The 69,045-nt window shown below is 41.0% G+C and overlaps 3 protein-coding genes across 3 annotated transcripts; 2 read left to right on the top strand and 1 right to left on the bottom strand.

Moving 5' to 3' along the window:
* The first annotated feature begins 26,830 nt into the window (after positions 1-26,830).
* Positions 26,831-29,316, top strand: LOC308115936 (uncharacterized protein). Its single transcript, XM_080473818.1, has 3 exons — positions 26,831-27,658; positions 28,090-28,197; positions 28,354-29,316. The coding sequence occupies exons 1-3, from the start codon at positions 26,902-26,904 to the stop codon at positions 28,440-28,442; spliced, it is 954 nt and encodes a 317-aa protein (XP_080329944.1). The 5' UTR covers positions 26,831-26,901; the 3' UTR covers positions 28,443-29,316.
* Positions 29,317-31,221: 1,905 nt separating this feature from the next.
* Positions 31,222-64,722, top strand: psmd1 (proteasome 26S subunit, non-ATPase 1). The gene is made up of 25 exons (XM_080473492.1): positions 31,222-31,400; positions 32,691-32,734; positions 32,921-32,994; positions 33,747-33,916; positions 34,117-34,325; positions 34,588-34,731; positions 35,467-35,687; positions 36,134-36,191; positions 36,312-36,446; positions 36,587-36,675; positions 36,789-36,867; positions 36,968-37,141; positions 37,302-37,413; positions 37,711-37,907; positions 38,318-38,413; positions 38,976-39,040; positions 51,467-51,581; positions 54,827-54,943; positions 55,746-55,848; positions 59,190-59,359; positions 60,702-60,794; positions 61,083-61,169; positions 62,071-62,250; positions 63,153-63,301; positions 64,523-64,722. The coding sequence occupies exons 1-24, from the start codon at positions 31,385-31,387 to the stop codon at positions 63,297-63,299; spliced, it is 2,895 nt and encodes a 964-aa protein (XP_080329618.1). The 5' UTR covers positions 31,222-31,384; the 3' UTR covers positions 63,300-63,301; positions 64,523-64,722.
* Positions 41,172-48,226, bottom strand: htr2b (5-hydroxytryptamine (serotonin) receptor 2B, G protein-coupled). The gene is made up of 4 exons (XM_080473808.1): positions 47,746-48,226; positions 46,693-47,387; positions 43,085-43,285; positions 41,172-42,914 (listed from the first exon to the last, which is right to left on the bottom strand). The coding sequence occupies exons 2-4, from the start codon at positions 46,952-46,954 to the stop codon at positions 41,962-41,964; spliced, it is 1,416 nt and encodes a 471-aa protein (XP_080329934.1). The 5' UTR covers positions 46,955-47,387; positions 47,746-48,226; the 3' UTR covers positions 41,172-41,961.
* Positions 64,723-69,045: the final 4,323 nt, after the last annotated feature.

The following is a 69,045-nucleotide window of genomic DNA, read 5'->3' as shown; positions in this document are numbered from 1 at the left end:
CGCACTTAGATTTCCTCACGTTTTAGGGGAAATTGGCTTCATAATCATCTGTGTTTGTATGCAGCTGAGATGCACTGATGGTTTTAATGAAACACAGACATCCTTTGTTGAACTCTACTTGCACCCAGCGATGGGATGACAAGTTTCCACACACAAATACACGTGCACAAACACCCTGGCAGTGGTAGTCGTCTGGCAAGTCTGGCTTGGCTCGGCTGAACATCAGAGTCACACTCCAAGGTGAAGCTTGATCCTGCTTTAAAGATGCCTCAACATGCAAGGCTCGTCATTACACCACCACCTATTTTATGTACCTGATGGTCTGTTTTGGAAAAAGTTCATAAAGGAACAAACAAACTCACACTTAAGTGCACAGAATACACTTTGACATGATTTCAACTGTGTGTGTGTGTGTGTGTGTGTGTGTGTGTGTGTGTGTGTGTGTGTGTGTGTGTGTGTGTGTGTGTGTGTGTGTGTGTGTGTGTGTGTGTGTGTGTGTGTGTGTGTGTGTGTGTGTGTGTACGCGCACGGTGAACTAACTCCCATCTTTGTCTGCTCCTCCTACTCCCATCTTTCACAGAGCCAGGCCTTTGAAGATGCCTAATCCGGGTTATTTGCTTTCCCATGCTTGTGTCAGGTCCCGCTCTGAATTAACTGTGGAGAATACACTCTAGTCTGCCGGCCGCTCCTTCTGTCCCTGATTTATCCGAATAGGATGTGGGCGATGGGTGTATATAAAGCAGACTGAATAGTGGGTAAATATGATCTCACCGCCACTCTTTTTATCCACAAGGCAACACTTTCACTGTTGCTTAAAAACTTTTATGTAGCCTGACATCCATTGAGAGCTGGTTGAATTCAACCTCGCTCAATGAGAGGTCCATGAAGAGCGCCGTGCTCACAATGGGGCCCGCTTCATTACAGTAAATAACATTGGCAGCCGTCACATTGTTTCCGCAAAGCAAGTTAATTTAGCCCACTTAAATTGGTAATTGTTTTAAGCCCAGTGGAGCTTCCTCTCTGGTCAGGGAACTGAACATAAACCCGAGTGAGATTGATGGAGGCACCCCCAACACTACCACCACCACCACCACCACCACCACCACCACCACTCCAACCATCCACCCATTCTCCAAAAAAAAGTGGCAATCAAAGCAGTACCAGGTAAGGATGATGAGTGATAAGGAGTGTAGCAATAAAAGATTGCAGGTAAACATGCATGTGACGTAACCAACATATAACGTATTTGTCTATATGTTTTAGTGACAACGTCCTCTATTTACTGCACAAGTCATCCCTTTTGACTGTGCTTATGTGGATGTTTCTCAGACAGCCAATCTCTCACACTGTAGTTTCCTGGTGTTACACACCAGTCATCCCTCTCCCACAGTCACGCGATGGTCGCGCTTGCCAAGGCCTCTGTGGCCTCCTCAAAGCTGTGCGTTTTCCATTCCCAGGGGCCCTCTGAGCCCCAGCCTGTCTTGCTCCAGCCTGGCCGCGGCGCACCGCGTTTATGTCCTGTGTAATTGCAGACCTCAGTCTGAGCAGGAGGCCAGCGTCTGTCAAAATAGCTGTGCGTTCCCCCTCAAGCAGAGCCTAAATCACATCAGCTCCTGCAACTGGACCGCGTTTCCCACAACCCCCTGCCTGACAAGGCTGGGGGCCCTCATGTCTGCTGATTGGATAAAGGGGAAATGACATGAAAATTCCACTGTGATGCACACAACCAGAACCCATGCACTCCAAAACTATAGCTACAATACTCTAATAAGTCAAAGTGCTTTCACACGCATGCAGGCTCTCTCTCTCTCTCTCTCTCTCTCTCTCTCTCTCTCTCTCTCTCTCTCTCTCTCTCGCACCGAAATTCAAACACATTATTCCTCTTTCATACCCTCCATCCAGGCGTGGGGCCCACACTTGGTCCCACACCTTGAGCAGGCAGCCGTGAAATGGGGCCCTGTCTGTTAACTGTTGGCAGGCCTGGTGGAAATAGCAGAAGCGTGGTCCTTGTTAGGTCTGATGACGCTATCTGGATTTCTGTCTCCGGGGAACATACTTGGCTGCCGCTGCTACTGCTGGGAGGCCAGGAAAGTAGCAGTGAAACATACCCAGGTCTGAAGCCAAAGGCTAAAGTCTACATGGCCTACTCAACCTATTACATTACATCACCATAACACTATCATTTGATAACAAGTTCATAGGTCGATCTGATTTTTTGTTACAGTATCAGCAGCTATAACAACACCAGCTGATCATGAGGTCATCCAACCCACTGACCTGCACTGACCAGCAAGGCTTGACCACATAATTTACTTGACCTGCAGCGCGTCTATCCCCTCCCACCCTCTTTCTCTTCCACTGTTCTGAAGCGGAGGCAGATCAAGGGGTGGGTGGGTGATGGGTGTGATGGTGACAGGGGAGCATAGGCAGAGAAAAAAATTCCTGAGTGCTTAAATCCCTTCACATCCACCCTGGAATCACAGAATCCAGCTCGCTTTCTGCCCACACAAACCCAGCCCCTGTGACACCCCTGGAATGCTGAAGCTTTTTTTCTCTCCCCAATTTAAGTAATTACCACAGCGGTCACGGTGCTCAGAACAGAGACCGTGACCCTGGGCATTGTAAAGTGACAGCCTGTGTAGCTGAGGCGGCATTCAGCTTTATGCTGCCGAAGCCAGACCTGCCGACAAATTCATCACTGATTTCTCCGCAGCAGCCCTTATTTGGTGGCTATAATGCCTGCCGACTGGTGCATTGTGTCATTTCGGGATACCCCACATTCCCATGGAGTGTGTTGGAATGTTAGAATTATTTATTTCAGTGAGAAAAGTTTTTTTTTACTTACTGTGTGTTTTTAAGTAACAGAAACTTTGAAATAATTTATTTTGGCTCACTCTTCTTGCATGGTTTGTGAATTTCTCATCGTATTTTGCAGAATATTTGACACTCCATTCTTTTCTGAATCATAGCAGAACGAGCTACAACCATCTGATCAATCCTCAAGAGGAGAGTTTTACTCTGGCCCTCGTACAGCAAGAAGTCTTCGCGTATGATCATGTGGCGCTTTACATCAAGAAGCAGACGATCCATCTCGTGCACCATTTTTCAATCATGTATAAGTTGTGTCATTGTTACAGTGAAACGCGAGTGAGGATATACTGTATATATATATATATACAGGTTGTCTTCAAATTGCAATGTCCACCGAGGGCAAGACACTGAACTCTAAATTTCTCCCAATGGAGGACAAGCACCTGTCAGGGCACCCTCCATCGTTAGCGTGTGTGCGTGGCTGCGTGTCAGTGAATGGGTGAATCTAAAGAATTCGGTATCGAACTTTCAGACAGCGAAAGCACGTTATACGTTTAGTCAGATAATATGAATAAATCAGATACCGTATGTGTTTCTTTACAGATTCCATGGAATATTTCCCTTTGTCCGAATGATGCAAAATGATTAAATAAATCTTTTTATTTAGTTTTCTTCTGTAGATTTGTTACTATCACGAGCAAACAGCATGTGGTTGAGCTGTTTCTGAATCTCCAGGTACGAACTACTGTACCTTTTGTGGCAATCTGTCACATCTTTGTAGACTCATCAACTTCTAAAAGGGCAAGCTTGCATTATCTTTATTTTTAAAGACAGCTGATGTCTTCATTTTCCCCCCAGTGAAACCAGAGTGTAACAAGTCTTAATAAAAACGGTAGAAGTATATGGGCACAAATAAGATTTTTTATTAAATTGTTCAACATGAAACTTGAATGATTTTAGGAACAATTTACATCTTCGATTTTTTTTTTAAAAATGTAAAAACTGGTCATTTTTAAGAATGCAAGTTGTCTGTAAGGTACTGTACAGTATATGACATACAAATTCCATATCTGTTATATTTTTGTATGTGTGGGCTCTTTCTTCCTTTATGTAAAGTCATTTTGAACATGTTTTGATAGTTCACAGACTTTCAGTCCAGACCAGCCACATACAAAACAATCTGTTTAATTTGAAGCCAGACACGGTTGTTGTTCACGTGCCACGGTAGAAAGAGAATGCACTGTGTAAGAGCTTTCAGTGACTCTTATAGCACCTTTACATGCAGTGGCAGTGACGTAAAGCTTATTTTACTCTCGACACCGGCCACCTGTAATAATCTTCAAAGCCATCGCTGGCGGTATGTCTGCAGTCCGACACAGAGTCACGACCTCAACCCTGCGGTGGTTCCTCAGCCCTCAATCTGGGTGAGGTTCAGGTTGCCGTCCGTCCAGTAAAGATCCTGTTTCACTGCAGGTGTTCAATCAAAGTGCTGCCTGGTGCACGTCTGGACTCCAGTGCCGTTAAACGCCTGACTGGCTGTAAAGAGCCAGCCAGTGATTAGACTGCACGCGTGTGCCAGGGCGTGATGGTAAGGCCTTCTCAGCAGCACATCTGAGCCTTGTGGCCAGAGGTGTCATCCAGGGGATTCACTCAGACTCCTCCAGGGCCCTCCTCCTTTCTCTCCTCCTCCTCTTCCTTTTTGTTCCCCTGTGCTTGTAATTGAAAATGTATTTATTGCAGAGCCAGAGGCTGGACTGAAGAGAGGGAGGTGCTGCAGCTTATGAAGATGTGGCTGAGGTGAGGGCCGCAGGGTTTGGCTTCTCCTCAGAACCACCAACTCACTCACACAGACAATTTTTTTCCCCTCTTTTTTAGATCCTTTCTTTGTTTACGGCTCCCTCACATACTTCTCTCTTCTAACTCCTTTCAGTTTGCTAGCCTTTCCATTTTTGCCCTCCTGTTTCTTTTATCCTTTGTTTCTTTATATCATTCTTCATTGGGCGTGTATAAGGCTCATTTCAAATGCAAATGTAGCCACTTGGTTACAAGTTCAACGCTGCCAATAGCAACTAGTTCAAAAGACAAGTTTTGTCCATTTAAAACCCTGTTTTTATAGTCTCATTGAATGATTGATGCTGACTATTGTCTATGAATAAATATGCACAATCCTTCAAACAAGTTTGTCTGTCAGGAGATTTGGTTGGAAGAAATATTATTTAACTACATATCCTGTTGTTTTTTTCAAATAAATTGCTGTGGAAAGATTAATAAACCACTTGTTTTCTGCTGAATCTGTTTACTGTGATAATCTCAGACTTCAGATTGGTTTGATATCAAACTTTTCTTTTTCTTCCTTTTGGCACCTTTTAATTTGTTGACCCAATATTTATCAAAAGTTGTGTGAGCTTAAACATTTGTTTTTTAGTGAACAATTTTATAGTTGAAAAATATTATTTAATAAAACATACCTCTTCAGCTGTAAAATTTGGACATCAAAAATCAGTTGATGTTGAACTGAACTTAACATGACCCACAGAATAGAAATACAGTTTATTTCATTGAAGAAGTGCACGAACATAAGCCGGTAGAGCTGTTACTAAATCAAAACAACCTTGTGCATGACAAACATATGTAGACATTTTCGTATTTAGAAAGACACCACTCTTGAAAAGTGACATGTTTTCTTCACTTTTCAAAACTTTATTTCATTTAGATTACTCGAGAAAATAAAATATCAGCACCGTCAAGTGTCCTGAGTCCTTTCGTTAAAACTTGGACCAGAACTCCCTGCAGTGACGGCTGGGTAATAGCGGGCTGTTGGTGTGCCTCTTGCTTTGCCTATTTACAACTAATGCGTCATTTCATGTGCTCACCTGTGACGTTTCTGCCACAGGGGGGCGCTGCTGTGATGGTCAACAGCTTTGTGTGTAAAAATGTGTTAACCTAATATTATTTCTTTCCAACTAGTTCCTAAATTTGTGTTTATTGCAATATGCTATTTATGTTTTGAAAATGGATACCTCGTGTTATTAAAATTGGCATTAAATGATTACTTGTCCACACAGCCCTGGCATCCAGCCGTTTATGTTCAGTTTTGGGATGGTTATTGAAACTGGCTTAATGAGCGACATGCACAGCTCCAGTACTTCCTCAACTCAATACAGCTCCTTTATTTCCTGTCTTATATTATTGGACAGACTTATTAATACAGGTGTGTCTGACCATTACTAGTGAGGTGAGATATTATCATACATAATAAACAGTTTGTCCTATAATGTCAAAATGGATGGATGGATGGATGGATGGATGGATGGATGGATGGATGGATGGATGATGGATGATGGAAATAGTGGAGCTGTGCATAAAGCTCATAAAGCACAGCAACACCTAGAATACTTTTCACCAGCCACCACTGGCTCCCTGTCATATGTGGATTTGGATGAAATCAAGGTGCATGAGCTTTTGTGAGTAAAAAAAAAAAAAAAACTTCCAAACTGAAAAGAAGACAGAAATATTTGTGGTGTCTATTAGGAATCCCACGTCCTTAGTGTCTTCCACGTAATGGCAATCCCTGGTAGCCTGAGCAGTCGAGTCTCATGCTTCCCATTAGACTTTAGACTGGAGCAAAACTGCAAGACAGAAATGGCCTTTCCCTGAACAGACCACTTGAGGGGCCCCTCATAAAGTGTGATTATGTTTTACGAGTTCCCCTCTCATTCCCAGGTCTGAGAATGGTATAGCCAGTGGCTCCATGCTTTATCAGACCTGTGTTTGGGGAAGAAGGAGGAGAATGAGAGGTAAATGAAGTGCTGGGAACTTTCGCTCCCAAATCCTCTCAGTGTTTGTGCAGGCACTAGGTAGAAAGACATAATCTCAAACATATGTCATATGGGTTTCGGGTCTTGTTTATATGTTTTGTAGATTATGGCCACGGCTGGAGTTTTATTCCTAAATTTGATATTTTCCAAACTGGTGGAAGAATTTTGCACTGGACACTACCAACGTCTATTAAATTAAAGAGACTGCCACCTTCTGTTCGGTAGCAAATTGTGCTATGGCCCAGGTATTAAGTCCTTGGCTTTTAGATTTCAGGTAAACCATCAAAATGAAAATAAGTTTCTCACTTGCAAGGTGTGAATTGTGCAATATGTTTTAAGTAAGCTTGGTTTAAAACAGATGCAATACGGTGTGAAAGGTGTCCCCCAAACTCTGCCTGATTTACTTCTTCTGGTTCTTGCAATAGGTTCCAACATATATTTGAAAATGTACCTCCTTCCAACACAATTAGAAAATGTATCCTCTTTTGTATTTGTGTGGTCGGCACCAGGAAGGGCCATAGGGCATCCGTAGTATGGCCTATTAAGTCCGTCCCAACATCTGTCTCTGCTTTGACCCAGTCCATCACTAAACCACTGCAAATCATCAGTAGATTTGCTTGAGGCAGCACAAAATGGGATTCCTTATTCTTCAGGTTTTTTTTGTCAACAAAAGTGCAGTAACATCTGAAGAGCATTGCAAAATGTATCTCATTTGTGAAGAGGTCTTCGGAGGGCAGAGGGTGTGGCGACGGACTACAAATTGCCCACAAAAGAATTGAAGGCACAGCGGTAGTTCATGGCTGGGAACACCATCCCTTGCATTCTCTATCATTGCTTTCAAGACCTGCTGGCTAAAAGAAGAATCTGTCCTGGAATCTGTCAAAATGTCGATGAAGATGGAGTGGTTAAAAAGAAAAGAGCAAACCTTGAAAGCATAATGCTTAACTGTAAAATGAAAAAGAAAGAAAGTCACCCCTTAAGACGCCTGATTGGCTAAGGATACACACAGCATGACAACGGTGTTTCTAAAATAAGATAGAGTCTGCACTGCGATGAAATGATGGCCGCTAGCATTGTCTGCATAGCAATTCTTTGACTTCTCTATGACGAATCCCAGTAACACCGACATTTGGCAGCCCAAAGTGGGACGCTTTGCACTATAGAGGACTCCTGCACACGAGAAGCCAAAGGGAACCTTTAAAAACGAAGAAAGATGTAATGCAGCTTTTTTATGCTCATTCTGGGTCTGTGATAGCTGCAGTGGCATGGATTTGTATCCCAGCTACACTGAAAGGACTGCTGAACTGGATGGAGCTTTAAAGTGAAGCAAGAAAGCTCTGGAAAATCGGCCCTCAAAGGCACATTTCAACTGGAAAGCATTTCTTTTAAGCTGTCACTCCTTGGTAGTTGACAATCCTATTATGGCACGAACTTATTGTAATTAAGTAGGAGACGAGATATATGAGCAAAAACACAGTCACCCAGCCATCTAAGATACAAAAAACCTTGTTGTTGTTCTATGTTCTGGGTTAAACAAAGTGCTGAGTGTCCAACTCACCTTATTTGCATTGACATGTGAGTGATGTAAACGGTATCCAGAAGCCAATTTTCCTTTCTCCCGTCGTCTCTTCACTTGCCGGCGTCACTTTAAAGAGACGTAATGGAAAAAGGGTTTATGGCTTTTCTTCTCTCCTATTTTTAGAGGTCGGAGAAATAGAGGCTTCAAAAGAAAAAAAGCTTGAGGAGGTAACGATCCCTCACCTCATCAACCCCTCTGCTTAAAGTCTAAATACGGTTTGCACTGCTACAAATTGTGCCCAAAGGCCGATATAAGGCAGCTCGGGGAAGGATTGTGAGCAGCAGGCCCATATGCTGCCATTTATTTGTTCGATAATAAGAGGATTGCATTTCCTTATTCTTCACTCTTTACACAAAAGAGAGCTTTTGAAGCAGGAACAATTGATATCTGGGATCGCTGATAGTGCCATCGGCTGCTATTGTTGTAAATGAGAGATGCCGTGAAATTCAGAACTGATGACAGTAATACAAAGCTCTGTGTGCACTTGGGGGTAAGAAGTGTGCTCGTGTGGCTTCGCATTGAAACTTGACCTTTAAACTCTGTTTTCCTGACATGTTCTCTCACAGTAAAGATCGTGACTAACCATGTTTAACAGCTTTACTTAAATATTAAAAAAAATAAAAATAAATCACCAAAAGTAATCAAATGGTATGATTTTAGTTTTTAGTTTTTTAGTCTAATATATTGAGGTATAGGACTGCCGAGACCAAAGGTCACAGCTTAACGTCATCTGATACTCTCCTTACCGTCTTTGATCTTCATTATCAGTTCGATCTCTGAATTGACTCGTCCAGTTTTACAAATGAAGGTGCTGAGAGGGTGAAAATATCAGCGGGCAGACTGCTGACATGCTAATGCATAGAAAGGCTCCTTTAATGTTTCTCCATTCTTGGGGCAACAGCTTTGTTTGGAGGTGGCCACTCAACCTCTGAAGAACAAGTCTACAGAGACTCCTCAGTTTGATAATCATCATAATTGGTCAGGGGAGAATAGTCTGCTTTATCTTCATTTCAGGGCACTTGTCACTGCCGTCCTGTTTTCAGGCCATGGCAACTGTACTGTGGGTTTACTACTCTTTTATTACTTTGAAAACAACCCCACCTCATAATCCAATTTATGAAGCATTTTTTTTGTTTGCTCTGGTTTCTACTCATGGAAGTCACATTCAAAACGTATTATTGTCTTTTGACAAGTATTTTGTAAGAGGAAATATAATTTTTCCATGAACAATGTTCTTTGACACTGCAGTGGAAGAAAAAAAAGACCAATGATTGAGAACAGCTAATATCCAAATATGTAGTATACACGGTGTAATCTAAGAAGAAAAAGAAGCCTGAAGTAGTTAGTGTCAGCAGATAAATTAAGCTGTAAGACTTTAAGAAAGTGAATGGTCAGAAGAGATTATTAGCTACTAGATACCCCTATATCTGGAGAATATTTTTTGTCCTTTTTTTTTTTTTTAGCCAGGATTCACACGTTGTATCAAGGACAGTTAATTTAAAATGAGAAATGGATCATTGTGTTAGTTTATAGTGTCTTTGATAAAAAAAAAAAATCAATAAGTTAAAACAGAAAATATGATCCTGAAAGTGCAGTCTCAGTCATAGATCTTTGTCGACGTCAAGTCCTGGCTTTTGAGATCCACGATCCTGTGTGTTTTTAATGTCTCCCTGCTGCAACACCCCTAATTTTAATAGATTTACGTTATCAGGATTTCTAAGGCGTTTCATGCAAGACGATGGACCTACAGGATCACAATGCCACACGTCAGGATACATTTGTTTACAAACTTGTCAGAGGAAAAAACATAACACAACAATTCAAAAAAACTAAAGATTGTATAATAACAGAATGCTATCACAAATGCACCTCCTTCCTCTTTCGTGATCAGTTAAAATATTTACAAAATAATCAATGAAAACGACATAAATGCCTTTGCACAAGTTAAACAGTAGTCATATAGAGGGTTTTTTTTATGTTTAATCCCCTCAGACTGACCACTTTTGTCAGCTCACTTTTGTCAGGTCTGCCAGGTTGTTTGTTCAGCCATACCGTATTGTAAGAAATTCACTTCATGCCAAACGCCAACATTTTTTTTTTGTTTGTTTTTTTAAATAATTGATTACCAGTTAAACAATTAAATATCATACATGAGCAGCCTGGTTCTCAGTGTGCTTCCGTTTAAATAGTGCGTCTGCATGTGCACGTGAACCCACACTTAAAAAAAGAAACACAAACACTAAGGTAATATTTCTCACCAGGGGACTTCATAGCAGTCCCGGATCCCCCTCTGTGCTGGTGAGTGAGGCCTCAGTGATTTACATTCTGTGTGAAAGAGGGCTGCTGGCTGCGTCTCACTGCAAAGCACCACGAGGGAAGCAGAAGTGGCCCGTAATGAATTGGTGTTAATGAGCTGTTAACTCTGCTGCAGCCCAAACCGCCACAGTAACCCCGGCTGCCTGCCTTCCAGGACAACACAAATACATACTTCTTCACACTTTCACACAGAGGGGAACGCACACACTTGCTAAGAATGAAAGCAGTTCAAATAAGTGCTCATGCAGACTTCACATCAACTACAGACACACAGATTCTCCGACACATCCCCTCATACGCATGTTCACTGTCACAGACGCACACACGTACTTGCACAAACACACACACACATATATACACACTCTCAGTGCCAACACATACTCAGTCAATCAGCGTCTCACTCCCAGGCTAAACGGGCCCCTGGCTCAGAGGCAGTAAATCTTCCGCATACTGACATGTACTTGTGGATGGCGTACACCCAGCTGAGTTGCTGAGCAGATCAGAGTCGAATAACATTTGCAAATAATTCTCACTGTTTGTTTTTCCCCAATGGAGCACCAGGTGCAAGGGTTTAACATGTTTCACATGAGGTCAAGTGTCAGACAACAGGGGAAAAATATTACGACTTTATTTTTGAAGTTATTTCCTGTGTTCCCTTATGATTTCTACTCACTGTGTAGCATAACTTCAACATGTCTACCGTGTGAATGTATACTTTGAAAACTTTGGAAACGTTTTCCTGAAATGATGCTGATGGAGTGGAATGTTTTAAATTGGGTTAAGTTACTGAGCTTTAACTTGTATTTTCTCACTCTTATTCCCTCCACTCATTTTAGACAGTCAAAGTTAGGAATCAAAAGGAAAATTCTAATGCACTCACAATGATTATTGCCATAAGCATCTTATTGTTTGTATTTTTCCAGAGTGACCAGTACAGACGTGTTCATAACTGTAACTGGTGCCATTGTTGAGACAATTTTCCTCCCGTTTTTTCCAGGAAGAGAAAACTAATAAAAGCACAATAAAAACAGTCAGTTATTTACACTGGCCTTTGTTGAGCCTTTCCATGACAATGGTGCGTCAACTTTGTGTTCATAGGATTTTAGGAATGATGTCATCAGTCACGAAACGAAGTGAATTGCAGTGCTCAATTCCTTGTATGTTTATATCCACACAAACACAATCAACATAAATTCCCTGAGGTTTTACTTGGCAATTAAATGACTTTGACTCTGGGAGTCTGTAGCTGTTGAGACAAGATCCTGGCCTGCCCTCTGCGAGGAGGACAAAGGCACTCTCTCTGCACCCGCACAACGCTGACTGGGAGCAAATCATCCCAGTGCTGATGCTGAGCCAGATAAGCCTGCTCTACACTTCCTCACACACAGTCGCTGCCACATACACACTCACACACGCAGCCCTGCCTCCCGCTGCCTGCCTCTGCTGAGAAACTTAGTACAGAAAAAAAAAGGGTCTGTGTTTGCAGTGTTTGACTCACCTGAGGGTGTGTGTGTGTGTGTGTGTGTGTGAGAGAGAGAGAGAGAGAGAGAGAGAGAGAGAGAGAGAGAGAGAGAGAGAGAGAGAGGAGAGAGAGAGAGAGAGAGAGAGAGAGAGAGAGAGAGAGAGAGAGAGAGAGAGAGAGAGAGAGAGAGAGAGAGAGAGAGAGAGAGAGAGAGAGAGAGAGAGAGAGAGAGAGAGAGAGAGAGAGAGAGAGAGAGAGAGAGAGAGAGAGAGAGAGAGAGAGAGAGAGAGAGAGAAAGAGCATTCTGTCGCTCTGGATGTGCACATGTAACGCAGAAATGTGTGCCCCCACTCTAAGACTGTTGGGGGGGCTATTAATGGAGGATGCTGTTAAGTGATTTTGGAGGCTTTGCTGGAGATGGAGGGGAAGGAAGAAAGATGGCTGCCTGCAAGGTGCTATAATAGTCCCTGACAGCTATAGTGCTTTATAGCCAGCAGCTGGTCCAGGTGTTAGCCGCTGCCTGAGCACACATACACATATGTGTGCATGCACACCTCCTGCCTCATTAAGGCCGTTCCTAACAGTTGGGCTCTTTGTGGTTTAGAAGTGAGTCTGTGTATTTTCAGGCTGTGTGAACACACTTTAAACTGCTCGCTGCCTGCCTGGAAGGGTCGAAAGAAAGGAAAGACGGCAGTGATTGGACTGGTTGTCATGCTCAAGCATTCAAATTGCCATTTGTTGCGGCATATAAAATACCCTCAAAAACAACTGCCGTGTTTATAGTTTCTCTTCCCAGCGCTAGACAAAGTTTTACTGTTCAATGTTTACAGTCATCACGAGCACCAAATTTGTGTTGTTGTGTGAGTGACCTTTTACTGTCTTTTGTTCCTCCCTTTTTCCCAACCAGAATCTACCTCATTAGCATAAGCACCAGCCATGTTTTTACAGTGCATCATTCAAGGTAAACGTCCATGCCCTGAATTCTTTGGATCATCAAAGTGAATGGGTGATTGTTGCTGCGTCATGTAAAACAAGAATTTTTTTTTCTCTTTTAGTAATCACTTTTCTCTCTGAACTCAACAATAATAGAATCCCAAAGCATAGCTTTAAAGAAATGCTGTTGTTTGAATTTAAAGAGCACTGGATGTGTATTAGAGGACAACTTTTTCCAGCGGCAGCTGATGACGGTAGGAGTTCTGGGGTGAGGCCTCCTCGTGCAATAATTGTTATTTAGTCATAAGTAGCTCAAACAAGGGGAAGGAACAAGGGCGGCATGCAGGAATTAAAGAGCTCTATGGGGGGAAGGAATACAAGAGATTATCAGTTTGGAGGGCACAGACTCTCCTTCACCCCCCACTATGGTGCTCTGTTTCTCTCACCAAAAGCAATATTCACCTCAGGTCAGCCATAGTTAATGTTACCGGACCTCTCCTGGTACAGGGTCACAGAACAAAAGTCCACCTTCGATTCATGGCCTCACTCTCACCGCAGGTGTGCTAATGAACATTACTGACTGGTTCACTGAGAAGCTAAAGATGCTCGCCGCCGGCATCCACCTTCCCACCTTCTGCATTTTCCTACATGTTTGCACACCTCAAAGAAAGTGTTTTCATTCAAAGGCTACTTCTTCAAGTGTCTGTCTTCCTATTTCCCAGCTAACAGGAAATTAAAGTCTGTGAGTGCTTGTGTGTGTGTGTGTGTGTGTGTGTGTGTGTGTGTGTGTGTGTGTGTGTGTGTGTGTGTGTGTGTGTGTGTGTGTGTGTGTGTGTGTGTGTGTGTGTGTGTGTGTGTGTGTGTGTGTGTGTGTGTGTGTGTGTGTGTGTGTGTGTGTGTGTGTGTGTAATGAGATATTGCTTTGGTATATCTGCAACAATCACAGAACTAACAAAAATACATTGTGGCTGTGTTGGAAAAGTTCCCAAAGCCAACAGTTCAAGTGTCTTTGGGCAAGTTTCTCCCAATAATGTGTCACACCTCACATGTTAGCCGTTTGTGCCTGATCATTTAAAGAGGGCTTTAATTGCGAGAGCAGTAAAATTAACTATATTAAGTTAAAAAAAAATAAAAAAAATGGCTGACCAGTCACTGTAAATCGAAAGTAACACACCACTTGTGAAGATGAATTTCTTTGAATTCTCACATTTTATTAAGTCTGTCATAATATTATCTACAACAACAGTTTCACAAGGTTTCAATGACACATTGGCTGAGCTGTAAGCAACAAAGCTGCTCCTCAGTGAAGACTACATTTTCAGGTTAATTCTCATGATCGTGAGTACACTGAGCAGGAAAAAGAGAAATAAGCAATATACAACAGGCCAGTTGAAACTTCACTTGTTGTAACTCAGTTACATAAGCATTACTACTAAAGGTACTCGCAATATAGTAAGACACATCTTTTTGCTGTGCAATTCGCAATATGTTTTCAGTGATGCCGAACGTGTGCCTTCAGTTATTAATAAACTCTGCTGTGAAGTAGCGCCTGGAGTGTACAAGCAAAAGAAAAGCCCCTTCTGTCCATTCAAACATCTCCACAACTTGAGCTTTGATGTCATAATGAATGTGTCTTTTTATGTTCTGACAAGAAGTCGAACCATCGTTATACATTTGTTGAGGGAGTGCGCTTCCAGGATGTGGCTTTTCTGGAGGATTCAGATCTCAGATGATACATTCAATCACAGCCTGTCTTTGTTTATCACAAGCTCATTTTCTTTGATGGTTTTCCAATGCTGCGCTTTTGTCAATTTGGAATTGGAACTTTATGCTTCTCCCAGTGAAGTTTTAAAACACTCGATGAGATCACAATATTGTTATAAACTGACCAGAAACACGTCATGCAGAGAATAAGTCCAATAGTAGTGGTGGTACAACACAAATACTCCAAGGGAATTCAAGATTAGGTCCTACTGTGTATTTTAACTTAACAAGCAAGAGTTTGCAGAAACTTCCCCAGAGGCATGTCTACCAATATGTAACTGCATGTGTGGGCGTGTGTGTCTAGATGCAGCGTATGGAGGAGAGCCCATGACTTGAGAAGCCTCTGCAGACATGCAGGAACATGACACATAGTTCCTCCCCACATATCCTCACAGACCACAAAGAGGCAGCATTAATGATAAGCACCTGGATTCCCACAAGCTCCCAGTTAGGCCCAATTGGCACTAACTGATAAATTGGGATGAGTGGGAGTTAGACTGCAGGGCCTCAGTGAATGAGCCCTTTTCACATCAGGATGCAAAAGAGAGCCCAAAAACCGAGATGAAGAGATCCTTTATACTTGCAGAGTGTTCACATGAGAGGAGACCACACGCTTGAGAGGGAATGGGATAGAAAAAGAGAGACAGGGACAGTGTCTTTCCCAGACAGCCCATGAGAATCCAATACACTCCCACGCGTCTGGGCTTGTGTGTGGCCTCTGCACGCACACACATACATACACACACACACACACACACACACACACACACACACACACACACACACACACACACACACACACAGACACACGCTACACGCTACATGTGTCTGTGTTCATCCCCTCCTTGTAACGTCAACCCCTTGCTTTCTCAATCCGGGACACACTCCCCGCCGACTTTGATGCATTTTTTTGCTTGATGTGTACGACAATAATCTTTTTCACCCCTCCAAAGGAGCGGGCCATGGGAAGAAAGGCCCTGCTCTCGAAGCTTTGCTTCATCTTTTGCCGCGGCTCTCCAGCGAGACAAAATCGCTTCTCCGGCACCACAGTGCGGTTCAACTGCAGCTGAAAAGAGACGGGGACCAAATCCCTCTCATACACAACAAAACAACACTGTAGCCTTTTCAGTGTGACTGGCCACAAGGAAAAGGTCCTTTCTGTTTGTGGCAGACACAGTGTCTATCTCGCCATCCACTCCCCACAGATGTTGACACTGTTTGTTGCGGGTTAAGATGCCCTCTAAAGACCATTGTTTCCCTTGGATCTTCTCTGTTATTGAGTTTTTCCTCTTTTTTACACGACGGCCGGAGGTAGAGAAGGGCAAAAGCAGTGAAAGACCTCCGGATGGCAGTCAACGCTCCAGGGGGCCTTTCTACCCAGAGAGACCCTGCCAAAGGGCTTCATTGTGGGTAGCAGCAGGCAGTCACTGAGGGCTGTATGCTGGAAGTATTGTGTTGCTTGATGGACCCGAGTCCCTCTCCAGAACAGGGTCAAAGGTTAGCCCCCCTGTGGACTGCTCCATACCTGCCCTGCCCTGTGTCCCCCTTCCACTTGCGGCCGGGAGAGCCAGGGTCGCATACAATAGAAACCAGTCAACACACTACTAAGGAGACTCTTAAGATGGAGAAGGAGCAGAGAGGAGAGACTAATTCAGTGCACTCTCCACTTTTCAATGAATAGGTAATTCGATTAATGGGCCCATGAGAGGGAATAACAAGTTAGGCAGGTCAGAGGCTCCTCTCTGCAATTTACAAAGCCACATCTCAGCACTTCAGCACGATAAAAATCTTATCTCACACACTCAAAACAAAACCTTCTGATGACATCTCAGCTATCAGCATTGTTGATGTGGGTGTGAGTCATAAATGCGTGCATGCGTGTGTGCGTGCGTGCGTGCGTGCGTGCGTGCGTGCGTGCGTGCATGTGTGTGTGTTTAAGTATGCTATAAGAAGCAAACTTGGATCTCTGCTGAGGCCAGAAATGGCCCCTATTGCCTTATTTTGACATCCCTGTGCATCTCGGGAATTCTTGTTCTAATGCCTCTATCTCTTTCAGCACCTAAAACTCAAACATCCAGCTGTGCCTAATATCTGATTCTGGAGTAGAAAACATAGGTTCCAGAAACACTAATGTTGTTGTTCACATCAATGGTTATGGGTAACTGTGTTTCACTGCATTTCCTGCTTTACCTGAGGGGAAAGCCACTAATTTATTTAAGTTTGTAGACGATATAGCCAGTTTGCTCTTTGTAGTATTGATTCAGTAATGGTGAATTGGAAGTGAGGTCCCGCATCAGTTGAATGAGTGAAATTATTGTTTTTACTGGAATTTATCATCACCTGTATGTTTTCAGGAAGATATGACGTCAACGCTGCTCTTTTCTGGACATAAATGGTATTTGACTCATGAAGCACTCGCGTGCTATATTTATGACAGAAAGAAATGGTGTTGAAATCTATCACTGATTGGTTTTGTCAGTAGTGATACATGAGTGTGAAGGTGCATCTCTGACCCCAGATTAACCATTTCCCACGGGGAGGCCAGTGTGTCTCTTAAAACGTGACCCCTGTTCCCCACACCACTACAGGGGGCCTGCAGTTACCACTTTCCCCTCTAAACCCTGTAAGTTGCCAAATTGTATTGCTCTTACGCTCTTTTCTGCAATGCAGAATAATGCAGAGCCTATTTCTCTTTGTTCTACTGCTTAAATCTAGGCTAAGTCCAGAGCTGCCCAGTAGCTGCGTCACCTACTTTGAGGTTGTCCCAGAGGGCAAGCTGCAGGTACCATTCATGGTTCCTTCTTTCAGTGTCCTGCTGCTAGAAATTTGTCATCCCCCTCTGAGTGTTTCTTTGAAAGTGTCAAACGTGGGGCCCCTGATGGGAGATTTGTTGATATGATAACTCGATTAGGCACCAGGATGGATGACATTTTGGCAATGAGCCAGTCGGCAGCACCCAGGAAGGCATTGGCTTGTCTCCTTAACCTCCCTTCAGGAGGCAGCAATTATTGGTAGTAATTGGTGAATTAACAAAAATGCTATTTCACACATGCTTTTTTTAGGGTGTTGTTTTTGGACAAGAAGCCAAACGGACTACAGGCTTCTGCATTTCACATCTTGTTATCGATATTCCATCTCTGTATATACGTTTTACTGCATAACATAAAATCAATTTTGCCATTGTGATACTGGAAAATGAAGATGGTCATGGTCACGTCCTTTTCTTATTTCTCACTCATGCCTTTCTTTATATAGCTTCATGGCTTCAACTCAGAATGAATAATTCAATTAACATGGCCAAGGCCTGCATCTCAAATCCGGGCGTTGTCACGGGAGAGATTTGCATTATAAAAGTCCACTGCACAGCTGAAGGTCCTCAGATGCTTTATATTTATAAAATGTTAATAGTCCAAAATGTGACGTTACCCTGTCAGTACCTTGAGAAGAAGATGTCTCCATTGTTTTCTCTGTGTGTGTGTGTGTGTGTGTGTGTGTGTGTGTGTGTGTGTGTGTGTGTGTGTGTGTGTGTGTGTGTGTGTGTGTGTGTGTGTGTGTGTGTGTGTGTGTGTGTGTGTGTGTGTGTGTGTGTGTGTGTGTGTGTGTGTGTGTGTGTGTGTGTGTGAAAAAGGTTTCTCTTTTGTGGCCGATGAGTGCCACTAAATTGAATATTGTGTCATTTCCAAGGTAGAGTCAGAGGCAAAGAACACAGATTCAGATTCAGACAGCAGATTTGACTGGCAAGTGAATCGAGATAAAAAAAAAAAAAAGCGTTAACCAAAATGCAAATATTCATTATTTAGACAGAGCTTGATGAACAAATCAGTTTTACTGTCTCTTAGATTTTTGTTGAAAATTAAAATTAGGTTAAACTGATTGGCTGCATGGTGGTGCAGTGGCTTGCGTTCTCGCCTCAGAGCGAGAAGGTCGTGGATATTCTGAGCCTGTGGAGTTTCCATGCTTGTTGTGTGTGGATGAGCTGACTATAAAGTGCCATTGTATACTGACATTATTGATGACAAATAGAAAAAGAAAAAAAAAAGCTCTTATAACATTACGGTTTCTTGAAGCGTCTTGAATATTTCTCAACCATTCAATAGATCCAGGTCTTACGAAACCTTTCTGAAGTATGTTATTATCAAGCTTCATCTTCTGTGCAGCGTGTTGACATTAGTGACCCTCGACCTCTCAGGCACTGCAGGTTTACTCTGACGTATTAAACTGTCTGCTCCCACCCACAAACCTCGTGTTTCTGCAGGGAAAAGTCCCCGTCCGGGCCCACTGGTCAGGGAACACTGTTAACAGTGGAGTGTTTTATTTCTTTAAAATGTCTCAAGACAGGAGTAAGGTTGAACAGAGGAGTCATTGAGGTGCTGGTGGACACTTGTGTTTTTGATTTTTAATTTTTTTTGTATTTCTTTATTTTCCAATATTGCTCCCAAGGGCACCTTCATGTGTAATATAATGTTCTCTGAAACAATCTGTACCTCACTGGAATAGCAGCCATTTCCATACGTGACATAAATGCATGCGTGCTGGATTAAACCAAGAGTAATTAATTAAAATGTGTCCATCTAGCAAAAAGCACGAGAACAGCGGGTTTTACGTGACAACCCTAACCCAAACAGAAAATGCTTTGATTTGACCAATATCACATTTCCAATTAAGTTAAAGTGTGGACATCTCGTGCCCTTTTCACAGCACTGAAACTGACCCCAGCTGACAGTGGGATAAGGCAGTATACACCCTGGACAGGTCACCACTCCACCACAAGGCAAACCAGAAAGACAGTCGCACACAGTGACATTCAGACGTACGGCCACTTTAGGGTGACTTCTCATCCACAAACACATGTTTCTGGACCGTAGGAGGAAACCAGAATAGAAAAGGTTCTTCCACACCCAGAGTGAACATGTACCTGATCAGTACGACACTGTGCAGTATTTTTATTTTTTTATTTTATCTGGGGAAAAAAAAAGATTAAATATTATATTTTCACCCCTATATTTTTACTCCCCTTTACTTTTGCCGTTCATTAGCTTGTGGATTAGGGAGTCTCCAATGTGATGTGGATTTTTGAAGAGTCAAAATGTGCACAAGGCCCTTCTGAGGGAAGTGTCATTTAAGTGCACTTCATAGAAGATAGTGCTCACCTAAAATGTTAGCACACAAGAGCACATGTCCTCCACACTTTCAAGTTTCAGACATTTGTTTTCCCCCCGGAGGAGCTGAAGCACACACATTATGTCGGGCTGCCACAATTTGACCAACACTCCAAGTAGAGCATCTTTTGCAAGAAAATCGGTGACGTCTGTGTGGTTTGAACCATTTCTGACAATCAGCCTACAAATCAACAGCCTAACCAGTTAAACCATGTCTCAAAGTCGCAACAGATGGAGCTGAGGTGTCCAAACATGCTCAGGACGTCCTTTGAGAGTGATGTGTCATCCTGCAGTAAAGACACCACAAACAAATAAGTTGGCCCGGACGCTGAAAAATACAGCATCTACATTCATCTTAACCATTACGCCTGCTCCCAAAGGAGACGGCTGTGTTTTGATATGGTATTGACATATTATTTTGCTCTGCCCTGACATTTGTTGAGCACTGCTGTGCGCTGTGGTGTTTGTACTGTAAGTGATGAGATGCAGTGCATGATGCCTCCTGGGTGGCAGTACTGTGGACTTGGCTGGGTCGATCCAAGAAAAAAAAAACGACACTCTCAGTAAGGAAATGTCGCCATCTAGTGGCTGAAAACAAACTCTTCACTGCTGAAAAGCACAAGTCATCAAACGATATTTAGAAGTCTGTAAAGATGATGATTAAATTTAAGGAATAATTTTCTTATTTGCAAATCCTAAAAATCAAAGTAACGAAGTAGTCAAACCAGTAACCCATTTGTACTTTCTCCAAATTAAGGTTGAAGTCAATCAGAATTTACATTGGGAGAAGAGCAAGTCTTCACTTCTTCATAGGGAAACAGACAATCTAAATATACACATTTACGTTCAATCTAGAGACATCAGTTGCAACGCTAAAACTTAAAACATGAAGGTATGTATATCTCATAGATATGTGAGGGCACTGACCTCACCATGCAGCCCCATAGTGAAATATCATTATAATGAATGTAAGTAAACATAAATAATATTATTTTAGTATTTATCATATTCTTATAAATAAACAATAATTACAGATCCTTTAAACAAATATTGTGAAAAAAATAATCAGCTTTTCCAGGAAAGAAAAAAAAAAGTAAGCAAAAATGTTTTGAGCTTCTTAAATTGAGTCAAAATATTACAATTAAATAAAATTTGCGTAAATCGCTATCTTTGCCGCAGTACATGAATGCCACTGATCTCCCAATCTAGTTCAGTACACACGAATTACGCTGACTTGGCAGTTGTCTACTTTCTGAAAACCCCCATAAAGAGACAAAGCCACAAAACATCCTTGTTTCAAGGACAGGTCCTTCACATAGTGCTGGATTAAAGAAGATTTAGTGAAGTTGGCAGGACGGACACATCATGGGAGGAAAAGTTCCACAGGCAACGGGTGGATCCAATGCCAAAACTAGGTGCAGCTTCGAAAGGAGGACTCAACCTGGAATCTGTGCAGCATGATCCCCCAGACAGAAATGTGTTGAGGGTGTGATAGAAATCTGTCATTCAGAACCAGAGGGACTGTCTGAAGTGTCTCACCTGGAGGATGAATGGAAATGTTGCTTAAAGTCCATAGTGAAGTGACAATCAGTCAATACAGTTGATCTAGTTTCATTGTTATGGAAGCAGTAAATTACATTGACAAAGATGTAAATGTAAATAATTCCATCATGAAATAGGCCTCGGACTTGATAAATGGCACAAAATGAAACAATTGAAGGAGGGAAGGAAACTTACCCGGGGCTGTAGTAATGAACTAGAACATTTCTGATGAAATTCTGTGTGTTCCTGTCACTTGTCACCGACTAGTACCCCCTCCAAACTGCAACAACTAAGTAAGTCTGAATAGCAATATCTCTATCATTCATATATTATATACATGATATGATGATATCATTATGATAGACGTGAGACATTATAATAGTTTATGATCCTTAAAAATATTGGTTTGTCTTTTTTTTACTCGCAAAGTGAAAATGCTGCTGATGAGATCAATCAATTCCAAGAATCCTCAAATGTCTTTTGTTTTGTAAAGTTCTGACAAGCATCCACTGTGGTGTGCCATTTTATTTTTAACAGACATCGCTACTGAAAAATGTTGTCATCAACATTCTATTGTTTGATCACTAAACCAGTATGATTACTAAGGGGCCTTGGATCCTCATTGGTATAATTAATTCCCATGACACGCAGGAGCACATTACAACAGGTAATACACAGTTTACCATCAGGTCGATATTTCCTCCATGTTGACCTTGGATCACATCCATCCGTCCTCTATTGCTTCATCCAACCTTTGCAGAGGGCTGGCGACGCCAACAAAAAACTGCCACAAATCAGGAACATTTCCAGTGTGAAGCAAGCGTGCTGAACACGTCACAGTTCCTCCCCTGAGTTGCAAACTGGCTATGATTTCGTTTTTATATTAACTTCTTCACATCGGAGTGGTCAATCTGAGACTGTGTTGTTACTGTTGCTTAGCTGCAATGGAATATATGTGTTGTGCTGTTTTCTGTTTCCCACATCATGTTTGATACATGTCTAATATATGATACGGAGAACTGCCTGTTTTTTCTCCATATTTGAACATGTGTTTCAATGGCATGTATTGAGTGGTTTAACAATTTCTTCCCATGGGGCCACCACTCCCGCCTTTGTGAATTCTTAAAACCTGTCTGAAATCTAATACTCATTACTGCGGGTCAACTTAGCAACGTATTGTTTGAGATTAGGGTAATATAATGCTCAGAAAAAGATGCATTTATCCACTACTGCATCTGCTGTTCAACTACGCTGAAAAGAAAAGAAAATGTTTAACTTCTCTGCAGCTCAGAGGCTGTGTCATTGTTAGTTTTACACAATTCGTTATCCTGCTGTGTCTTCGAGCCACATTTACAGGGGAAGCATTTTACCCTTAAATAAAAAGAAAGGAAAGTATTTTGAACCTGTTTGTTGCATGGTGTGTCACATTGTCTTGTAATGATAGAAACGTGTCCATGTACTTATTGGTATTTTATGATACATCATTGTGTTTTACCATGTAAGTATCCTGAGCTCAAAAGAAGAAAGAAAAATCATATTGTTCGATAATATCAGATCTATTTCACCAATATTGTTAATGCTCTCTAGCATATTTGTTGAGTCCTGTTTTTTTTTAGTTTGATACTATTTGAGTCTTTACAATAAACCGCACGGGATGTTTGTTTGATGTGAAACATTTACAACAGATTACTTTTCAACCAACACACATGTTATATAAAACAACACTATTGAGTGGAATTTGGGTATGTCGGAACCTTTTTTTCCAGGAAATTGTTAGTATTTATTATCAAACGCACACTCATTGGCCTTCACTCATTTTCTGTGACATACACACAAAAAAATCTGTTATTATTTTCATTACACACCCCATACCCATAAAACATACAGAAAACACGGTGCTCCGATCTTCTTGTGAACAAAAAGTGAGGAAATTTGTGTTTGGCAGGTATTTTATTTATTGGAACAATGCTTCTTGAAAATACATTTTATATTAATGGAACATTTGTAAGAAATACGTATTTCTGAGATGAACAGAAGCCATGAGAAGGGCAAACAGATGCCTGGTCAGCACAATTGTCAACACAATGCTGCCTAAAGCACGTTTATTGTTGTTGTAGTTGTTGTTGTTGTTGTTGTTGTTGTTGTTGTTGTTGTTGTTGTTGTTGTTGTTGTATCATTGGGAATCGGTTTTGTTGATTGCTCCACCAACAGGATAACATCATTTGGTGGCAGAGTGACAGTGTGAGGCAGGATCCCCCTCCCCTGGAAAACAACTGTTGTCATTATTCCAATCTTGCAGAAGATATTGAGATGAGAATCTGCAACCAGTAGTAATCCCATATCTTCACAGTCTGGGACTAAACTCTATCTGTAATGTAATAACATTTATTATGAATTGATTGTACAACAGAAACATATTACAAACTTCAAATCCATTTGTAAGAATCACTCGGAATAAACGTTGTAACCCAGAAATTAAACTTCCAATTTGTTTCAAGTGAAATAAATGCAAACGCAACAGTAACACAAAAACAGTGTATTCTACACTTAATTTTACGTATTGCCTGACATGACAAGGTTATTGATTCAATAGAGCTGTCCTCTCGTTCCACTCTATTTTAAATGGAATGAGATTGCTCAATTTCAATCCAGTCCAAGCTTATATAAATCCAGGTAACTGGGGAAAAAAATGTTTTGTACTAGTTTGTTCTGCTGACTCTTACCTTACCTTAATGTGCTCAGTAGTTTTTAACGACACTTTTTTGCAAACACGAACATGAACTCCTATTGATGAATGTCATCTGAGCAAAGGGTAAAAATGACATTCAACCAAAAGATTGTGCTTACACCATTTGTATTTTCATAAATTGTTATGAAAACCCATCTTGTCCACATTATAAACGGTTTAAGTGCATTTGCCACATCTATAAAAATGTTTTAGTAAAAAGAAAAAAACATCAGACTGAACTTGCTTCAGTAATATCTACTGAATATGAAGTTGACTCATTGAAAAAAACGCTATTAATTAAAGCTCCAAATGGGAGTTTGGGTAAAACTGGGGGTGAGTTTCCTTGGTTGCATAAGGCCTGTTTTAGGTGTTATTACAATGTTATTCTCTGGATCCGGTAAAAGAGTTTTCTATTAATAATAAAGCATGACAATATCAGTATTTCATCCCAACAATTCAAACATGGGTTCATTGTAAAGACTGCAGGTTCCTACTATGGTAATTATATGTGAGCTGACTTCAAGAATGGACGGGTAGTTTGAAATGAGAACTCACTAAACTTTTTGAAAAGCACTTATATTCAGACTAAGCTCTTTATTTGCATCTCCTCATTTCAGAGAGCAACTGTTTTTATATGATGAGGTTTTTATTAGAAGAACAAAAACAGAAGAAGCAGCAGCACCTCCACTGATGCTCATGAAACGGTTTCTCATTTCTCACAAATCTGGTGTCTGACAAGAATATCACAGGTTGTGAATCTCCCCACATCCTCTCTTAGTACTCATAAAAGCAGAATGAGTTAATTCAAGAAATCTCAACTCAAGGTGAGACGATCTGGGCGGACTGCAAACAATTTAGCTATTCGACTAACTTGTTAGTCAGAGACGAGTGAGATGAAGGACCGACTACAGATTGTGTGGGAATCACATGTCAGGTTCTGAGAATTAATTCAAGAGACTGTACCACTTGCCATTATGTGACATTTCTATTTCAAAACCTCCACATCCCTGCTACTTTTTCCTTCTGGTTTGTTCATTCATTCATTCAAAATCATTTAATTTAAAAGTTTGGCCTGACATGCAGTCAGGTAAAATCTTCAACCACAAGATGGCAGCAGAAGAAATTATTTCAAAGATTGCCTCAATACTGTTAGGGATTAGGTTCCATGCAGCATCTCCTTATCAGCAATTCCACATTTATTGAATGTTATTGCTCTCTTTCACACTGTCTGTCTGTCTGTCTGTCTGTCTGTCTGTCTGTCTGTTAGATAAACTCAAAAGCAAAAAATAAATAAATGTTGGGATCTCACAAGACCACAGAAAAGTTGGTTCATTTCTGATGAAAGACAATCTTCATTTGTCATGATATAAGGTCGTGACATGTGGAGTCCGATTCAGGCACGTGCTTGAGCATCTCACCCAGCACAGGTCCTGCAGACACTGCAGTCCCATGCATGAATATTTAGATTCAATATTTTTCATTCCATTTTCTGTCTATTTTGCAATGTACTGAGCTTCATTGTTTTCTTTTTACAGTTCATTTGGGCCTCCGTGTGTCTTTCACTGCTCTGACTAAGCTGCTTGAACCTCAGCTCCTTCTTTTGCTGAACAAACAGGTCAGTATGTTGACTCGAACACGTACAACACAAATGCTCACATGTGAATTTGGCAGACAACAAACCCCAAAAATAAAACTGTCACTGTGGTCATTTCCAGTTCAGTTGAATTGTGAATATATGATGAAAAATGAATTGTTTGAATGAACAACACAAAGCACAAGCCGCTCATCTAATCATTGTTGGGCTAGTCTAAAGGTCAAAGGCTGAAATCTCTGTGTTGGTTTTTGTCAGACTTTACGACTTACTGCTTTTTGATCAGTAAACAATGGTGCAATCGGTCACATACTCAGCAGATGAGGCGATTTTATTTGCATAACACTTCAGTGGCATGTCAAACTGACAGCACCTTGAATTAAATAATAGACGTGGGTGGATTAAAGGATTAGTCTGGGGAAACTCAGCAGGCTGTTGATGTAGTGGAAGGGTTCAGAGTGAAAGGCATATTTGGTTTTACACTGGCTGAAGCTACGAAAAAGCAGATTAAATACGAGTGGCTTGTGTTTTCCTTTTTTATGCTAAAGTCTGCCTTCTCTTTGTCTCCTATTTTCTTTGTGTAGACAGGAATCTACTGCACTGGAGATGAACTAGAACTCTTTTCCATGCGAGTAGTGAGAATAAGGAAAGTGACCTCAGAACCCTGAGAGTTCATCATCCTTCATTTATCCCACAACTTTCATTAATCTTAACAATATTCTTTCATGTTATGTGAACCATTTTCAGAGTACTTTCCAGGGTGGTAATTGTCTATGTTAAATGTTTTTATTAAGATGAAATAATTAAAGATAAAAGAAGATAGAATGATGAAGTGGTTAAATAAAGGACTGGTTGAAAAACAAATGTGCAACAACAGTAAAATTACGATTTAAAATGAGTGCAAGTATATTCTTCTTGGCAAGAATTAATTCAAGTGTATTTTGAAATAAATCTGTTTTGTTTAGTTGTCCATTAAAGATTAACTTCATTATCTTGTGCCAGACCTGTGTGGCATGCTGTTAATGACAGATAGCCCCGCCCACCTGGCAGACCAGCCAATAGGAACACGGATCGAGCCGTCATCCCCGTCGTCCTCATTGGTCTTCCTCAAGACCGTGAGGAAGTTTACTCTGCCGAGGCGAAGAAGGTGGTTTGGACATGGTGAAGCGCCCATAGTAAATAAAACAATCGCGCAAGGATGGCGGACACTGTGGAGGACACGCTGCCCGAGGACGAGATGGAGTTTCAGAAGCTCGTTGATCAGATTGGAGGCAAAGAGAAGATTTATCTGGTCAGTGATGCCTGTGAAGGGAACGACGAGGACGGAGATGACCCTACAATATTGCAGGAATTCTTACGTGACATGTTCCACGACAGCAGCTTCGGGAATTGTTTACAGCCACGCGTCTCTCCGCCGAGCAATCAGGGAAATACCGCACCGTCTTGCTCCAAACCCGAGTCTGGTCAAAGCAATGAGATCCCTCTCTCCGAGAAGACCGGGGCTTTGGCTCCGTGCGGCGGTCCGGCTGGAGGGGGCGGTGAGGAGAAGCGCACAACGCGAAACGGGAACGCACCGAGGACGGCAACGCGGCGGTCCAACGTTTACAGCTTAAAGAGAGCCATTGACTCCCCGGTCATCGTCTTCCTCTTCAGACAGACTTTTGTCTCCCACGGTCCCAACGAGGTCTCCTTGAAAGAGATCCTTAAGGACGTAAGGGCACGCACGAAACGTGCCACGGCGGCTCGGCCCGCTCTAATTGGATTAATACGCACCAAACAAGAAAGTACCGAGACGCATGAGTGTGCCCAACGTCTGGAGAGTCTGATGCGCTCTGTGTTCCACAAGCATTCACCAGAAACAATATGGGTCGGCTGTTTCGTCCCGATGACAGATGCCAAAGTGCTCAGCATCAAGAAAAACGCTTGCAAAGTGGTTTGCTCATCCCAAACAGCAGGTGTAATGACATGCATCTGACATAATAAGTACACTCTACACCTAACCATGGCTGTAGTTTGAACTTTAACTTTCCTATTTATTTGCAAAGCTTAAAATGTCAGAACTTGTGTGAAATATACCATGTAACAGTGACATTGTGTTAGTTCAAACACATTTGCTCATGAAATCAATGAAAACTCATGAATAGACACTATTTTGGTTGGAATTGCTGTGGGAGTATCTGGCAAACACAGTAAAGATGTCATTAGTGCACTCTATTGGTCTATTGTCTTTGTTTGTCCATGACATTCATAAGACCACACATTTTTACCCTCATTTTTTTCTTCCCAGGCTTGGCTTCAAAAGCTCGGGAACAAAGAGACCATTCATGAAATAATCAAGCCCTCGGATAAACTGCCAACTTGTTGAACGCTCGTTATTCCCTTTCAGATGATACCAGGGACAGAAGCGACCCGGTTTTGTGGCCATTCCAATGTTGGTTCAAGTCTCATAGAAGAGGAGCTGGAGGCCAGGCCAACAACTCTTCATGCACAAGAGGTGGTGTCCTCCATGAAGTTCACTTCTAACATGGTTTCATCCTGGCATATACAAGCTTCCACTCAGAAACACCTTGCTGCTTGAACATCTCAACAATACAATTAATATGATTTTCACTTTAACTTATGTTCTTATATTCATTTTTTATATTTTCAGGTGACAGTACAGAAGAAGGCATCCCTTTAAAAACAAGTGCCTTACCTGCTCAGTGTCATGCGAATGGACAGCAAGCGGAAGCCACCTGATGTTGAGACACAAGACATGCAGGCCTGCAACGGTGGACCATCATGTTTTTACTTTGAAAAGAATATAGGAGCTACTCGGCCTTACCAAATGCTAAAATCTTTATAAGTTGTTTCTTGTGCTGAGCTAATATATTGATCAATAGTCAAACCTGCTGCCATGTTGCTTACTCATTGTTAACAATGGTTAGAAATGAAGTGATTTTAATTGTACTGTAGACTGATCATCAGTTTTATACTACTGCTTTTTAAAGAGACTCTTAAATGATACGTGGCTTGGCTCGAGTAGTTCTTTCACTTGAGGCATAGTAAAGCACTGGAGTGGATTACCAAGCGAAGTTAAATGGCTACTACTCAAATAACCCCGAGGTCACTCCGTGCCCGTTGTTTTGTGCTAATTGGATTCAAGGTTTATCCAAGATTAAACGCCTCTGAAGCACAATATCATCTGACATATAAGGGTCTGAAGGTGGGCCAAGCTTTATAACTGCGCCTGACTCTTATAAAGGCCTTTGTGTCATGAAATATTTTGAAACCACACATGAAGTCCGTTTTCGGATTTGATATGTTTTGTATTTTTAGTTATTGTGTTGATATATCATACAGATAATGTTTGGCTATATGCTATTATTTACTTCCAAACATGTACATGCAACAGGGAAGGGAATAGAAAGCCTAACTTTTGTTTCAATTTATAGAATTTTTTTAATTCTCACTTTTTGTGATTGTGCTTTACATAAGTACTGTTGACACATATCTGTTTAAACAAAAACAAAAAAACTGCTAGTCACTGTGAGTGTATTTATGTGTGCTCGCCCACTGGTTTATCATTACAAATTAATAAGCACAAATAAATGTGTCTGTGTGCAACCCTTTTAAAAATACACTAAACACCTATTTTTTTATCTGAATATAAAAATGTCAACTATAAAGGGGAGCTGCAGAGATTACAACTGATGTATGAAACTACACTGGTTCGTCACTACAGTACAAAGGAAGTTATCAGCATTTATTAGAATACTTCGAAGAGACAACAAAGACTACATGCTACTTGGAAATATTTCTAGAACCATGCCATGGATGGAAATGTGTTGAATCTGTTCTGCCATTAATCATTTCTGGCTTTGTGGCGTTATCACCCAGTAAAACACTTACTTGTCTATATCGCTAGGAATACCATTCTGCAACACAATTTTGTATTAATTTGATATACATATGCCCGGTGCATGTTCTTTTATTGTTCATTTTGTCATAATATTGCAATAGTTCATTTTACAATTATTTGTTTGTTATTAATGTATTATACTACCAAACATAATTTAAATTTCTACATTATAAGATAAGATAAGGCAGACTTTAACGTGCCACATGGGGAAATAAGAAATAGCATTAAAAGATACACACCAGTATTTCAAACATAATAAATAAATGAACAAACAAACTGTAGACTTTTCAAAACAGAAAAAGAAAATGCATATTCATCATGTTAAGAATTTATCTGATTACCGTATGTTAGACCAATGGTTTTAAGCCATTTTATTGCAGTGAGTATGAAAGACCTGTGGTCCTGCTCCTTATTGGATGCACCCTGCAGCAGTCTGTCATTGAGGCAGCTTGTTAGCTCACACTCTCACACACCTCCTCAAAGAGTGTCCCAAGGACAGAGCTGGGTCTTTTATACCAATCTGTTCAACCGGTTCCTGACCCCCTCCCTTAATGTTCCAAAGAAGGGTCGGTAGACCACTACATTAAACAAAGCAGAAGGAACCACAGTTTAAAAAAAAAAAGCCCTTAACTGACTCCTCAGCCTCCTCAGCAGATGGAGTCCACGTTGGTCCCTGTTTTACAGGATATCTGGATCATTTGTATGATTCAGCTTATTATTGAGGGGAACACCTGGAGTCCATTGTGTCAATATCAAAAGTTTGGGTACTGGATATGTGAAGGAGTATGGTTTTCTTTTAAAGTCTATCGCTAGCTCCTTTGTCTTAATAGGGTTTATTACAAAATGGTTCTAATCACACCAGCACCACCAACAAAAGGGATGATGACAACCATATACTTCGGGTCTTTTCCCTCTGATAATGTCCAACAATAGCTACATCATCAGAGATCTTCTAGAAGTGGCAGCTACCTGATGTCTCACGACTGAACAAGGAAGCAGAGAGTACTGTGCCCTGTTAACAGGCTACAGCTGGACAGGTTATACAGCAACCATTACAACAAATTTGTTACTCTAGCATCATATTTTAAATGCACGTTCCTTTATCATTAGGAGTTCATCATCTTTACATTTAATCATTTTTACATTTAATTCCTACACCTAGAAGCACCTTGAGCTGCACTCTGTAGATCATTATTGTTACTTTTAAGTCAATTTTTCCTTTGAAAATATAGACAGTTGACCCTAATTTGTAAATTGGAACTTGTGATATATAACAGCAGGGTGACACAGTGGTTAGAATGTGGTTAAAACGCCGCGTGCCATCTACTTTTTCTTTTCTTACTTATAGTACCGCCTAATATTGCCCGGTCCAATATTGCCGGCACAGTGACGTAGCGTCTCTGCGACAAACGCTGTTTCACGGTACGCTCATATTGATAACGCCTGTCTATAATTGTGAAAATGAAAAACAAGCCAAAAATTCCAACAACTTTTCCAAAAAGTTTTATTCCATGTTGCCAACAAGACTTACATGTAGTAAAGTTGAACATATCAAATACCATGCTTGTAAGTGTCTTTTTTTTTTACAGGCAAAGAAAAAGCCGCCTCCCAGGTCCTAATACTGGGGACAAAAAGAAGTTAGCAGTTCTGTGCGGTGTGTGCTGCTGTTTTACTATTCTACAACCAATCTGTTTTTCTTCTCTTACAACCAAGGTTTTACGGACATTCACAGTCGAGCCACGGTCGTGAGGCTGACGGGTTTGGAAAAAAGGTGCCAGTCATGATAACATCTGCCGGTAAGTCGCAGAAGGAGTCTTTATTTTGTAGCTGTAACTTCAGCTAGCTTGCCATTGATTTAGCTGAGTCACACGGCTAATGTGGCGGATGTCAGTCGTTAATTCAGTAACAACTGAAAAACGATAAATACAACAGGTTTCTTAAATATTACACGTTTGTAGCGTACATTGAATTGACCACGTAACCTTTTCGTTCCTTTGTGGTTTCTTCAACAAATTGTTCTTCATGCGTCCTAAATCGTAATGCTAATCCTAACATTTTGTATCGACTATTATTGTACGACTGTCATTTCCACGATAATCCGAGACATCTTCACACGTTTATTTGGTTGCATTTCCTCTCAAAAGTCCAACTTACTTTATAATGTTAAGCAGGCTTTTTTCATTTGGCATGGTGTCAATACTATTCTTATATTAGTAGTGTCATTCAGAAACGCCATGAACCCGAGGGTTTTGGATAAATTAGACTTCTAACCACTCACTGTTTGAAAGGGATGACACTTAAACCATTGCATTTTACTGTTAATTTTATGTAGGCTAAATCCTAAAACGATAATATGACGAATAGATGAGCCAAGTTACGTAATTGATTGGCTTGAGTAGTAAAATACGTTTGATATACGTCTACTGAGGCTTCGAGTATGCATGCCGTCTGTAATTTCCTAGTTTTCTGCAATAGAAGTTCATAACATGCAATCTGATCTATCTTTCCCAAGCATAGAGTATCGCAATTTATTCAACCCAACACTAATACATCGGTTTTATGTCTGTTAATAAACATTATTGGCACAAAAAAAAAAGTAGCTGAAATCCTGGCCCCCACACTCTATAAAATAGATGAACTGAAAGGTCCAAAATTTCTTTTGTAGGTCTGATCAGCAAATACTGCAAGAGCTGTGTTGTTACTGCTAAAGATGATTTAACTGTTATTAAATACAATGACTATCATACTCTTCAACTAGCACTTTTCATGTTTAATAGATATAATTCGTAATAACATGGGATAATATAATTGGTTGTTTGGTCAAACAATTTGTGTTGGTCTACACTTGTGACTTATTTGGAGATCTGATCACATTTTATAGCAAAGCAATCAGAAAATGTGGAAATTCCAAAAGGTTCACATACTTTGTCTTACTACTGCATTAATAAAAATGTAGGTTGAGGCCTTGTCATAATGTGGTCACCAAAATCTGACATAATATTGCAAGAAATGTTTCATCAAACACACAAGGTCTATTGTGAATATTCTGTCATCTGAATTAATCTAGCTCTCTATCTCTCTTTTAGCTGGGATTATTTCACTCCTTGATGAGGAGGAACCGCAGCTCAAGGTAAATATTGATTGCAAAGTAATTTACAAGGTGTCTGAAGATATATGGCTTGTTTTTGATAGTGTGTGTTGGCCTTTCTGTAAACTCGCCTGTCACTGTTCTCATATTGACCATTGAGTTGTTTGTCTAAAGATAATCTAAAAAGTTTAATAAAATAGGTAACTTTGATTGTGCTTTTTCTCACAGGAGTTTGCTTTGCATAAGCTGGACTCCATTGTGAATGACTTCTGGGCTGAGATTTCAGGATCTGTTGATAAGATGTGAGTACCATTTATGTGTCTCAACTTTTATTTTTGATCCACGATTGCAACTTTGGTTTAAGTGTCTTTCTGTGTCCCTACCATCGCACCTACAGACTTACTGTTTCTTGGGAGGTTGGTCATATGACTACATATGAACCATTACTTTCAGGATAGTAGCCCTATCAGAATCGTAGTTCTTGTCTTTTAAAATTTTTATACCACTGCATTCATTAAATTGCTAGTCATAACTACAGATATCCCAGTATCAACAGAACGAGGAAGACTTCTGTGTTGGGGGGGACTTGCATCGGGATCAGAGACCAAAAACTCAGATTGGGACATCTCTAGTTATCTAGTTAGAAAATATACATTGGCAATTGTTTCTTTTGTTAATTTTGTCAACAGAAAAGTGCATTTTCTTCATACGTATGTTAACACCTGCCATGTGTTCCGTTGTCAAGTGTTGATACATGTATGACAGTGTAGTGTTTGATGCAGGAAAAAAAGCTAGCTATTCCAAGTGACATTTATTTTATTTTTATGTTGTTTTTTTTGTGGATGTAAATCAAGCCCAGCCTGTCAGTGTCAAATAAAATATCACAAAAACAGTGTTTCTTGAGCTGAGCTAGTTTTTGGCTGGTTGTAAATGATCTACCATTTTACTTGCAGTTCCATTACAAAAAAAAACAAGTTTGTTGGTTTTGGTTAGTTATTTTTAATTTTTTTGTCTTGTGTAAAATGCAATTGTCTCTCTCCATGTCTACTGGCAGCGAGGTCCTTTATGAGGATGAGACGTTTCGGAGCAGGGCGTTTGCAGCTTTGGTGGCTTCCAAAGTGTTCTATCACCTTGGAGCCTTTGAGGAATCCCTAAACTATGCCCTTGGTGCTGGAGATCTTTTCAGTGTCACAGATGACTCTGAGTATGTGGAGACCATCATTGGTGAGTGACTGACCACAAAGATGCAGCTGTGATGCTGCTGTGTTGTGTTCATTACCAATATAAATCAAATATTAATAGATAATATAATTTTACATTCAGTGTTTGCTTAAGCTTGGGTTTTGATGGGAAAAGACAGTGTAAGAGTTAATTTACAATGTATGTCTATTGAGAAATTTAAACACCTTTATTGCCTGTTGCAGCAAAATGCATTGACCATTACACCAAGCTGCGGGTGGAGAACGCTGAGCTACCAGAGGATGAGGAGAAGAAGAGCATTGACCCCCGTCTGGAGGGCATTGTTAATAAGATGTTTCTGCGTTGCCTGGACGATCACAAGTATAAACAGGCTATTGGCATTGCCTTGGAGACCAGACGTCTGGATATGTTTGAGAAAACCATCTTGGAATCGGTTAGTGGTTTTTTTTTCTCTTTCCATCTTGCATAATATCTCCTGTGAGCTTTATAATCGAAGTAATATAAAATAGATAAAAGAGACATTCATATTCACCACTTTGATCAGATAACTATTCTGTCAGTGTGACTTGTGTGTTTAAATCATTAGATGTATAAGTGATTGCTCCTGTCATTACAACATTATATGATTCTGATTGTTTTTCTTCCTTAACATGAGCGCATATTCATTATTGTGAACCTTTTTTCTCATCCTCCAGAATGATGTGAGTGGCCTCCTTGCCTACAGCTTGAAGGTGTGCATGTCCCTGATGCAGAACAAGAAGTTCCGTAATGAAGTGCTGAGGGTGCTTGTCAAACTCTACATGAACCTGGAAAAGCCTGATTTCATCAACGTTTGTCAGGTAGCCTACTAAACTGAAAAATACAACTTTTTATGTATTATGTTATTTCTAGTGCTCTATCTTTTTTTGCTTTTTTTGTTTGATTGCATGTGTTTTGATGGGATGTCTCTTACATATTTCTGGTGCCTCACATGTTAGCATATTTACTGTGTTATTGTAATCCTAGTATCAACAATGCTATGATCTGTGTTATTTGTAATTTTTGCTGAAGACATTATTAGGGAAGCTTTCTTTTAGATTAGACAATTTCACAACTCTTTTGATATTGTACGGAAAGATATGCTCTACGATTATCTTTTTTAGCCTCATAAACCATTTTACACATTTCTTTAAAATACTTCAAAGTACTTTGTTAAAAATGAATACAATTAAACTGGACAAAAAAAACTAGATCACACGGTTTGGTTTGTTTTTATGCGATGTTAGAGAAGTTTGAGGTTTATATATACAACACATTGGTGTCAAGCTCTTTCAACAATTGTGGTTTCAGAGACACATTAAGCCACAATGAAATTCATTAACTTGAATGGACTGGATTTGATTAAGAGCCACAGAGGAAAAAAAGAGTCCATAAACCTTTTGACGGAACATGCGTGCAGGCGTTCCCATGATCTTTCATGCATTATAATGTTTTGGAAATTGTCCTTATGTGTTTTCTGCTATATAAACCATTACTGTAATTTCCAAAATGGTCGGTGAAAAATATCCCTAATTTTTCTATCCTCCCCACTTCAGTGCCTGATATTCCTAGACGACCCACAGGCTGTGAGTGACATCCTTGAAAAGCTAGTGAAGGAGGACAACCTGCTGATGGCCTACCAGATCTGCTTTGACCTTTATGAGAGTGCCAGCCAGCAGTTCCTCTCCTCTGTCATCCAGAACTTGCGCACTGTTGGAACACCTATTCCTGCAGTTCCTGGCTCTACAAATACAGGCACCGTGCCCGTACCAGACAGGTAGGCTCAAGACCAAACTAACCTAGATATCACAATACCTTGGCGCCTATCTCTTCAGTCATTTGACAGGCTATTAAAACATTTTGTTTCATAAATAATTTTGTGATCTGCCTTTGCTCCTTTTTCCCTTAGTTTCCTCCTTCCGAGTGTTTTGGTATTGAGATATTTAATTAAGTCTGCTAAAATGAATTCACTTTTAAGTTTGAATCTTTATTGTATGATGTGCATCATGTTGTCTCTTTGTACATGGTTATACAGATGCTCCTTTTGTTAATGATTTTATTTATTATTTAGTCAGGAGAACCACATTGAGATTAATAATCTCTTTCACAATTGTGTCCTGAGGAGCTGGGTGGGCCGAGGGTCTTGTTCAGGGACCCCTGGTGCATGTTTTTTGGAATGTGATACGACACTGATTTTATTTTTTTGGTGTGTTTATGTTGCAGTGATGCGATGGAGACGGATGAGAAGCCCGGCAGCTCCCCTGCTGGAAAGCCAGAAACGGTTCGTGTCTTGACTTGTTTTGAACTACTTTACTTTAATGACACCTTGGTCGTGTTTAAGCTGTGTCTGAATGGAGCAATTTTAGTTTGATGTTCAAATCACCTTTTTCTGTCTTTGCAGAAAGAGAAAGATGAGCCAAAAGACCAGAACGCCAAGATGATCAAGATCCTCAGTGGGGAGATGGCTATTGAGCTGCACCTGCAGTTCCTAATTCGAAATAATAACACAGATCTGATGATTCTCAAAAACACAAAGGTAATGTGGTTTAACAGTGAAATAATTCCTTACTGAATATAAATGAATGTGAACATTTGTTTGAATCTGATGAAGATCACAAAGTCTCCAGTGACATTTTGTTTGAGTTTTGATTTTTTTTATTCATTTCCTTCCTCCAGGATGCAGTTCGAAATTCAGTGTGCCACACAGCGACAGTTATAGCCAACTCTTTCATGCACACGGGAACCACAAGTGACCAGTTCCTCAGGTTACTGGGCTTTTTTGATAATAAAAAATATATATATATGTGGTGGACCAAAACTAAAATTAAAAAATAAAAAGTCATTCTTATATGCCTGACCATTTTTTCTTTCTTTTTAGAGAAAACTTAGAATGGCTAGCAAGAGCCACCAACTGGGCAAAGTTCACAGCCACAGCGAGCCTGGGGGTCATTCACAAGGTAGGGTCGTCGCTGGCAGTCATAAAATAAAACAAGCTTAAAATCATGTATCCCATGCTGTCTTATTTCATTTTGTAAAAAATGTAACTGTGGATTTCAGGGTCACGAGAAAGAAGCACTCCAGCTAATGGCTACCTACTTGCCCAAAGACACATCTCCTGGGTCTGCATACCAGGAAGGAGGAGGCCTGTACGCTCTGGGACTTATTCATGCCAACCATGGTGGAGACATCATTGACTACCTGCTTAGTCAACTTAAGAATGCCAGCAATGATGTGAGCCTTTTTTCATTGATGATGTTAAACTTGTAAAATGTTTGTAGTGGAATCTGTTTAAAGCCACTGTGCCAATTAACTAATTCATATTCTCCCTGATCATTCTTGATGTTTGGTTGTTTGTTTTGTTTTTTCTATAATGTCTTCTTTTCCCCCACAGATCGTCCGTCATGGCGGCGCCCTTGGCCTGGGTTTGGCTGCATTGGGCACAGCCAGGCAGGATGTTTATGACCTTCTCAAGTCAAACCTTTACCAGGATGATGCTGTAACTGGTGCGTAGACATTGATGAACTAGAAAATTTCCTGAATTATAAGGTCACTATTAAAATCTCTTTAATTTTATTCCCTGAACCTCTCTGGTTTTATTTTGATTAGTGTAGCAGAGAAATTGTGTGATCAACGATGAAATATGAAATGCATTAATATGCAATTTTGTTGGGTTTTTTTTCTTTGAAAGAAATGGATGACTGGTTTAAGAAGCTTTTTGCTTATTTTTATGAGCATCTTATTTTAAAAAGACTAAAATCCAAATCAAGGCATTCTAAAAGGCATTTCCTAATCTCTCCCAGGTGAAGCAGCTGGCTTGGCTTTGGGTCTGGTCATGTTGGGCTCTAAGTCGGCTCAGGCAATCGAGGACATGGTAGGCTACGCTCAAGAGACACAGCACGAGAAGATCTTGCGTGGCCTGGCAGTGGGAATTGCCATGGTCATGTATGGGCGCATGGAGGAGGCTGATGCCCTCATTGAAAGCCTCTGCAGAGACAAGGTATCACTGAAAAGCACTGACATAGCAAGCCTTTTACACGATACAGTTAGAGTTCTTTTCTTCACCAAAAAGTTGAATGCTCCGCAGCAACACAATTCATATAAAAAAAAAAAAAAAAAAAAAAAAAACACCAACACAATTTTAATGCCCAGACAAAAGTGGGGACAAGTCACTGCCCCCATGAAACCTGAATTGTCAACTTGAAATCGTTTGATATATTGTGTTCTGTATGTACATTTAATACCTAAGTTTATGCGTCTCTCATGTCACGTCTGAGGCTCTTCCTCTGTAGCGCGTGTCAGAAACCATTCTGTAAACTAGCTGTGGGATTGGTTGAGATTTTGTTGATTTTAGTTTCGCATCTAGACGGAAAGTCTCAAGGCTTTGTTTTTTCTCACTGTCAATGACAGGACCCCATCCTGAGGCGCTCTGGTATGTACACTGTGGGAATGGCCTACTGCGGCTCCGGGAACAACAAGGCTATCCGACGGCTCCTGCATGTCGCTGTGAGTGTTTTCTCTCATTACTGTTTGAAGCATTTTCATTGAGAGGGACCTTTTTGTCTTGGTGATAGTGAAGCAGTTGCCATGAACTGATGCCACTGGGTGTGTAAACAGTGCTCCTTATTTTTGTGTTTTTTCCAGGATTTCTGACTCATTTGTATTTGCGGTTATAAATGTGATTATTCTTATTTGTAGCAATGTGTTGAGGTTTAGTAACGATTGTATTTAATGCAGTAAACTTTTATTGAATTGAATGAAAGTCTCTTGCATTCACGAAAAATCATGCAAAACTTTTAAGATTAAGTAAGATATTAGATTGAGATATACCAAATGCATAGTTGTAGACCTAAGAATAATTGCATGCAACTGACTTTTCGGCCATCCCATATTCCCAGGTTGTGAACAATTTGTCCTCCAGGTGGCACCTTGTGCAAGCTAACCACATTCAAGTGTGATACTGGAGTGTTATGTTTTCTGTGTAATGCAAGAGACGTACATCATGAGAGTTACATTTAATCTTAATATAATTTTTGGTAATTTGACTGGTGTTCTTATTGCATTAAAGGTAAGTGACGTCAATGACGATGTCAGAAGGGCAGCCGTCGAGTCCATTGGCTTCATCCTGTTCAGGTAGGAATCAAACTTAATTCCCTAAACTCAGTGAACATCATGTTTAGTAGTTTCTACAACCTCCAAATGTCTTTCTCTTTTGTACCACAATATTTGAACAAATTCTGTGACACTGACACTACACTAAATCCCACTTAGTAAATATACAACAATATCTTTTGTTGTGGTCAAGTTAATATTCATTAAAAAAAAAAGGGTTTAGTTTTGTTAAAATCTACTTCATAACGTTTCCTATAAAGAATTGGTGGTCTATTGCATTTGAGATTTGACACAAACATTGGCAATATACACAATACAAACATATTAATGGTGTACTCTAATGCTACTAGTGCATACGCCATCATTCATACCAGACTGTCAGGAAAAGATTTGAATTAACAATAGGCCAAATGACATGCACTCATTTCATTTCAACTTGTTTTAAGATGAAATAAAACTCACAGTGATAATAATATTAGGGATGGGGCCAATCCAATCCAGTATCCGTATCGGTTCCGATACCAACTAATTTCATGGATCAGAAATTTCCAATCCATCAGCCACGTCTGTGCTTTACTGTCAGCTGAAATGACTCCACAAGTGTTTCCCTGCCGGCTGCTGTGCTCGCTGGCTGCAAAATGTGGAATGGATTTCCTGAAAGGAGGTGGGTCTCAATGAGACGCGGAGTAATGAGTCAGGAAATCCATTCCACAGTTTGCAGCGGGCTAGCGTAGTAGCACTGTGCTATCCAACTTTTAATGACCGCATGTCCGCTATTTGGACGTATTTTATGCTCAAAACACCACAAAGCAACACAGCAACGTCCAATGTTTGCAAAGCCGTTGTACGTCGAGGCGCCACCGTTTTAAAACGCCGGCTCGTCGAGGAGAACAGCGCTGACTGCGGCATCAAAACGATGAACAGCAGCTCCTCTGCTGTAGCAGGCGATTCACACCTCCGTGAAGCTGCGTCCTACTCCACGCAAAACTCATTGAAAATAGTCCCAATCATTAGTGCTGGAAAAATTACAGTTCGTGCTGCGTTGCTAAAGAATTTCCCCAGTGATTAATAAAGTGATTCTGAGGTTTTAAAGATATTATAAGTTTATTATGAGATGATGACGTCACGCAGACCCCCCACAATGTCCAAATTGAACAAAAATTGTGTGTACCGCTTCCTTTTCTGACATACTAACCTCAAGTTGCCTTTTGGGAGAATACATGCATACATTCTTACATTTCATACTTGCCTGTAGAGAGGAGTTTATTCTAGCCTCATATAGAATCAACAGTAATAATAATATTGAAGCAAACAGAGCTCTGGTATCGCAATAGTATCGTTATTGGCAGATATACAAATTCGGGTATCGGGATGGGATTGGAAGTGAAAAAACGTGGATTGTGCATCCATAAATAATATCCCAAAGTTCTTTTGCTACAATTGTTTTGACTGTCTGCACTTGGACTTTTTTGTCTGGTCCCTGAGATGGGATAACATTTTATTTAGTAACAATCATAAATACTGTTAAAGGTTGAATACATTATACAGAATTTACAGTATTCTTGTGGTCTTCTTGGTTATCATTTCTTTGCCACAGAAGGCTGTCGTTATCATTCACACATTTTCTCTTCACCTGTTTGTTTCTTCTTCCTCACATTTACATGAATTTATTCATCAGACACCAGAGCAGTGTTGAAAAGACTTCACAGTCGGTGCACAAATATCTGGAAGTAAATTTTTAGGCCCAAAAAAGGCTTTGTGATATTCTGTTTGATCAACAAGCTGTCAGATAAATCTTTTTGGAATCTTCCTTGTGTTTAGAAAAGGATTCTGAACCATTCAGACTCAAATTTCCTTTCCCATTCCAACTTAACACCCTAATGGGTCATGGATAAATCCCTCTGCACTCTCCCAACGTGAATACAAGGAGAATGACTTTGTTGGCTGGAGTTAATTTTTTTCATCCTAAAACAACAAATTTGTAGTTTATTGATGGTGAGCAAATCCCGCCGAATCAAAAGTAAAACAGTTCTGATGTTCTATGTTCTTTTTTGTTTTCATTTTTGAATGATGTGCTTTGTTTCTCCTGGCATTAAACGATGCAGCATGCACAATGTAGACAGAAAACATAAATGGTTTTCACTTTTGTTTTCGGTCTGCAACACAAAATTTATTATTGAAAAACATTCAGGTTTCCATTTAAAGTGGATTTAATTCTTTCATGTCTACAATCATTTGTTAGGAAACTGTTACAACATATCAAAACAGCAGGCTGCAATACACATACAAGAATGGGAAAAAAAGTAATATTTTAGAAGTGCAATGCCATTTCATGTCTTTTTTTGCAGAAAAGATCTGAAAGGTAGAGTTGTGATTGTCTTAAAGTATAAACGTAGCTTGAGATGATTGGTAGCATATTCACATAGCCTAATTTGAAGGGATCAGCTTAGGAATGTACTTTATACTATGTTCAGCTTACCGGTTGTCATTATATTCGGGTAGCTTCAAAGTAGTGGATTTATACACTGCAACTTACAATTTTGTGTTCAGTTTTCTTGTGACCTGCTATATGTTGAAGATACTGTTAAGTGTTGTTTGGACTATTGTGTCATGACTCTGAGCATATCTCTGCATATGAAGACTGAAGTCAGTCACCATATCATCTTATTAATATTCAGCGTCCTTATCATTCAGTCATCTAACAAGGGGGTTTGACATGTTGTGAAAAAGAAGAAAAATAACATAAATGAACATATTTGAAAATGCAGTCTTGTTTGTTTCTCACAGCTTGATGTTAACACACACTGGTAACATCAGACAACAATAGGGGAGATTTTTCTGTTGTGCAGTGTGTAATAGGTAATGGAGTGTTAAGAGATTTAAAAAAAAGCTCCATAGATCATATTCAGTTGTTACATTATAAATTCATTTATTGTGGGTCTTCATAGGCAACTAACATGTTCCTCGTGCTGACCGTGGTCGTTTTCAGTAAAAAGTATTGTGTCTAGCACGACGCCGCTGCATGACGGTACAGCTGTTTGCCGACACCTCAGAGGACTTTGATAGCTCATTGTTCCAATGCCGTTCTTCATCCCCCGCTTCATGAAGAGTTTTGAGTTTTCTGCCACAGAAGATCTAAATGAAATTCCTGTGAGTGTCCAATCCGCATTTGAAGTTAGTGGTCGTTGATGCCCAGTCGTGCAGGTTTTGTAGTTGCAAGTGATGTAACGTGTGAACGCCTCCCTGAAAGTTTTGTTGAAGAGTGTGTAGACCAGCGGGTTGATACCTGATGACACATAGCCCACCCAAACAAAGATTTCCATGAGGCGGGAAATGAGGTTGGCATCACAACTGGTGCATAGCACTGAGGTGATATTTGTAATGAAGAAAGGGCACCACATGACGACAAATAACAGGAAGACAATGCCGAGCACTTTTGAGGCCCGCTGCTCGTTGCTTAGAGTCTGCATTGATTTTTTCCCCATTGTTGACATTCTCCGAAATGACATTGCATTCCCTGCAGGATTGTTTGTTGTGCCTGTATTGGGTTTTTCTTGCATCCTGAGAAGTCTGTTGTCCAGCATGTTCATTTGTTCAGCTTGAAGAGAAGTCATAGTTCGTTGTTTTTGAAAAACTGTGGAGACTGTTGGGTAGCTTAAGCGCTGAGTCACCTTTGATCTGAGCAAGTAAACCTTTTTGCGCAAAACCTGCACAGTGAGTAGATAGATTACCATCATGATAGTCAAAGGGACAAAGAATGCTGCCAAGGAGCCAAACATGATGAACTCCCGAAAGGTGTCAGTTTTCAGCAGGCATGTGTGGTTACTGTTGAAGGTGATGTTGTTGGGAACGTGGTAGTTCTTAAGCCCTTTTATAGGAATTGGAATTGCAATACCTGGAAAATGATAAGCATAATTAATATTGGCAAACTCATGCCTTGAGAGTTCAGATTGTTGAACAGTCCTGAAATTTCTATACTTTAGCTTTATGATGTTGTGATGCTATTGCTGCTGTAGTATTTAGTAAAAATAAAGAAAATCTGCAGAAAGCTGAACAGATGCTTACAAATGGATATGAGCCACACCAGTGCGATCTTGACCATTGCTTTGGATCTGGATTTGTACTGGCTGTGTTGGATTGGCTTCTTGATGGCAATGTAGCGATCCAGTGAAATTGCACACAGGTGCATGATGGACGCAGTAGAAAACAGCACATCCAGGAAGAGCCAAATTGGGCAGAGGAACTCCGGAAGAGGCCATCCAGCGTCTAAAGAGAAGATGAAACAAATGAATTAGAATAAACCTCTGGGATGCACATTATTGATCTGATAATGTTTCTACAAATCACTTTCCTTACAAAACAATCTTCTTACTTACTTGCACTTACAGCAGATTGACCACAATGGGAAAGCATTAGGGAAAAATAGAATTGGTGTTTGTTCATCTCTGAGGAATGACTTTACTGGAAAAAGGAAGGTTCGTTGACTGTTTATGGAGCTTGAAGCTTTTTATGTCGGCTTGGAGACTATGCACAACAGTAGTATTTATTTTCAGTTCCGGGCATAAAACTGGCAAGCAATTGTTCTGGCTTATGTCTCGTCACCCATTAACATAGCAAAAGATCATTTTCTTTTATTACCCCCCCTTTCAATTGCTTGCCCAGTGTTTTCTTGACATGCACCATGTACTTGTCACACAGGGGAAACTTTTGAGTCACCGTGTTGATTACTTTCATTGCCAAGGTTTGTTATTCCGCTCATTCTCACAGACCTTCTGTACCTGCCATGCCAAATCCAATAAACACTATAGAACTGCAGAGAGAAATTCAAAGCTTACTCACTGAAAAGGTTTCAGCTTAACTAAGCAAATTTTCTAACTACTTGAAAAATAATTTGTTGTATTCAGATTTAGCAAGCCTTTGTATTAAGCTTGTATTAAGCTTTCAATGTTGTATAGGTGATATATCACGATGATATATGATATATATGATGATATATCTATTTAATGTTTTTGCTTTAGTAAATACAGCGTAATAACTTTACTGCAGTTTCTGTTTCCTGAAGGCCCTGGCTATCACCTGTACAGTTTTTTTTTTTTTTTTACTGCAGTGTTTTATTCACATTAATTTTGGAGTTTATCCTTGACAGAACTTTGTCATATTTACTGCTTGTTATTTAGTTGCATAGCTCTTGTTGAATGTCTATTATAATGACTGTTTGGAAGACTGGACTCCAGTTTTATTGCCAGAGAAAAGCAATTTATATACTGGTGTGCTTTTGTTATTCAGTTCAAAGGTGACGGGCTACTTGAAATATTCTGTATGATGTGACATCACTGTACATTACACTATGATAAAACTGCATGAAGGAATAGTGGTATAGGAATATCAATTTACTTACTGTGTTGTATAACTAGCAAAAGACTAAAACACTAACTTAACATTTAAAACGGTGCAGTATTTTGAATTCACTTGTTTCTTTCCCCATAACTTGGTCTCAACACATAGGTTATACTTTTCAGTTTGCCTTAAGTTAAATTGTAGTCTGTGGTTAAGATAACTGATCAGTTAAGAGAATAGTTGATCAACGTTTTATTTAGAACATCCATGCCTGTCTCGCAAAGATTCTGCTTCAACTTGCAGAAAAGGATTTAGTCACTGCGGCAATTCAATTTAACACTTAAAATCATATAAAAAGCAAATGTTCAGCTGTGAACGTTATGGAACCAAAAGCCCCAGCTGGAAACTTCTGTCTGGGCCATTACTGTTGCTCTATAGGAAAAAGGAGGACGGGGGTTAAAAGTTCAGTTACATTCTTCATTTTTAGAAATACCAGCTAGTTTCTCAATAATCTGCCCCAATTTATCTGGATTGCAAGTCCACTTAAATGACAATTACTTTGAAAGATGGTTTCATTGGTATATAACAGATGTTTGTTTCTGAGCCCCTGAAGGTTTATGACTTCAGATATAGGTTGCTGGGTATTTAAAAGTGAGCAGGGATTAAAATGTACAATGAGCTAATATGCAGCTTAAGAGAAAATAATTTGGAACAATAAACCTTCCACTAATGCATTCTGCTTTTCAACAAGGAAGAGCAGTATATTGATTAAAAAGACTTCACAGCTCTCACGTTCAAATCTGATGTCAGTTCATCACCTTTATAAATGTCTATGTAGTAAATATGATTATCAGTAGGATTTGTGTTCAGGTTAAATCACATTTATTTTTATAATTTACAGATTTGGCAATTTCATATTTTTCAATATCATAAACTAAAAACAGTGACTCTGGATGACCTTCGTTTATGTTATCTAAGAAATTGCTCTTCTTAATTTTCCTGGTACCTGATGAAGCTGCATCACTATGCTAGTGCTGACCTGTCATGTGGAGGTCATGGTCTCACTCATTTGGACCGACTCCATTTAGATATTGTTTTATTTAATAGAACCACGTTACACCCCAGCCCCATTTCTTGTAGAGTGTGTATGATGGCACTAATATTGACTGCGTAAGCTGTCCTGTACTCGGTACTTGATTCAGCATCACATTCTTCAGCTGAGGTAGGAGGAAGCACTAGTACTTGGTTTGGGGGTTTGCCTGTCAGGACAGCACTGCTATGCTTCACACCACCCTCATGTACACACTGCATGTATGTTTATGTCCCCATGACCTCAGCCTTCTCACCCCAGTACTCCCCAGTTTTATTCTTCTTTAAGGGATGACAGCAGTCTAGGCCTAAAACTAGTCAGCAGTTAGAGATTTCCTTCTTATTTTGCCAGATTGCAGCAGTTTGATGTATTGTTGGGAGTAAATGTCATTTTGGAATACTAATTATAACAGGTATTATCATTGAAATGTAGTGTTTACAAATCAAGATGTGTTTGAGATTTTTCATATATTATTTGTTCATGAATGACCTTGTCACTCTTGAGATAATTTAACAAATTCAGTTTCTCCGATTCCTCATTGGAAGCAATGCAAACGGGTAAAACTCTTCAGGATTATAAAACTAAACCGCTGAATAATTGATTTCTCTGAAAGTTTGAATAAATTCGTCCTAGCTACTTTCCAACTATTTTTTTTAACTGTAAATCAAAGTTATTGAAAGCAGCATGTATCCAGACATGTTTTTGTTACAGAAATTAAATAATTGTGGATTAATTGTAATCACTGTATAAGAGATACAAACATCATTTAGAACCACTGACACATTCAGTGGAAATAAAACAGAGCTGATACTACAGATGACATTTGCAACGCCATACTTCACTCTGTGGACCTGAATAGTTACTGTCCAATAGAGTCAATGGAATATAAAATAATAGATTCACCCTGTGAAAATGTTGTAATGCTATTTAAAATATACAGTATAGTAGTTTAAATAAGTATTTTTGCTCTTGTATTATTTAAATAAAATTTATTTTCTAAGTAATAATTGTTTCAGAGTTAAATCAACATAAATGTGTTTAATATTTGTTACAAATTGTACAAGTTTATCTAAAATACGTGGCAAAGTATTCCATCAATGTTAAATGTCATTGGAATTGAATCAAAATAAATCTTCAAGGATTTGGGCCTGATCGAATTTTCTTAATCACCATTGAGTGTGTGTTTCTTTGGGATTGTGTAACTGTATGAGACAGGCTGACAAAGGCAAAGCACGAAGAGACTTACCGTAGAGAACTGTGACGAGCGCAATGGGCATCACAAGAAGCCCGACCAGCAGATCAGCCATAGCAAGTGACATCAGAAAGTAGTTGGTGGCATTCTGCAGCTTCTTCTCAAGCGACACGGCAAGAATGACCAGGATATTTCCTCCAATAGTGGGGATAATGACCATGACGATGAGTAGCGCTGCCCACTTCAGCTGAATCTCAGGCACTTCTCCTGCATTTGAGTCGTTCGCCTCAAGCTTTGCCACAACTGGGTGAGACATGGTTCTGCTAAGATCACAGTGTGCCTGAGCAAGAGTCGGGGCTCTGATTTATCTGGCGCGCGACAATCGGTCAGCATGGTCACTTGGTCCTACTGGTAAGGGCACAGGGTAGGGTAGGACAGCTCGAGGTCAGCGCACAAGAAGCTTCATCCGTCCTATAGTGCACAAACTCAAAGGAAGAAGCTGGTGCTCGGTAGATGATCTACTGCTTCAAGACGATTAAGATTAAAAACAAAAACAAAAAAGTCAGGGGTCCAATGCAATAAACTCCAATGTTGGTAATATCCCACCACGGTTAGTACTTCCACAGAGAAATGTTAGCTGGGGTCCTCTTTTTCCCAGGCTGCTGGTGCTCTCGTCTTCTTCTGAATCCGCTTTCGATAAGAAATGGGCCTGTTAAAGGCATGGCTCGTTACCGCTCGCTTTAATTTGTCTGAAAGAAGACATAATGAGATATTAATAGTTACAAATGAAGATGTTCTTTCCTGTATGATGACACTTGTTTCCACATCATAGCAAAGAAATTTGCCAAGGTGGAAAACTTGAATGGCAGCATTTTTATTCTTCTATTGTGGTTTGGTTTATATTACAACTAATTTAGTAATTGGCTTAAATAATCTCATCTGTTCCATTTACCCAGCTATTCAAATATAAGGTACCAATTCATGATTTTAGTGTCCTGAAATTATATCCGGAAAGTTTGTAATTACAGACAGAAGGTTTGCGTTAAAACAACACAGAAGGTCTTTTGATTCAAATAAAAATCCATACATCATAACAAAGTTGCTTACCAGCTTCAAAAAATAGTTTCTTCTTTGGCGGTCTCCTTTGGTGTTTCAGCTGTTAAAGGTTTTATCCAAGCTGCTACGTTTTCACTCTCATAAATACTGGAGCAAATATTCTACGCGAGGACAAAGCGTGCAGCTCCGGATCCAGCACCTTTCAGTCTTTTTCCACGTTGTTGTCGAACGGCTCTTTTAAAGTTCCCTATCACGTCTTTATATTTCCACCCTCCCCACATAAGAATCTGACAGAAAATGCCCTCCCTCGGCAGCAAAACCTAAATCTGTCCGGGTCTGCATCTGTCCATGATGTGGAATTTGCTTTGAGTCCACATGTTGGAGGAACCCCCAGTCCTGCTTCGCATCACCTACGGCGATCACAGGTTTAAAACTTTCAGATGTTGTGGCTCTCCAGTGCCTTTCTCCAGTTCCCTCTCTCTGCCTGTGATCAGCCCGCACTCTCTCCCTTCTTGTTCTCTCTTTCTCTTTCCCTCTCCCTCGCTTGCTCCCTCCCTCCCTCCCTCCCTCCCTCCCTCCCTCCCGTCAGTCTCACAGGCGAGCCTGACTATACAAAACAGATGAATGTCTTCAGGCTGGCAATATGCCAGTGGTTCTGGGAGGTAATTTCCTTCAACACAGTCATCATACTGTTTATATTTGTCACTTTCTTTTCTCTCCTTCATTTGAAGAAAGCATTGATGGGGGTGGTTGCAGTTGAGTTTAGAACGAGACTTTTGATGTGGTGCTCGGAAAATATTTTTATACATAGTTTTTTGCCTTTGTCCCCAGCAATCTCACATGTTCAAGCCCAATTTAATTCTGTTTTGTAACACATGATCATGGTTACCTACACATATCGATATTTAACCTTCATTCCCGTGTCTACAAAATAAAGAATATTGAATGTTCAGTGATGAGGTAATTGTAAATTATTTAATAATTTTATTGAAATATGAGAGGAATTCATATTGTATCTATCTACTATTCACACCAACACTCCAAGTATGTTTCAGCTTTCTTAAACAGCTGATCTTGCCTGTGAACACACAAAATTGCTTCTGTTGGAAATTAATTTGGTTGTTCTTTTTATGTCACGTCTGCCGTGCTCAATGATTACAAGAACAAGGTAGATGACCATCATATTTTCTCAAACCTTCTCAGTGTTGTGAATACATGCTTAAAGACATTTGCATGTGTGCCAACTATTGCCTACGTCAAATCAAACATATTTTCCAGTGACAGGCTGCAATCCTAGCTTGTCGGAACAATTCACATTACTGTCTCTAGTATGTTAAGACCAGGATGATATATCTATCAATAGTATAAATATGAACAAAGTATTAAAAACACAGAAAAGGTAAATGGCCTGCGGTAAACCTTTAATGTGTACTTAAAAGAAATTCCATCTTTGTTTGGTAGGTATTATAATGTCAGTTTCACCACTTCATTCAGAAGAAACTCTGTAATGCAGGATGTTGTGCAGACATGCTGTCACAATGTGGTTCAGAGACGGCATCTAAAAATGGGAAGCCAGCTCATTAAATTGTGTCTCTCACAGTGAGAGTATTTTATTATAAATACAATTCTTTTTGCAAAATAAAATTGTAATCAGCTGCTTCTTTTTTTATTTATTTTTTTTAACCCTAGGTTATTCACAAGCTTTCTGTAGATGAGTTATGTGTCACAGGTATCACCTGTGATGTCAACCAGAAGAATGCCATTAGGTTATAGATGCATATATCACTCGCGTTGTAATACATGAAGTACACATATATATTCAAACAGTACCTTAATGACACAAGTCAAGGCTTTGTGCAGTTTTTTGGTCATCTGCATGGAAGTCTCTGTAGCAAGCTGTTGTCAAGTTTAAAATGTAGATACATGTTCTCAATTCAGTGTTGCCATATTTCAACTTTCTTTTTTGGTTCGATTATTTCACAACTAAATAACTGCATCATGCCATAACATAAGCCTTAAGATTTTCTACTATTTGGTGGTGGGAAGTGAAATTTAACTGTACTGAAAAACAATACCTAGTATTTTCTCTTTCAGTTGTGCCTCTAGGTATTGTCATTCCCAGTATATTTCAGAGTCTATATCACAAATTAGGTGGGAACGTGCTACCTTTGCAAAACCTTATAACGATGCGCCCAAGACGGATTCCCATCGATTCATCACCAGACGTACCTTGAACCATGTAATCGAAGTTGGGGAGTAAAGAGCCTCCACCAAAGAGGGTATCAGGACAGTTTCAATTCAAAAAGCCTCGAATCACATGTTCCATCCAAAGGTTTTACATTCTGTGTCCTCTCCAACAAGTGACTGTAAGATGTCTGCGTTCGACCAGAATGATCGTAGTGTGGTTTTGTTAAATCCTCACTTTTATGTCCGAGCTGAGCATCTCATTATAAACAGACCAAACACTCTGTGAGAACATGCCTCCATATACTGTAAATAATAAACACCTTGTACACTTGTACCTTTTTCCCCCCAAAAAAGTTAGTTTCTGTTACACAGTTGTGTCTACCCTGTGGAGATATTCTATTTTTCTTTTCCTGCTGAGAGAAGTTTGACGAGGCTAATTACTGACTGGTTACAAGGTAAACTTAGCTGAGGGCAATTTTTGGCTTCACAGTTCTCACCTTTACTTGTACTGATGGATCCTCTACTCTTTCATTGTAACAAACAAAAGAAAGCAACTGTTCAAACTGCACCAGTGTTATGTCAATATGCAGACGTTTCTCCTCTTTTTCAAAATAAACTTTTGGAGTCATGCAGGTTTGCAGTCATTGACCTATTCAATCTAACTTTGCTGGCGTTATCAACACTTTCTCTTGGAAATTGTCCAATTCTTGGTATGGGACAGATAATTTCATAAGTGTGCATAATATATCTTGTTTGCCCGAGTGTTATACCTGCAGAAAATTCTCGAAAGCAATTCATTGAAACCCACAACATAGTTCACATTCACACTTTCCTGGTAAAGGTTCTTTTATCCAAAGCGGTAAGGATGTGTTCTTTCCTCGCTTCTGCATTTTTTTCTTTCAATCGGCACCATCAATTTCCTTGGAGTTGCACATGATTACATGTGGTTCATGAATGAGAAATTGTTCATTGAGTCAAAAGTGCACATAGTTGGCAGATCTTTTTCTATAAGCATTTATAATTGAATTTTACAACTATGGTTGCATACTCTATAATCTTAGTTCTTTCCATTGAAATAAACTGATTCATTTGTATTTTCTAATTAGCACATCTTAATGTGCTTTTCATTGACATATTAGCAAACATGTCCCGAGCCAAGGATTTGAAATGGTTTGGCTCTCAGACATCTGGGCTTTCTTTTCCACATCACCACACCGCCAACAGATTTTCTCTCAGTGTGATGAGTTCTACTAATTATGAGCCAAAACCCAACATCTAATTTCCACATACGCTTTCATTCAACATTGTCTTGTTCCCTTTGTTTTTATAGTGTGAGTCTACAATATCCTTCTCAAAGACGCTGCAACTGTGGTGTTAAAACATGGTGAATTAAAAATGTGTGCCACAACCTACAAATCCCTGCCAGTTTTAAAGATTAGTAACTTGGTTCATATGACGGCATATTACCTCAAACTATTTTATGTCAATCACATTAATTCCCTTTATCCTTCAGCTTGATAGTCAAAAAGCCTCTTGCAAACTTATAAATGTCTCTTCTCTTATTTTCTTTCTCTGTTTTTCTAAGGACCCCGGAGCAGTGCCCCAGTGTGGTGTCTCTTTTGTCAGAGAGCTACAATCCTCATGTGCGCTGTGGGGCTGCTATGGCTCTTGGAATATGCTGTGCTGGGACAGGCAACAAGGTGAGTTCTTATTTTTTCCAGTTTACTCAAAACTGTATTTGGCCCAGCTTCTATCTTTTTGGTGCAGAACTACCACTGAAAAAACTCATTGCAATCGCTCGCAATATCAATGAAGCTTAAGTGTGTTCTGTCTATGTTAATGGTAGACTTTACTGAAAAGGTAATGAACAGGAGAAACAGTGATGAAATAAATACTTTTCTCCTCAGTGAAGTAAAGCTCCAACCAGTATTCAAGAATTTGCTTTATCTTCAAAGTCTGTTTCTGCCCAATATATAAAATTGTGAGTTGCAGCATGATGATATTCATATTCATCCCTGACATCAGGGATATTGATTTTTAATGATTTGTCTCAATAAAAACAATACAGAAGTACAGGTTACGCTGCTCAAAAGAGGTTTTCGGTATTCACTTGTTGATCTTAATAAGGATTTCAATACAAATTCAGGTTTGGTGAATGTGCCAACTTGGATCAGGATGTTTCACAGGCTTTAGTGTTACCAGAGTAAATAAGACAGTCTTGGAATCTGTCAGCCTCTTGACCTCTCTGTTGTGTTCTGTTGACTGACCAACCTAATCATGGCTCATTCCACTGTGTTGGAGCACTAAGGTTGTTAATGTGGACCAGATCAAGCCGACACTTGCTACCGACCTGCTCAGCTTGCTTGATTTTTCCGGTGTAAGCCCCTCCAGCACAGTGAGTGTGATGATGGTGTCAAGATAACTGGGTCCCTTATTTAGGTGGCCAACATGCTTTTTGCCATCATTCACACTTTGGCGTTGGTATTTGTTTACAGGACGTAATCTGCTGTGTGCCGAAAAGAACAAAAGCCAGCAGGACAAAAATGTTTTGACCATTCCTGCAGTCTGTTTATGTTGTCGTAGTGCCATAATGAGATTCAAAATAGAAAAACAACTGTTGAGTTTGTTTATTGAATTGCATGGAAACATTATTCACAGAGAATTATGTGTGGAAATGTAATGTTAAACACCAAGCAGACTCGCAAGAAACATTTCATTGTTTCAGTAAACTTGTCATATGATACTGTTTTTATAACTGTGTATTAAAAATCGAAATTATCTCGTGGTCAAATGTGTTCTCCACATTTCCATTTATTTACACAAGCATCAAGCCAGTTTTCAGTTTTGCTGAATCGAGTCTAATTTCACAGTCATTTTGGGCATTGAGGCACAAACTCTAAGCATGTAGATTAACATGATCTTAAGCAACCAACCTGCTCTGCTGATTGGGTCTGACAGTAAGTACCCTCTATTAACCCCCCTTCCAACAACCCATCATAGACAGGATGTGGTCGACTAGTGTTTGGCTTTACACGCCGAGTGATCATCTTGGTACGCGGCTGTCTCAGCCGGTTGAGCCAAAAGCACAGATGAAACGTGGTTTATTTTACCTCCACTGTCATCATTCTAGTTTGTTTCTCTTTGCTCGGCAGAGCTGACGCCTCTTTCTGAGTCTGTTGGTGTCGGTTACAGCCATTACTGTTCAGCAGAAAGAAAAGTAAAAATGATGTACTGGCCTGAGGACAGAGGAGGGAGTAGAAATAAAAAGCAGAAGATGTGGTTCTTCTTCACTCCATCCGTCACAGTTATCATGGGAGGAGACAGATTGTTGCTCTGTTGTCAGCGGCAACCAGATATGGATGACATTAATGTTATTAATTTGTGAGGTCTGGTTGACTCTGGCTGAATACAGGAAAGGTAATTATCAACAAGCTATAGTGGCCGTGTTGCACTCAGCTGTTCAGTGTCGAATGGAAAGCTATTAAAGAGTGAGCAAACCATATAATTTTATGCCGACGCACGTGAAAATAGATTTTGAGATGTCAGATTTAAGGAGCTTCTGTTTTATTTTCTGGTGTACACTGGATCAGTGTGATTAAATGTTCACCTTTTCTTAAATTTTGCAAGTAAGTCACTGTTAATTTTATCAATGCGGGCGAGTTAGTTTTCTCCATAATATATGACGTGAGTATAGCGTCTAATATATTGGGTCTCAGTTGGTTGATTAGGTTGTCTTTCAGTCACAAGGTTGAAGGTTTAATCCCCTGTCAATATGCTGAAGTGAATGGGACTACTGGAGCTGTAAAAAAAAAAAGAAATGGCATGATCTAAATGAAATCCATTTATCGTGTCACACAGGACCAAAATATCCAACATTGAGATTTGACACTGTTTTTGTAACTTCTTTTTGTGTAAAAGGTCAAGATTGCGGATTAGGTGTGGGCCAGGCTTCCACGAGATGAGCTCACCTTGTCATTTTGTATTTCACATGGTCATGTTTAGTCAACTCTCTAGTAGGAGCAACTGTTGACTCAGTCGTGAAGCTGGAATTATATTTCACATAGGGGATGCTTATGTAAACAGGGTCAGCACTCTTTGAAAATGGACTGTGCGCTAAAGTGAGGGAAACTAAAACAGTACATTTCATTTCAAACAAGAACTGAACTGAGCTACTTCAGTTCCCACTATCAGGTTTTCTTGGCCATTTTCTTTCTATCATGAGTTGTAAGTCTTTTGGGAGGCTTCTGGAATCTGGAAAAAAATAAAACATGGAAGTTGGTACATTAACCACAAGCTTCTTAAGAAATTCTTTTTAGTTGCGACAGGAAAATAACCTGTTTGAAATCAATAAAAAGGGAAAGAAATGGCATTTATAGCATCACTTTGTATCCAATGAAACATGAGATTTACACAAAATGTTTATCAGTTCATATTTTCTGTTTAAAATGATGGTTACAATTGGTGTACCTCATCCAGCGAGCTGAAGGGGGTTCAGACTTGGAGCCACTTCTAAAAGTTTCAGCTGGCTCGCAACATGCGCGTTCTGCACAGTACTGATGTATAAATCAGAAGAAACAACTGTAAAAGTCACTTGTGTCCTTTGTGTCATTCTGCCAATAGTCAGACAGCTCATCATTCAGCTGTTTAACTCATGTATGTCCTCAGAGGTCTTATGTCCAATTATCAGCTAATTAATTACTTCTTTTTTTCTTTTCTTTTCTTTAGTTTTTTTTTACAGTTAGTGGATTTACTATTTTGTGGTAAATGGTAGAAAGAATAGCTGATCTCTTTAAGTGTTCATTGTATTAAATTTCAATAATAAAATCATGTCTGCATGGCGAGGACTATTTTAATGTGGGTTTTTTTTAAACATTCTCGCCACCTTATAGCACCGAAATGACCATATAAAGATTAATTTTCAACTTATCTGCCACCCTCTTCACAGGAGGCCATTAATCTTCTGGAGCCCATGACTAACGACCCAGTGAATTATGTGAGACAGGGAGCCCTCATCGCATCTGCCCTCATCATGATCCAGCAAACTGAAGTCACATGTCCCAAGGTGAGTGCATGAAATTGGCCTCATAGCCGACAGCTTTGATCAGACAGTTGGTCCTGACCCTCGCGTACAGCTATAAAACAGCAGAGGTATTTCCATTTGAACGTAAACCACTGTGGCGCAGAAGAAATGCTGCCGAGTACAGAACAATACTGATCTGGCATTTGTCATGTTGTCTGTTAGATATTTGCTACATTGTTCAGTGACTACTAAATGATGCTTAATGGCACAGAGACCAGAGCTTTTGCAGAGTAAACAGTGAAAAGGAAAGAAACAACGGAAAGTCTTGACTGAAAGCAGAAAGCATCACAAATGTGAACAGACAAGGAAAAAAGTCTGTCAGGACTCTGAGAGTGACTAGTACAGGCATATCTGCAGGCACTCACCCTTTAAGTTCCTCTTACTACGTCGTAAACAGTTAGGAAATACCACACACATTTGCAGAGACTTTTCACTGCACTGTACACCAGCATAGCCTGAAGCTCAAGGCGCAATGCAAGATTGTGCAAGTGGGAGATTATTCAGAGAGTGGACCATCGATTAATTTATTTTTCCCTCCTCGCGGTTTGTAATTTGCAGCTGTGCTACATACCTTCCTATAGTTTCGGGAGGCTAAAGGATCCAGTTGGTTGATAATTGAAAATGTGTCTAAATGCCGAGGTGAACAATGTACAATCAGTGTTTAGGGCATTGTCTGGCCACATGGGTGTGGCAATGCTCAATGCTCTTGTCGCTGTGAATACACTGTTGACAGAATATTTAATTGTAGAGATACGATGTAATTCTTGACTCTTGTTAACTTTAGGTGAACCAGTTCCGGCAGCTTTATTCAAAGGTGATCAATGACAAGCATGATGACGTGATGGCCAAGTTTGGTGCCATCCTTGCTCAGGGAATCCTTGATGCAGGTGAGTCTACAAGCAGAAATGCATTTGGTTCATTCAGGTCTTTCACTAAAAAGGAGATCAAATCAGCATGTGGTCTTACATGTATCAGACGGTCTACTCCAGGGAAATGCAAAAAGTCGTGTAATTCTAAATTACTCTGTAAAACAAGTTGAAAAGCTCTAAATGTTCTGTGGGTGTGTTGTGCGCACACCGTAATGGGAGTTGCTTTACGCTCTTTGGCTGACCACCCGTGCACCATGACTCTGGAAGCGATCATGCTAAGGTGCATTAATGCCAGGCGGTCCACCCTCTGCTCTGCTCTCGCCGGTCCCCCGCTTGTGATTTCTGTTTTTCTGATGGTTTCTGTGTTTGTGTGTCTGTGCGGGGTGTTTGTGGACACAAGCAAGCCGCCTGTGTTTGTGTGTGTGTGAGGTCCAGGAGAGCTGCACATCATCACACAGAGAGCAACTCCCACTCACACACCTACATTTGAATGTATGCTCCGTCCCTCTGTAGGCTGAACCGAAAACGCATTTTCTAGCCCTTAACACAAAACCTCATGTGCTGAGCCAGAAAGAAACCAGCTAAGTTTACACACTGCTGTCTAAATACACTACCAGATGTTGTAGATTAAACAAAGTGAAGCCTTTTTCAAGAATTTGCACCATCATGTGACAGGATTTGAGTTATTATGAATTATGAGGGATTTTCATTAGTCATAACAGTGTCACCTGATTAACTCTGCCCATCCTCCATTGCTCCCTCATGGTTAATTTGCTCTGAGTAGTTCAGCTGTTCGTGATGATGGACAGGTGTTCCATCATGTGCTCAATCTAGCACAACAAGCTGTACAAGTCCATTGAGAATATTGATCGTTACTCAGTTCACATACAGACTCCCAGCTCTTCTTCCAGCTGTTTCCAGTACACACACACACACACACACACACACACACACACACACACACACACACACACACACACACACACACACACTTTCAGACACTCATGCAACATGAAAGCTTAAATATGCTGCTACTCGGAGGTCATTGTGTTTGAGGTGCAGGGCTGATTGTATTTGATTTGACTGGCGGAAGTGATTAGAGCCCGGTTTTACAAACACTGGTGCTCATTATCCAGGAAATGTCGTTCTCTTGCTCTCCGTCTCCATGTCTTGCTCTCTCGCCCAGCATGTTCAAGCCCCATTTACATGCTTTCTCTCTCTAATTGATACAAGGCCATTAATTAGTTAATTTTACTCTTGCTGCAGTGAGCCATGTCCTGCTTGTTGTTGAGATGTTTTTGTCTTCAGGCTGCTTGGTTGTTGGTGTAGTCACATTACACCTCTGAGGGTCTTTTAGGTGGCCCCAGCACCTCCCTTACCTACTGCATGGAATGAAAATTGGCTCACCAACCTGAAAGCTGGCAAAACAAAATGTGGGTGGGTGGCACAACCTGTTAGTCAAGTGCACTCAACCATTCTCAAATATTCAAGAGACTCTCTCAAGCAGTATGTGGTTGAAGCAGCGAGCTGGGAGCTCATTGAGGCCAGTGTTTGGGCTGTGGGACCGGTGCATTTAGAGCACTGGTTCATGTGTCAAACATTAAATCTTTACTCTGACCCAAAATCAAAAAGACTTCAAAACAAGATAGCAGTGGATGATTTAAATGGTATTGTGCTGGCTGATGTCTTTTTTTAGCTTAAAGGACAACTCCTAGTAACCTTAGCATTGAAACAAAAGTTCTTTATTTTTATCGTCGACAAGAGGCCAGTTCCTCCCAGTTGCCTCCCTTCCTCTCGTCCTACTTCACCGTCTGTCCTCCACTGTGCCTCCTGTTGTCTGTCCCATCAAGACTGAAGGAGTCTCCATTCCCTCCTCATGCTACAAGTTACACTCTCCACTGTGGTGTATCACCTTCTTTTACACATCTTTGTACATGAATTCCCTGTAGAGAATAGATTGTACAGCTAACACAGCTTTTCCTTACAAGGGAAGTTATTTGACTTTCATGATAATTAGAAACTCACGTTTCCTTTGCAGGAACTGAGATATTTAAATTTGCTTTCTTGAAACCATTTCCTCTACTTGCCACACACACACACACACACACACACACACACACACACACACACACACACACACACACACACACACACACACACACACACACACACACACACACACACACACCTTTTGTAGGGTTGCTGCAAAACTTCTTTGAATTCATTCATTTTAAATTCATGAGCTAATTAATAAGCTCATAAAATCACTACAGTATAACTCGGACATCCGTCAGTGTGCAGTGATCATCATGGACACAAGATGAGATCCTATTGGTCTGGAAATATATGATATAAAATCATATCAACTATAAAATGATTTCTTTTACTGAAATGTTTTATTTCAAGGTCCAGCCGTCGCCCTCATTTGGCATTAACCTTCTGTGGAGTTCAGCTCTGAGGATAATGAGCGAGACTCTTTGTAAATGCAGGAGACAATGCGTTCCATGGTATTGGACTGGCGAACTTGTTCCTGTGATTCAGATCCTCCCTCAAGTGACCAGTTCAGGTTGAAGTCAAAGGGTGGTGAACATCCTATCCTCATTATCCCAACACTCCCTTCAAATAATTTCTATGCCACGCAGTCCAGACATTGTTCACAATTGGTGATAAATCATAATGAAAGCATTTCACCATCTCCATTGTTCTTTTTGTTGAAATAGTTCACTTCTTAATCGTTCTGCTGTGAACCCTGGTTGACACTGATTACCAAACCATTTTTCAACACGCATGACTTCACCACTCTCCTTATACTTTATATCATTTGACCTGATTCACCATGAGCATGAAATTCCTGCAATTCATCTAGAATATCCTCTCATCACACATCTGTATGTTGTGTAGCATCATGCTGTGTCACTGATAAGACATTACTCTAAAGCTGACATAAACTAGCCATTTTGCATTTGGCAGCGAATCCTAATCTTTGCCGACCTTTTTAATTTGGCTTTAAATACGGTAAAAAGATCTACAACTGGTATTTTAAAATTGTGTAATCGATCACTTCCTACAAGCAGTGTGCTTTTGGACGGACACATGCTGTGTTTTGCAATTTAATGCACACGTGAGATAGGAATCGTTTTGTGCCTATTTAACCTGAACACCTCAAGATGCATTCATTCTTTCACTATACAGTTTTATCTTTACTAAAATAGCCGTTATTTACTCTTAGATTTTATTTTATTTTTGAACTCCAGAATTGTTTTCAATGAATTCATTGCGTAGACTTGAATTGCTGTGTAATTTAGTCCTTGTGGGACACTGAAACACTGAAACTGACTTTGCTGCTTTTTGTTGTTCAGGCGGCCGTAATGTTACCATCTCCCTCCAGTCCAGAACGGGTCACACTCACATGCCTTCGGTGGTCGGCCTGCTGGTCTTCACCCAGTTCTGGTTCTGGTTCCCTCTCTCTCACTTCCTGTCGCTGGCCTTCACACCAACCGCCATAATCGGCCTGAATAAAGACCTCAAGGTGGGTACCAACCCGTGTCAAATTATCATTCACCACACGATACATTTGTCAAATACAGTTGTTAACATCTGATAACGTATTTCTAATGTGTGAACTGTGTTAGGTATAGTTATTACTTCTGATTTTTATGTGGCATAACATTTGGGGGTGTTTGTATTTCGCCGTTCTGTCTTGGTAACAGCTGTCACCAGCAGCCTCTCTATAACAAGACTCCCCTGGCTGCAGGCTTATTCTGGCCCCATGCCACTCGCACACCGATGCCAGGGGATCAGTGAGACATATTGTCGACTTCAAGGGACAATAGATGGACTTTATCTCCTATTTTGCTATTTGAATCAGCAGCACCTGACATCAGGGACACTGATCCACTGGTGGGTCTTGTACATTCCCAACTTTACAAGGCCATGGAGAATATATGTGGTGTAAAGCTTGTAAGCTACGATACAATTACGACAGTGCAGAAGCAAGATGGTGGGTGAGAATGAAGTGGTTCAAAAAGCGTGTGGCAGTGGGACGTCTAAAGCCTCCAATGACGAGGCATCTCACCGTCAGGAAAAGAACGTTTTGCTCATATACTGTTTGTTCTCGTTGAGCAGACGTGGAGTCTCACTACCAGACTGCCCCGCACAATAAAATCCACTCATCTGCCTCTGATTCTCGAGGTGGATGACCGAATTACGACGTGGCATAAAGTGCGTTCTGTTCGGCGGCAGAGCTCTGGAGCGTTTACAAACTGAAAGCAAAGACTGAACAGGAGGCACCTTCTGTTTGTCAAAGCATGTCTTCATTTCCACATGAGGTTTAGTCCACAGCCATTAGAGAAACACCAAAACAAAGGTCGCCTCTAAGACTGAACTTTACTTACACTTAAGTCTGATTTCAGTGTTTCACTAGTATTTCAGTAACGATCCCTTTACCCTCTATGTCGCAGTGATCCTCCGTCCAATGTAATGGAGCCTATTCTTAACTGAATCCTGGTCTGTTGAAGTAGCCGTGGTAACAAGATGAGTCAGGTCGGCACTCGCAGCCCTCTGACAGACGGATTAACAAGACACATGAAATTTATTGTGAAACATTCCTTTCTTTCTGGTGTTTGGCTTTTACTCATTCTCAATTCACCTTTCAGTCGTTATTCAAATTCCTTTTAGAATCACGCAGCTGAACTCAAACTCTTCACAGACTTTTCCTGCTGGAGCACCGTCTCGTTTCAGTTTGAACCCTTTGTTCCTAAAACCAAGAGTTTAAACTGCTGCTGGAAACAAGACAACAACCAACAACTCTACCTCAAGTTTGATCTCTTAATTTCTACATTTATAACACAAAAGACCATCTTCCTGTTCAGATGCCCAAGGTGCAGTACCGCTCCAACTGCAAGCCCTCCACCTTCGCCTACCCACCGGCGCTCGAGGTCCCCAAAGAAAAGGAGAAGGAAAAGGTGAGAACTAAACCACCACAACAGAATGTTTCACTTTCCTTTTTCACAAAGAGATTCATTCTGGGAAGACGATCCCGCTTTGTATTGATTTTCAAACCTTCTCTGTAAAGCTCATTATCGTCTTCGCCACCGTGTTTATTATTGAGAATCCCCCCCCCCCCCCCCCCTTTGCTGCTTCCTTTCTCAAACCGAAGGTTTATTTTGTGGTCAACTTGTTTTTATACATTTCCCGATGTTTGCAGAACCTCTTGATATGTTGTGGACAAACCTTTTCTCTGTGCGTGGCAGGTATCCACCGCTGTGCTGTCCATCACCGCCAAAGCCAAGAAGAAGGAGAAGGAGAAGAAGGAGAAAGAGGAGGAAAAGATGGAAGTGGTGAGTGGAAACTCGCTCTCCCCTTTCAAAGTTCTTTAATTCATTAATTTATCACGTTTTGTTCTTTGAGCATCAGGAGTTTACGTTGGCAGTTTTATCACCATGAGCAGTAATATTCAATCTGAAAAGGCCACCCACACAGAGTAATTGTACTCAAATTAAAACAAGAGGACCTTTTTGATCCTTTGATCTCTCGACGGTGTTTAGAGAAGCAGTTTTTTAGGGATTAAATGAATTGGGTGCTCCGTGACTCTGGCTTCAGTAGATCCTACGACGGGTCCTGCTCAAAATAAAAAATAAAAGTCTGTAAACATAGTAGTTTTATGTCGGTCTTATTCTTCTCACTCCCCCACATGCAATGTTTGTCATTACAACCTCTCTGGCCATGAGCACGGTTTGATCCCCCGCCCCCCGCCCCACGCTACACCTCCCCTCTGCTGCTGAGAGACGAGTCTGGAAACGTCACATCGCCGCCTTTTCATTCTATTTACCCGCCGAGGTGGACGGTGCCCACTGAAACAGGGTCGCACAGTTCAGAATCTCTGGCTCAACTCTTGTTTTTAAATTGTGTTAAACTAGATTGTCTAAAAGCTCTGTCGAGCTTTTTTTATTCTTTGTTCCATTAAAAGGCCAAAATCCTTTGAAATGAAACCAAAGAAAACGTTACAAAAATTAACAGACCAACAAAAATAATAAAGTTATTACTGCTCAACACTGTCAAATATTGTCAAATCAGTTTCTTTGATCACTATTGACAACAATCTGTAATTTTTCCAAAACAATATCTGATTATATATATATATATATATACATACATACATTTTTTTATTCTTTGACTTTATTTGTTTAAACTTTTTAACCTCTGAAATGTTTAAGTTTGTCACCGGTTCCTATCTCGCAGGAAGTCGTGGAGGGGGAAAAGGAGAAGGAGAAGGAGAAAAAGGATGAAGAAAAGGAGAAGGAGAAGAAAAAGGAGGCCGAGCCAAACTTCCAGCTCCTGGAAAACCCAGCGAGAGTGATGCCCGCTCAGCTCAAAGTGCTCATCATGCCGGAGACCTGCCGCTATCAGCCCTTCAAACCGGTAAGTAACTCTGTCTGAGTCTGACTCTGACTCTGACTCTGTATTGAGTGGAGCTTTCTTTTGAAAATCCTGAGCCTGTCGTATTAAAATAAGCTGTTCAATGTATTTAATCTACATGTTTTCTTCGCAACAATCTCTTCATACCTGATACCTGAACTACGACTAAGAAACTTACGTTTAATATACGTTTACTATCAGATAATGCAGTACAACCGAGTAAAACTGTAAGTTTCTACTTAAAAATAATGTTTGGACTTTGGGAGCGGCTTGTTGGGAGACTTTGTCCCCCAGAAGGTCCGGCCTCTCGCGCCTGTCCCGCGGTCCTCGGTGCGCTCGCTGTAAACTTTGACAGTTTCCCGCAGTAAACGGCCCGACGGCGTCCAGTCGGCCAATCAGCAGCGCTGCAGGCCTGTAAAGACGAAGCACTGTTTGATTTTGTGTCCGAGTGTCATTCAGTTCCATAACGCTGTCTTTGCTCCACTTCAGTTTTATAACACTGCTTTCCTTTTAAGGCTTTGCTTTTTATTCCAAAGAAAGTTTAGGAAGTGAAGGAGACTTGCATCTGTTCAAGGTCCGGAGATTTATTGAACAATTTATTATATGAAAGTGGAAGTTTCTTCTTATTAACTGGAGGTTTGGAGTTTGGTCCAAAAAGCTTCACTGAAAATAAAGGAAGCCGTTTCTGAAGGCCGAAATCCGTGAAAACGTCGCACGACTTTGTAGAAGTTCACGACAGAAAAGTGATTAACGCAGCTCGTCTTCCTCCAAGAACCAGTCCAGATCAATATGTTTACACTTTTCTTCTGAGTCGCAGGCGGAATAAAGTGAAACTGAGGTGAATGCAGGCCGTCAGCTCGATGTTGACCCTCAAACCTTCTCTGACTTTGGCCGCCTCTCACCAGCTGTACACAGGCGGGATCATCATCATGAAGGACACCAGCGAGGAAGAGGAGGAGCTGGTGGAGCCCGTCTCGGCTCACGGCCCCAGAATCGAGGAGGAGGAGCAGGAGCCCGAGGCCCCCGAGCCGTTCGAGTATATTGACGAGTAAAGGTCCGAACACACACACACACACACACACACACACACACACACACACACACACACACACACACACACACACACACACACACACACACACACACACACACACACACACACACACACACACACACACACACGTTATTCATTCACTACTTCACCAAGCTGATGTTTATCTCACTCGTCTCCGTCCTGTCCCACCTGTGGCGTCTTGATCTGCTCCACCTTCTTCAGACGGAAACCTTTACAAACAGAATCGACACACGTTTGCGTTTACAAGCAGAAGCTGCTGGGGCTTTAGTGAGGCTGAGTCAGAGCGACGGTCAGGCTGGTGGTCAGCAGCACGTTGGAGCAGCTGTGAACATTCAGTGGAGGTTAACCAGACCCGCTGACGGCGCTCTGGCTGGAACTCTGCCACGCCGCTGTTTTCATAGAGTGACACCGTGCAGCGACACGCCGTGTGAGTCTGTGCTGCTCTTAACAACCCGGCTTCACCCGCCAGGGACTCAGGATTGTAAACATCAGTGCGACGTCTGAACGCCGGCGCGCAGCACAAACCTCCTCGCCCGGCGCTCGACGCTCGACGCTCAGCGGCTGCTGCTCGTGTTTGTGTCGGAGCGGCGGCACACCAGTGTGACGACGCGACGAGGCGGCAGCGAGCAAATCAGATCCTCTGTGCTTCGGTTATTCCTCTGCGGGGCCCGAGTGAAACGTGAATGATAAAGGCAGCAGAGATGAAAATATTAAAAACCAGTGGCCCTTTGTGTTTCAGATTTACAACACTGGCTGAAATATTGAAGCTGTTTTCTTCTTCACCTCTTTAACTTGCAGGTGAAACGAGATTGTCAGGTTGTAACAGGAATCCATGAATGATGAGAATCAATTAGGAGATGTTCAAGTAATATTCAGTTAATTCAGTTTGAATAACTAAACTAAAACCATGAACGTTTCATAACTTATGACTGGATGCTGACGGATCAATGTGACATTCCAGTAGATGATGTCCCTCCTCCTCTCACCTGATTGGTTGAGTCTATTTGGCTTCCGGGCTGCAGAACCAGTTTTGATTCTGTTTCAGTCTGAAACTGAAGGAAACTGAACGGCCTGTTGACTGTATGTAAAGTTAAAGTCCAGGGAAATGACTTAACTAGTTGTTTGACTGCAGGTCAGGTTGATACTGATTATCAGTGTGGAGATCATCTCATTCATTCTCTCTCTTCTTTTCTCTTCCAGGACTCTGGAGTGGCGACCCCTGCATGATGGTCCGGTTCCCCCCCCCCCCCCCCCCCCCCCCACTGCTCAGCCATCCACCTCTTCTACCTTTTTAACACATTTGTTTCCTGTGCTGACTTCTTGTTTGGGCTCTTCTTCTTTCTCATCTTGTATTATTTCTAAAGTCCTGACAATAAAAGTGCTGTATATTAGAGAGGGGAAAACGTGTGTTTTATTTGCAGCAGGCCTGCATCAAGGGAATCTCTCTCAGCCCAGACTTTGAAAGAAGTTTACATTTTCAGCACTCAGCGGCAGCTGCTCCAGTCGGTCTGCAGTACAAATCCCAAACAGCGCTGGGTGGCAGGACCAGGAGTGTCTGCTCCGGCAGCCAGGTCCAGGGCCCATTTCGGTGCAGCTCCAGTAAGTTTGATTCTTGGCGGAGGAGGCGGACATCTGCTTGATCTCATCTTGAGTTACGGCGTTGCTGCAGAGGACAGTGACTGAGAGCAACGGGGGATGTGAAGAAACGGAGGTAAACAGGTGCAGGATCAGGAGCGTCGCAGCGGAGCTCCCAAGCTGAGAGGAAGAGTCGCCTGCTCCAGTATGAGGAAGAGTCTGTTCTCAAAACACCTGATTAAACTCCTGCGTGTCTAAACATCCAAAACATTCAGACGACTTGAACGGCTTCACCATCGTCCAACTTCTACTGACCAAGGTTCATGTGCTGCTTTGGTTTTAGAGGAAACTTCCCTCAGGTCATCTAAGTAGTAATCCTTCATCACTCGTCTCAAGCTTTATGGGTTAAATTGTGGCTCAGTTAGTAGAGCAGGTCATCTCCCGATCAGAAGGTTGCAGGTCCGCTTCCTCGTCTTCTCCTCACCTCGGAGTGTCCTTGAGCAAGACCCTGAACCCCCAAACTGCTGGAGCGAGCGCCCTGCGTTCCAGCCACCTCCACTGGAGTGTGAATGTGATCAACGGTGTGACGGAAGCCATTTCCTTCTGAAGCACCTTGTCAATCCCACAAAAGCTATAAGAAGTTTTGATGAATCAAACATTGTTATTTGAAATTTCTTCTTTTTGTTTATGCATCAGAATGGACAGAGGAGATTTTCTTTCTTTCTTTCCAGGAGCATCTTATCTCTGATTATTAAGCTGCTCCCACATGTTTGCTATAATTCTGATGATCATCCTCTCCTCCTAAAAGCTTTGCACGATTCAAGATGAAAACTCTGAACGGACTCGGGCCTGCAGAAGAATTTTATTTGATTTTCTTGTGGTTTTTGGTCGTCGGCCCCCAGATCAGATTTATCATCTTCAAGTGGCCAGTATTTCTTTATTTAATGATTCTATCTGCTGAACGAGGCCCGGTGTGGAAAAGTGGTTTGGAAACGACAACAGGCAGTTGTTTTCCGCATGAAGTGTGCTGGAATGCCACTCGTTCAGTTTTCAGCGCGTCGGGCTGGTGGAAAAAAACGCCTCGGCTGTGAAGTCGGCAGTCGGTGGAGATGATTTGCCGCTCGTCCACTCCCATCGGGGATCCGGTACGAGGTCCACCGTGGCCAGACGTCTCGTCTAATCGGTTCCTCCCTGCACATTCCCGGGGAGTCTCACTGGAGACCAATAAAACTCTATCCACTCTGCAGTCGCTGCTGTTTGTTGTGGTCCATCAACAGATCACTACGTTTATATACTAACAGCAATAAATAACACAGGCCCTGGTCCAACTGCCAGAGACCGTACAGTTTTAATTTATGTTTCCTCAAGTGACTCACATCAAACAAATGGCTGTCATTGTTAGATATAATGTATCATATGATTTAGTGATTTGTTTTTAAATTGGGAACGTTGCATCATGAGGAGGTGAGTTTTAATTTATTCCTGCTTAAAACCCCTCCTTTAAAAAAAGGGATTCTGGACATGAGTTTTTAAAATTCAGAGTTAATCATTTGAGCTTTGATGTCGATGTTAAAGTTCTTTGATCCTTCCATTTAAAAATGTTTGACCTTTGTCTCGACACCGGCCCGAGTGGTGGAGGATGTTTCTACTGTTCTTAGGGCTGGGATTTGACAGATACATTTGCGGTTAGAAGTAGTTTATGACGCATCCTCACATCATAAACGAGGTGGTGGGGCGCAGGTGGAGCGATGTGTCATACGTCGTGAACATCTGGTCATTCTTTTCATGCTTCGTTCTGTGACGGAGCGACTTCGTCCTCATTCCTTTCCTGCTGAAGATCTAACAGCAGACCACAAAGCAGCTCCTCTCTGAAGAGCACAGCTGAGCTCTCCATCACTTCTCGCTTCTTCCAGCAAAGTGTTGGAGGCTCGAGCCGGTGGGAGTGAGACGGAGGAGGCTGAAGTAGAAGCATGCTTCACCTGGCAGCAGTAGATATGTGCAGGGTGAGATTACAGAAGGGACTAGTGGGGAGGTTCGTAACGAGCAGGAGGAAATCAGAACCAGAGGAACAGACCGATGGAGACCGATAGTTTCTGGCTTTGTTTGTATAGAAGAGTGAGCAGACAACAATGGTCAACATCTTATCTGTACTTTAAACACGTCACCATGTAAATAATTCAGCTTGACTTTTCCTATTGTGCAGATTCCTTTATGTTCCAAAAATTGGATTTAATAATTTTTTTTATCTTGAAGTTCAAATCGCCTTTTTTTTCCACAGTCTTATAGAGAGACGATCAGTGGTTCAGTTATTTACGGTGTGACTCTACAAGGCTTATAGAAAGACACATAATCTACATCGCCAGAAGAATTAACAGAAGCACGTGACGGAATAAACTCACCTTCAAACTCAGTTTGCAGTGAAAGTCTTTTAGAAATCCTCTGCTTATCTGTCCTCAGGAGCAGAACCAGAGGAGGCTCGGGGGGCCGTGGCCACCCCCCCGCCTCAAATCTTAAAGACTCCTTTACAATCTGCACATCGTAAGTAATGTAAAGACGTTTGGTGTCCGTGCCTTTTATTAAGAGGGTTCGTGAGTGAGACACATATTTTAGGAGATTTATGTGCTGCCCAAAGAGAAGCACATGTCTTATTTAGACGAGGGTTCATCCTGGACGGGACACACAATGACTTACACACACACACACACACACACGCTCCAAACAATCAGCTCTACCAACCAAAATGATCTGTATTTACGATCGAACTGAGAATCAAAACCCAGCTGCAGGAAGTGCTGACATATAGACACCTGACCGAAGGTATCTAAGTAGTTGTACTTTGTATTATTGCACCCATTAAGGAGAAGAAGTGGAGTTTCTTCTATGATAAATTCTATTTTGTTCCCATCAGGCTGGTTGTGTGTGTTTCCAATGAAAAGATGGCGTGACGAAGATGAACACACTCTTTAAGATGCTGAATGTACGAACAAACTCACAAAACAACTGATAAAAGTAGCAAAAGGCTTTAAAACGAGTAAAAGACACGATTTAAAAACACACGAGCGATCATAAACAGACACACGACGTTTGAAATCCATCAACAGGCCGACAGGACGGATACAGAACCACTGAGCTTTAAAAGACGTATGAAGAAAGTCTGCACCTCCAAATTACAGAGTGGCTCTGAGTAAGAAGCACCATACAAGGAAAAAGTGATCCCAGGGTTGGACGGAGCTGCGGGCCGAGCCGCGGATGTCTGTCAGCAGCCTGGTGAAGCAGGAGGAAGAGGAGGGCCAGCAGACGGGGCATGTAGTCACCGTCTGTGGATGCAGTGGCGTGCTGATGAGAGGATGGACGGTCAGCCGGACAGGAGGAAAGCAAACAAATGGAGCCCGGGGGGTCGGGGTCAGTGAGGGGACGGGTGGTGGAGGACGGGGTCGAGGACCCACACAGGCTTTGGCCTCGCTGGAGGCTCAGCGAGTGATGCAGCGCTGGTCCGTGATGGAGCTCTGGACGGTGTGAACAAAGCCGGAGTTCTGTGGATTTTGGCCTCGAGGCCCGAAGCTCATAAGGTTCCTTCTATCTGAGAGGAGGAGGAAGGAGGAAGGAGGAAGGAGGAAGGAGGCCGATGGAGGGAAAGATGAGACCATATGAACGCTTCCTGTCTCGATGATCTGTGCAGGCTCTCACACACACACACACACACACACACACACACACACACACACACACACACACACACACACACACGTGCTCTCTGTTCGTTGTGTCTTTCATTTTCCTCGTTGGGTGCAGCACGTTATTCCAGGAGGATCTTTGAACGTGTGATAACTGACTAATTCATCCTCGCCATGTCGGAACTCGAGATGATAACCAACGTTTAAGCGGCCTGCTGCAGAGAATCATCATGTGGCATTAAATGAGAATCAGTGTCACCCTCAGGGAGGAAGAGGGGGTCGTTCTGCTTTACTTCGATTTATGACAACAGGTTGGTGTTCTTGGTCTCGTCTGCCGGTGCAGCGATGGACTAGTCAGCAGTTTAACGTGAACGGAGGCAGAGTGTGTGACCACGACAAAACGGAGACCAGTTTGTGACGTGAGTTAGTGGGACGCCACAAAGGGTTTGTGTTCCTGTGTCCACCCTGGGACAC

This window comes from Lipophrys pholis (genome assembly GCF_963383615.2).
Source record: "Lipophrys pholis genome assembly, chromosome: 10".
In the NCBI taxonomy this organism is placed as follows: domain Eukaryota; kingdom Metazoa; phylum Chordata; class Actinopteri; order Blenniiformes; family Blenniidae; genus Lipophrys; species Lipophrys pholis.
This window is presented reverse-complemented; position numbering and strand designations above follow the sequence as displayed.

What these genes read in the sequence shown, in the direction of transcription:
- LOC308115936 (XM_080473818.1), top strand. Translation starts at nt 26,902, where the DNA reads ATGGCGGACACTGTGGAGGACACGCTGCCCGAGGACGAGATGGAGTTT. An exon ending in TTGCTCATCCCAAACAGCAG is followed by an intron (nt 27,659 to 28,089) that starts GTGTAATGACAT and finishes ATTCCCTTTCAG; the next exon opens with ATGATACCAGGGACAGAAGC. An exon ending in CAACTCTTCATGCACAAGAG is followed by an intron (nt 28,198 to 28,353) that starts GTGGTGTCCTCC and finishes TTATATTTTCAG; the next exon opens with GTGACAGTACAGAAGAAGGC.
- psmd1 (XM_080473492.1), top strand. An exon ending in AAAGCCTCTGCAGAGACAAG is followed by an intron (nt 37,908 to 38,317) that starts GTATCACTGAAA and finishes TGTCAATGACAG; the next exon opens with GACCCCATCCTGAGGCGCTC. An exon ending in AAGAAAAGGAGAAGGAAAAG is followed by an intron (nt 60,795 to 61,082) that starts GTGAGAACTAAA and finishes TGTGCGTGGCAG; the next exon opens with GTATCCACCGCTGTGCTGTC.
- htr2b (XM_080473808.1), bottom strand. Translation starts at nt 46,954, where the DNA reads ATGTCTCACCCAGTTGTGGCAAAGCTTGAGGCGAACGACTCAAATGCA. An exon ending in GCTCGTCACAGTTCTCTACG is followed by an intron (nt 43,286 to 46,692) that starts GTAAGTCTCTTC and finishes TCTTCTCTTTAG; the next exon opens with ACGCTGGATGGCCTCTTCCG. An exon ending in GGTGTGGCTCATATCCATTT is followed by an intron (nt 42,915 to 43,084) that starts GTAAGCATCTGT and finishes ATCATTTTCCAG; the next exon opens with GTATTGCAATTCCAATTCCT.